The following is a 53725-nucleotide window of genomic DNA, read 5'->3' on the forward strand; positions in this document are numbered from 1 at the left end:
GAGCTGCAGAGACCTCACAGAAAGGTTACAACAGACATATTGAAGCAGTTTATAATTACTCTACATTCCTGCGAACCATTTTCCAAATCATTGTGTTCGCTTTCACACCATATAGGCCGGCAGCGGTCTGAATGAGTCAGTGCTCTTATAATGCAGGACAATGAAATCTGTGTTTCATCTTCCTTTCCTTTGTCTTCTGTTCCACATGTTTATCAGACAATCTACACTAAAGGTTTAAGGGACAAATATGAACTTGTGAATAAATGTGAATAACTAAGTTGTGCTGGGGCATCAAGCCAACAGTTGACAGGTGGCGCCATCTGGTGGTTACATATGTGTGTGTTTTACAACAGCTCTTTTTCTTTGGCATTAAAAAGGGAATGAATCAAGAGGAGGTTGTTCAGTGAAAACTCTTCTGCTCGAGGATTTTGGACAGTTTTGCAGCTGAAGTCGATTCAAATCATTCACAACTTAAATTAAAAGGTTTTTACGAAACTTAATTGAGCTGCAAAATTCACAGTTAAACGTATGTGGCTCCCTGTGCACAGATGTATGTGCTGTGTGAATGTGAGGACATATTTTTGGGAAGCCACAAAAAGTAAAAGCCGTTTTCAGTTTGGTTCATGAAAAGAAAAAAGCCTCAGCTGCTTTTCTGCAGAGCTGCTCCGGCCTTGACTCGAATAAGAGGACTCGCAGTAAATACATCTGACAACTGCAGCTGAGCGACGAACCAATTAAGTTTCCTGTCAGATTTTTTTCAATGAATCCTTAAAAAAAGTGTCAACCCAACTCTGACTCTAACCCTTCGATGAAATGAATCATCTTGTGACAGGAAGCCTTCACCTCTTCATTCTGCACTGACAGAAGCAAACATGTTTCAGTGGTTCAGTTCGTGTTGAACTCTCTGGAGCTGCAGACAGAATCACATTCAAAGCTGATGTGTTTTCAAGTACGTGTTCTGGTGCCTGAACCAGCTGAGACGGACACAGAACATATCGTGTGCTCGTCTCGTTTGATCCGACTGAAGAATCTCACTTCTTTTCACTTTTGGATAAAACTGCTCCGACCAGCAGAGGGCGTCCTCTCAACCCACAGACAGAGATCAAAAGTCATATTGTTCATTAATGGATCAACTGTACAAGCAGCACTCGACCTCACAGAGATCAGTCTCATTACAACTTGGATTGAATTTCATTCCAGTCAAGCAGAGGCCCAGTCCCAGTGTCTACACTTCTCAGTCAGTCGTGAGGATTTTAGAGCTGCACGAGGGCGCACTCGCAGAGATTTTGAGCCTTTAATGGCCACAAGCCTTTGAGGGAATCACCCACGGTTCATGTTCACTATTTCATATCCTGCAGAGACACTGAAGAAATGCACTAATGTTTCTGTCCATGTTGGACTCAGTGCAGAATGAGCCACGCGTGGCGTGTCGCCCTGTATATATGTGTTACTCTGCAGGTGCACCCGGTCAGTCATCGAGGGCTTGATTAAACACACATGAAGCCAATCAGCAGCATCACAAACACACCAACAACACAACTACAGAGCACTGACACACAAGCCGTGTTTCCATGAAGCACTTTGAAGAATATCGTGTCAGAAAATTTATGGAAACAGCAAAATTTGAAATTCAGAAATCAGAGTTAATGTGTAAAATGTTTGATGGAAACAGATTTGCTGAATAAACATTGAACTCACATGATTGATCAGCTGTTTCCACTGTCTGCGAAAACATGTCTGTAAGCAGTCGGCACGTGTGGACCGCTGAGGACACCAAACAGTTCCTTGTCTTGTCCACAAACGACAACTTGCCCTGTTGAAAGTAACTCCTGAAGACGTCTCTCCGTCTTGTCTCCTGGTTTGTTTCCCTCCAGCCTCTGATTGCTTCTGTAGCCACGTAGCCTACAGCTCGTCATCCTCTGGCCATGTTACGCTTCACGTAGCCGAGTTCATTCACTCAAAACAGTTTATGGAAACGCACCAGATTCACATTTTTGGTTTGCTTAAAATTCGCCCGACAGGTTCTGGAAACACGACTGCTGATAGAAACACACACGATGTACTTTCTGCACATTAGAAATGAGACCAGTTAGATTGAGTTGCATCGATTTCCCCATTTTAGTCATTAGGTTGTAACATTTTAAGCTAAAAGATGAATCTACATCTGTCACAGTCTTTTAAATGAAAATGCATCTACCGTCAAAAAGACTTTTCTCTTTAAGCTCCAGAGTTCGAAGGACTCTTCTGTCGACAGTTTGAATCTGTGAGGGACAGAAAATAAAAGCAGTGTGATGATGTGACTGTTCAGAGGCGGTGGATGTGTTTCAGTGTGTAAATAATAAATGCACTATTTTTCTTCACCTCTTTTGAGGACAGGTGGATGTCAGCAGGACATCGATCCTGTTTGTGAAGTAACATGATTAATGAGAAAGTGCTGCCTTCAGGGACATGGACATGTTGAGTTTGTTCTCTGTCAGTGAAAAGCAGAAAACAGGATCATTGATGTTGACTGAAAACCAATTTTCATCATCTTATTGTGATTCTAGTCTATTTGTTGTGTAAAATTGGATTAAATCCCAGCAGCACAGAGGACAGAAGCTCATAATGAAGATTTAAAGAAGGATATTTATCTATTCCAGACAGCTGCTGATGACAATGCATTACACTTTTCTTTCTGTCTGTCTGTTTATCCTGCAGATCCTGAATCTGTTAGTGGCCTGATGCCACTACACACAAACCTCCTGATGTTATGATCACATCAATACATGAACAAAAATCCTCACTAACATATGAATCTTCCTCTTAATGCGAGAAACGCACAAAAGCAGCTGCGCGCAAATTACGCACACACCAAGTTTTCCTCCTCGGACATGAGTCCTGATTTAACATCATCTCAGACCGATCATTCACACACGGACTCATCACTTGAAGCCGTTTTGCTGATTGCGCTCCTCGCTGACTTACATGACAGTAATCTATTACCTGTGCTGAGGAGGTAACGAGCCCTGCAGCGGCTTCCACCTGACCGAGATTGTGAGCGCGTCACAGCGAGAGAGGTGAGTCCGCTATGAGTCACGCTGGGACAGGAGACCGGGACAGAGACCTTTTCCAACCCCCCTGTGGAGACACTGAACTGGGACAGGATCTATTCACATCACCGCTTTTAATTTAATATCGCATTTATATCTTTTTATCTTTATTTCTGAGGATTAACTCGCGCTGCGCTCTCTGGGTTTTGATTTTTCTTCTGTGTGGATCTCCAGTCTCCTTTTTCTTCAGGATGGTTTGTGGGGAGGAGAAGAGGAGCAGCAGGGTTTAATCACTCTCTCTGTGGAAAATATGGAAAACTACACGACCTGGAGTAATTTCACCCAAGTTCTGTCGGAGCTGGACGGGACGAGCGGCGAGGAGGAGGAGGACGACGACGAGGAGGAGGGCGGCGGCGGCGGTGGAGGCAGCGGCGGGCTGCGCGTCCTCGTCGGCTGCGTCCTCTTCCTGCTCATCGTGTCCACGCTGCTCGGGAACACGCTGGTGTGCGCCGCGGTCATCAGGTTCCGCCACCTGCGCTCCAAAGTCACCAACTTCTTCGTCATCTCTCTGGCCGTGTCCGACCTGTTCGTGGCGGTGCTGGTGATGCCCTGGGAGGCCATCACTGAGGTGACGGGCACGTGGCTGTTCGGGCGGTTTTGCGGGGTCTGGATCGCCTTCGACATCATGTGCTCCACGGCCTCCATCTTGAACCTGTGCATTATCAGCGTGGACCGCTACTGGGCCATCGCCAGCCCGTTCAAGTATGAGCGGAAGATGACTCACCGGGTCGCGTTTGTCATGATCGGGGTGGCGTGGACGCTTTCCATCCTGATCTCCTTCATCCCGGTGCAGCTCAACTGGCACCAGGCCGGGCAGGAGCAGGAAGAGGAGGTGATGGAGGAGGTGGTGGCGCTTAACTTCACGAACAGCAGCAACCTCAACGCCAGCGCCGACACCAGGAGCTGTGTCGCCAACCTGAACAAGACCTACGCCATCTCCTCCTCCTTCATCAGCTTCTACATCCCGGTGGTGATCATGATCGCCACCTACACCCGGATCTACAGGATCGCTCAGACCCAGATCCGTCGGATCGCGTCCTTGGAGAGGGCGGCGGAGCAAGCACAGAATCAAGGCCACGGTGTGAACCGGAACCAGCACCAGCAGCACAGATCCAATGATGAAACCTCGTTGAAGTCGTCCTTTAAGAAGGAGACCAAAGTCCTGAAGACCCTCTCCATCATCATGGGGGTGTTCGTCTGCTGCTGGCTGCCGTTCTTCGTCCTCAACTGCACGGTGCCGTTCTGCGACCCGCCCTGCGTCAGCGACACCACCTTCACCGTCTTCGTCTGGTTCGGCTGGGCCAACTCCTCCCTCAACCCGGTCATTTACGCCTTCAACGCAGAATTCCGGCGGGCCTTCGCCACCATTCTGGGTTGCAACCAAATCTGCACAAACAACACGGTGGAAGCTGTGAACTTCAGCGACGAGCTCGTCTCTTACCACCACGACACGACGCTCCACAAGGAGGCGCTGGTCCCCGCGCAGCCGCAGCAACACCCTCGCTCCATTAACGTCGGGTCCGACCGCCTGGAGGACATGAGCGCTCAGTTTGACGAGGAGTCGATCATCTCCAACGGCTCCCAGAGCCACAACAGACTGCTGCTGCTTCCCGCCACCGTCCAGCTCGAGGACGACCCGGAAATCTCCTTGGAAACGATCACGCCGTTCACCTCAGTGGCGCGGCTTGAGCGTGACGGCGTAATACCAGGACAAGTCCACCAGGATGGATAGGACAGACAGCCACAACCAAACAGGAAGTTGGGCCGTGTTGTCTTCAAAATAAAAACATGAAACTTCGACTTAACTGTAATCAAACTTGTCCTCCGAAATGTTTCGATTAATTTGAAATAATGGAGGGCTTCGTAACCAAGCTGCTTTTTAAAATCTGGAGAAACACACGAGAGACTCGACTGTACATCAAAGCTTCAGATGAAATGCCATCGACCTAACCACCAGAATAAACATGGCAACGTACATTTCTGCAAAACCACAGGAAAGTTACAATGTCTTCATGTTGTGACTTCACGTTCTTTTAGGTTGTTTTCAACGCTCTGGTTAGGTTCATGCACAAACACCACTTGGTTAGGGTTAGAAAAACATCTTGGTTTGACTTAAAGTACCTCATTCTGTCGCCACAAACACGGCAGGAAAGTATCCACCATCATCCCGAGTCACGTAACAAACCTCGACTGTGAACGTGATGACACATTATGAATGTCAGTACGTCACGTGGTCTGTGACATGTTAAGATTTGAATGTTTCAGTGGTTTGCAGAAATGTTTTCTAAACACTTTATTCTGGCTGCAGTATTTCACGTTGTAGAACTTTTCCTGTGCGACTGTTGGACTGCTGTTTATTTGCACTTATTTAAACCGAAGCAGATGTAGTTGTTAGACGTAGGTGACGCAGTGAGGTTGGAGGTGAAAAGATGATTTTAAGGAACAGGAACAAGGTTTTTCTGACATTAAATCTGATTTACAAACTTCACAAAAATCTGCTTTTCCCCCTGAAGGTTTAAACAGCGAGATGTCTGCTGCAACAACCTGTTTGTCTAAATATGTTATTCTCTGCACGTTTCTTTTCTTCTTGATCCAGTTTTCTCTCAGCAGAGTTTGTCAGTGCAATTTTTCAATTCTGATGTGTTGGAACAGTCAATAATGGTAAATTTACCCCCCAAAATAAAGATGTCTGAATGTTAGCTGACTGAAAGATGAGCTGTTTTGAAAAAAATATCAAAACTAATGTCACAACTAAACCAATTTTCACATTTTTCCTGGAAATAAATGAAACGAGTTGCCAAATTATTGTTTGATACGTTTTTATTTTTTCCGAAATGTAAATGTCTGAAAAGTCACATTAGCATGAATCCAATGTGTTATTAGCAAACATGAATTTAGCAAAACCTCCCCCAAACATTTTATTTACACATCATCAGTGATGGTCTACCCATGATTCCTCAAGCATAATGGTGAGCTAGTCTAGTAGCTAGTTAAGCTAGTAAGACTTGAACATATTGTCCAGTTATCTGTATTATTATCCCACAAACATTCTCGTGAGCCACAATGGATCGCTTTATAACTTATCGATCGATACCCTCCACCTCAGGAACCACCAGAGAAAGTGCGTATGTGAACCAACAGTTTTTTTTTTGTGGTAGTGTGTCGCTGAGTTGAAGCCCCCTGGTACATGTAATGTGTAGTTTTTGGGCTAAAATGCTTTAAGTTTGCAACAAGGTTGATAATTTCTTCTGCAAAAGACTGTTGAGGGCGTTAATAAAGATTTGGTGCACAACAAAAGCATTTGGCACCGAGGCTGCGGTTCAGAAAGCTCTCGGCGGCCCCATCGTCTCACCACTCGCCTTTTATTGTTTCTGGGATTAGAAGTGAGAAAATTAAAATCATTAATAAGGAATTAGTGTGAAAGCAGAGTTTGTTTAATATGTTGCAGAGAACAGTAACCGCTCATAAGCTGGTTAATACTTGATGCTTCCTGACTGACCTCTGAGGGAAAAGTAGGCCGAGAATCAGTCATGTCATCAGTTGGGTTTTTAAAGCACAATAAATTATTTGAGAGAAGATTTTTTTTTTACGTTTGCAACGAAGCAGAAATGCTCGGTGGGACTGAAGATGAGGAGGTCATCATTGGAATGAACGTCAGGCTAATCAGGGCTCACAGTTATCAGAAGCCTGTGAGGGCCGGAGGCCAGTTCAGAAAGTCCGGTCAGGTGATCACAGGTGATCGACCCGCCTGATCATCTGCAGTTATTAATGTAGTGTCACGTCTACATCAGCCACCCAGGAATGAAGAGACTGAGATATTAATTCTGTTTTTAACTTCCTCAGTTCATCACATTAAGATGTCTTCTTACATTACAAGTTCTCTGAGATTTTATGTTTGAAGTCCACCAGTGTCAGCAACCATTAAAAAAGTGCATTTTTCATTATACTATTAGGAATAAAATGTTCTAGAAATCATGTTATGAATGCTATACGTACGAACAAACCCCTGTGTAAAAAGAATAGCAACCAAGTCTAAGATAAACTAAAACTGTGTTTTCATGCAGTGAGACATCTAAAGAGCTAAATAAATATGCACTCATACTTTCCCAGAACAGAAATGTGGACCTGAACACCTAAATCTTAGAAATACTTGATGATAAGTAAAAAATTAAATTAGAGACGAGGTTCTGGGTTTTCTTCTTCTCGTGTTTGGTTCAGTATTTCTCTCTCTGCTCGCTCCTTTCATCTTCACTCAGTGGTGGAGTTGAAACAGGGTGGAGGCGCCCCGACCCACAGAGAGGACGACCCGCCTGAACCCCACAGGTGTCTCCTGCAGGTTCAGCTGCTCAGACTGAGAGTGCATCATCACAGCGTTTCTGTTCTGGTGTCTGCGACCGAGAGAGACGAGGAGTGTTTTTAGTCATGTTTTAAACCTGTAGAAGAAACTGAAGAAGATTCTTGAACCGTTAAGCGAGTGTTGGGCGGCCGATGGATCGGTCGGTCGTGCAGTTTGACCGTAAGCTTTTTCCCAGACTTAAACAAGCACATACGCCAAACCATCACATTATCGACCTGGCAAATGATCAGACAACAGACAGCATCAGAAATATTGCAGGAGGTTACAAAGGAAGACAGATACAAGCAGAAAGCAGGGAAAAGGCTGAACAGATCTACAGGAGTGTGGCAAATGACAGGCTGACCTATACCTACACCTATATATATATATATATATATATATATATATATATATACACAGGGGCGGACTTACCATTAGGCAAAACTAGGCGGTTGCCTAGGGCCACAAGTTCCTGAGGGCCCCTTAAAAATCCTCATACACTTATGGTTAATACAGTTATTACTTATTTGTGCACATTAATTATGTTTTTGATTAAAATCCTCTCGCTAAAATGCAGCAGAATGCTAATCGTATTATGTGTGTGTCGGGCCCCCCCTTCAGTCTCCACTACATTGGATCAGTCCATCTTACTGCGCATGTGCAGAACGGATCCAGGAAGACAGCAGCAAAACGAAAACAAACGGCGCGAAGTGGCGAGAGAAGAAGAGGAGAGTATAGAAGAGAAAAGTAAAGAAAAGAGACAGATGAGAAGAAGCTGCCCCAGCCGAGCTGACAAGAGGAGAGAGAAGGAGGAAACAGAAAGCTGATCTCCAAGTTACAGGAAGTGACGACTGTCTTCACTGCGGCTGCGGCAGCTGCAGCAGTAGCAGCAGCATGTTAGCTCAATAGCTTCCAGGTCATGTGATCAATTGACTTAAAAACATGTTGGGATCATGTAACTACACTGGCTGCATGAGATATGCCTCTTGTTTTTACGTTTTACATCTCTATAATATCCCACATTTTTATTTATATATATATATATATATATATACACCCTTAGACTAATGATCTCCTGAGAGCAGGTGTGTGAGCAGATGACAGGTCAGGTGTGAGGAACAAATTGTGGACAGGTTGGGGTCCGCAAAGCCAGGAGACGATGTGTGATACGAGGGCAGAGAATCAGATTCAAGTCAGTTAAGAACACGACAAAAAATAAAAGAGTTACAAAAGGTTTTTAACAAATCACCTTCAGGGTGAAAGACACAGAGAAACATCTCTGATTGAGATTCTGTTGATTTGCATCGTTTATCCAAACTTCTGGTGTCAGCGTGGTTCCTCCTCCTACAACAAGTGATCAATTAAAATCTAACAACCAAGAACAGAGCGTCTCTTAACGAGGGCGTGCGCCGACTCTGTAAGGAGGGAAAAGTGGGGGAAAGAGGGTACCGCTCTCCCGGGTGTCGGGCTTTGTGTCACGTTTAACTGTTAGCCATGCAGGCAGCGTCAGTCCAGATGTCAGTCTGTCCACCGCTCTGGTCCAGACTGAAACACCTCGACTATTATAACATGGATTGCTGTGACATTTGGCACAGAGATTCATGGTCACACTTTATTTGAGCGACATCTTTAGGTAAAAAGACCCTGGGCAGGTGGAATTGAGACTACGATAGCAGCCCGATCACCAGAATAAATGTACGCTTCTGCAAAAACCACAGATACCTTAAAACTGAACGTTTCTTTATGTTGCTTGTCACAATGCTTTGCTCTGGTGAGGTTTAGGCACAACAACCACTTCGGAGAGCTTTGGCTTGTCCTTCTGCTCGCAGTCAGGAGATGAATGTCTCTGTTGTCCTCGTACAGCCCACACCATGAAATCCATCATAGTAAACACAAACACACCCGAGAGTTTTCATATCAGAGCTGCACCTCATCACGCTCTGCTGCCCGAAGACACCTGACGCCCGCAGGAAGAGTCCAGAAATGAATCCCTTCAAACATCAGTCATCAATGAGAGTATGCAGATGAATATAAAGCAGACGCAGACGATAAGCTGCTTTATATCACAACAGAAGATATAGATATGTGAGGCTCATCTGTTCTGTGTCTTCACCCTGTCCTTTTACTCAGTCGATCTGCAGAGAGGGAATCAGCTTCTGTACGACATGAAGGTCACCGTGTGTTCACGTTGTCTGTCTGTCCGTCGGGGAACAGGACAGAAAACTAAATGTCACGACTGTAACTGCAGAACTGCAGGACATCTGCCATCGCTTCAGAGGCTCAGTGGTATTTAAACCACATTTACTGTGCTCACGTCTCTACACACAAGACAATTACTGTACAAACACACACACACACACACACACGTCTGTGTGTTAACAAGCACACTCGCATCACACTTCAACTCCAACACGTATAATTATTACAAAGAGGACAGGATGAAAAGGTTTCTGTGTGTCTGTCTGAGGCGAGCTCCTCCAGTGGAGCCTGATCAGGTGTTTCATATGTTTGGAGGCGGTTCTAACACAGAAGATGATGCAACCTGAGGCAACATTCGTCTCACAATTACTATACACTGTCTACTGATTGTGGTTTAAACAGTACAAAGCAAGATGCAAGTAGCAAAAAGCTCGCCCAGTGAGGTGCAGTGAGAGCAGGATCCCAACGCATCGAGACTCAAAAATCAACTTCCTTACAAATTCATCAATCAATCTTAACTGACGTGATTTAAACTTAATGTGAGGAGCTTTAAATGACTGAATTTGATGACTCAACCTCACTTTTGTAAGCAAAGAAGACAGAGACAATAAAAAATTAATTATATTTTATTCAGAAGTCAAAGCCTTGAATTCTGTGAAGGTACATGGAGAAGTTTCGCAGCAATATTCAGAAATAATTTGCTCCTAAAAGTTTTTTTATTATTATTATAAAACTCGATTCCATATCAATTAAAACACAAATGTCAAATAAGTACTGCTGACCTGCTCTCTATATAATCTATATATTATATATTATTATCTATATATATTAATATAATAATAATATATACAGGACAAGACGATGAATGAAAACGTTGATATGAAATAAAAAAAGGCTTCTGAAACTGGCCAGCGACAAAAAATAACTTCCTTATTTCATTTGATAAAAATATCTAATGTTTGGATTGAGCAGGCTGCCTGCAGATCATTGTGTGTTTCAGTAGGTCTAACATTATAGTTCACACTGACTACAGTTAGGCTACGGTCACACAGACACGAATGCAGGCGAATAATGAACGAAAATCAGATGTGATGTCTCTTTTGGCCCTTCACTCGCATTCAATGGAAGTGAACAATAGGACAAATCACCACTGTTGAGTTAGCGAACGTGTGAGCAGAGCCTTGACCTCCTCTGAGGAAGACCAGGCTCGAACTGCCTCTTGTGGAGCTTCGTCTTTACTGCATTCACCGGCTGCCCTTGACTGAAATGTTCAAATCCTGAAAAACAGATGGATTTAAAAAAAAAAAAGTACTATTTTGTCTTCTCTAAAATAAAAACATGATCTTTAAATGTCCGTCAGGATTTTAAATCTCTGAAATGACTGAGTAATATAATATTTAATACTCTTGCTGGTGCAGATAACATTTTGACTGAGAAACTGACTCAGTGCGTCATCACTCTGAACATTTCTCCCCATCTGGTAGTAAAATAACTCCCCGTCCGTTTCTATTTCTGAGCTCTCCAGTAATAACAAACAATCTCAGCAGTGGTAATATTTCAAAACACTATAATTATCTCTCCATCAAGTAGCACCAGGGGTCAGTATTAACAAGAACAGGCTCTCTCCTCGTCTTTCTTTCCATCTCGACACCCACACACATCAACTCTCGCTGCCTTTCTTTCCATCTACATTTAGAGCTCTTTAACCAGCTGGTGTTAAAATGCCGTCTGCATCAGAGCTCCGTCCAGATAATACATCAGCAGGTCATCGCCCTGCATTTAAACCTTGTGTTCGTCCTCCACATCTTCATTCTGTCCACACGGCGATTTAACTCTGTTTGTTGAAGAAGCATCATGTAAAGTTGACTAGCAGGAGATCTGTTACTTAAGTTTTCCTGCATGTGACGATCTCACAGATAAGAACTTCCCCCCAAACACTGGTAACATCGGTCGTTTCAGCAAAACATGCCCCAAAACATCTCTTTACGTACGCCGTACTGATTCTGACATGAGCAGAAGAGGAATTCATGTGATGTTGTAGATCAACAGGAGGAGGTCAGGGCGGATTTTCACACCAGAGACCTTTAAACCTCAATGACAAAGGTCCTGATTGAGGTAATTATTTTAAAAGGTGCAATTTGTAGAATATAGCCAACATTTAAAAGTTAGCTCCAGAAAGATATGGGCCAACCTACAGTAACCAGCAACTGCTGCTAGGTGCTAGCTATCTTTGGCTAATCAGCTCACGGCTCAGTTAGCCATGGACCCAGTGGCCCGAGAGTTCGCCTGGACCAAGACTTTGGATCACAGGGGGGTACAACAGGCCTGAGAGTGAACAGTGGGACTGAACACAGCCTCTGAACCAACGGAGGTCAGTTTGACAATGAAGGATTCACTACAGATGTGATTTACAGCGACACTGACCAGGACTACGACTGTTACCTGTCACAAAGTGGTTAAAAAAGTGTGGAGCATGGATTGATAATTAGTCCAAATCCAATCAATCACCTGTAAAGAGCTTTGAATCGCTTTTGATTTGAGGATAATAAATAAATGAAGTTTGTTGGAGTGATGATTGTACTGTGTGGAGTGAAAACATGATCTTTTCTGTGCCTACACCCAACCAGACAAAGAGCAAAGTGTCGTCCCAACAAAAAAAAAGGAAAATTGAAACAAAACAAATGTTTCAGCAAATCTGTGACTTGTAGAAACGTTCATTACCAACATGAATTTATGTCATTCTGTTGGTTGTTGCCTCCAACTCTCACTGCTCCACATAAACCTCACGCCACTTCCTGTATTTACTGGCACTGCATGACAAAAAATGACATTACTGAAACAGAATAGCTGCGTGTGAAAATAAAACCCAGACGAGAGGCTTGTAATGAATTCAAACATCTCCAGCTCAACGATCCTCATTCCAGCTCAGACATGTGACGCCCGTTAAACATGCCAACAGAGAACAACTCTCTCAGCTTTTAATGGCTTTTCAACGACATCCAGCTATTTTTTTTCACTCTCTCATCCCATTCTCCTTCAATTTCACCCTCTATCTACCGCCCTTTTGTCTCTCACATGCACACGCACACACACACACACACACACACACACACGCACACACGCACACACACACACTCGAGGTGTCATAATCACTGCAGTAATCACGGCAGAGGAGGTGACAGTGCCGATGGAGCGCTGATTGCGGCCGCCTCTCAACGACCGTTGAAAAACGCCTCTGTTTGCTTTCAAGGACTCCGATCACCAGCTCATCTCACACACACACACACACACACACACACACACACACACACACACACACACACACACACACACACACACACACACACACACACACAGGGACATGAGATAGTGACCCTGCAGACACTGTTTTCAGTCCTACAGGAGACATTTTTACTCTCCAGTCGAGGAAACGTGTTGAGAGTTGAAATCGAGCCTGAATCTGCGTGATGTTAATAATATCTGCACATTATTGATATATTAAGAATAACTTCTATGGCTGCTGAAATAGATAAGATCTGTCAGATGCAGAGGTTGAATTTCAGCACAGGGATGCAAAGATATAAAGACTGGCATTTTGAATATTAAGCTCGTTTTGCGGCATGAGTAAATGTGTGGAAGTTTGCAAAAAATATTAAATCTGATTTGAAAGCTTTGGTATGTTTGTTCTTGTTCTGCATGTTGGTTTAGTTTGTGCACATCGGACTGTTCACCTTCAGATGAAGAGTTGAAGTGTGTCCTCTTCTTCCTCTCAGCTCTCTTCACTGTGCTTGTTTCTAGAAACCACCAGTAGGAGGCAACAGAGTCCCAGCTGCATATCTGCTCTCCAGTGGATTGTGACATTTGGCAAACACACACAGTCACTCAGGCTTGTACCACAACACATTCAGCGAGTTAGTGGAAACACAAGCGCTGGCTGTACTGTACATCTTGCACACATCAATACGTTGTTCTGTCTGTATTTTTAACAGTTTATTTCTTTTCCAGGAGCTTCTGTGCACCCATAAAGTATCTTTGCCTCGGCCTTCAATTTGTTTTATTCTGGTTTGGGTTGCTCTGGGTTGCTCTGGGTTGGTTCCAGGATTGAGCTTTGTCAGTGTGGGGAGGGTACAGGTCTGCAAAACTGGACAAACAGTGAAACGTTTAGCAGCTAAACAGCTGGATATTTGATGAAACTGGTGGTGACCAAGGACATATGAGATTCATCTGGTCGACACAAAGATGGGATGAGAATATTTCCTAAAAACAAATACTGCTGCTTTCAGTAAAAGCCAAAGTGTTTGAAATTCTCTTAACTGGTCAGTTTTTACACCATAACCAGGCTCTACCCCTCTATCCCAGTATCAGTACACCCTCCCGTACCATGTTGCCTACCTGTCCATTTTGCATGTTCACTTTTAGGGGTAGGATGTCCTGAGTCTTCTGGGATAAAGGAAGAAGTGTTGATGTTACATGGCCCTCCTAACGGACACTGTCTCAGTAGCTAACTAGCTAGCTAACATTACATGGATATTGCTGAGAGAGTCTTATTTGTCTCCCTTCAATGATGAAATATGAAAAATGCGAGTATTAACGCTATTAACATCCTTTACTTCAATGCACGTCGCAGCATCCTGCCGGAGAAGAGGCGAAAATATGCCTTTTCCCAGGTGTCATGTTTCCATCACTGCTGGAAGCAATGACCATTTCCAACTTAAGGACAAAAGCCAGATGTTATCTGGTTAGTTAGTGAGATGTTAGTGGGTTTTCTGTCCAGTATGAAAAGGGTTTAATTGTACTAATTAAAGTATTGGCTTCTATTTGTCTGCTACGGTGTGTAAAAACTTGTAAAGTTAAGATAAAAACTGGTTTGCAGAAGCAGAAACTTTCCCCGGTGTGAAAACAAAGAAGTCGGATTGAAAGGAGGATGAAAGCGTCTCCCTCGTCTCCCTCGTTATTTATTTCCTCTCCATGAGTCGCACAAACACCGACATCGCCGATCTGCCTCTGACAAATCTTCAGTAAATGATCCTCTGACGCTTTGTTCTGCCGTTCAGATTGATGCAGCTTGGCGTTCGAGCGACGTGCACTCGCAGCTGAAAACAAGGTGACATATTTGTTCCTGATTGGCCCGGACTGGGCGGAACGACACGTTTGCAGTCGTTGGCTCGTCTTTTCTGAGCAACCTTCTCTCGCCAAGCAGATTTTTTGGCAGCGTCTGCAGCGAAAAGAGCCGCGCTCGGATCTCCAGCGAGCCCCGAGCTGAATGAGAAGGAGCTGGGCAGCGATGACATGGTGTCAGCAGGGGGTTAAGCTGTGACCCAGATTTCTGCACGAGTCTTTGTCCTGGAGGACAGAGAAGATTCTCCTCATTCATATCAGCGAGGGACGAGTTACTAACTGTTATAAATACAGAGAGAGAGAGAGAGACTTGGGCCGATAGAGGCAGAGAAAAGTGACTTTGAGTTGTGATGCTCGTTCATGTGACAGGTCATGCATTATTGAATTTTTGGGGGGGAAACATGTAAATGAGGAGCTCAACAGATTTTTGTTTGCAGTGTTTTTGTTTATCTGATTTGAAACCAGCTGCAGATTTGAGCTGCAAAGGCTCAGCAGGAGTTCAGCCACATTCAGCTTCTGGAGAAACAGATTCTGGAGTGTTTCCACGTTTACCATAAATCATCTTAGCATGTAGCTTGGAGCTACTTAAACACAAATATGGTCATTTAAACATACAGAAACGACTCAATAGGTTGCCAGTGATTCCCAAAACAACATATATGAGCGTTCCCACATGAAAACTACCTAACACATGACTGTTGGAGAGTCTCAGCGAGCGCACCTCTGGGTTTCAGCAGCATGTTTCACACCGAAAAGCAAGGAGATTACATTTTAAATCATGTTTATCATGAAAACACAAGGTTTATTTATGTATTTATTTTAATTTAAATTTACATCGAGACAGTCGGGGGAAATATAAATCCTCATCTTAAAACAGCAGCTGCTTATTTGTGTTTCTGCCCCATCATTCATTCCTCTATTGTGTGAAGACTTCACCTCTTTTCTCTACAAACCTCCTGCAGCACACGATAAAACAAAAACACATCAAGTGTGAATGATTTAACCCTCCTTTTAAAAAGATGCTGCTTTCTGTCCACAACATGGTAAAAAGCCAGGGACTGATTGAACCTGAAAAACCTGCAGATGTTCGTCACCGAGCTGCTCTGTGAGGTTCAGACAGCAGAAAGGGACGAGAATGAACATTAAGCTTAAATTAAGTTTTCTGCACATTTCTTCATTTTATAGCATCACCTCTTGGGCTGAGGGTCTCACCTACAGAGGACTGAAGTGGTGCACGGTATATGAGGTGTGATGAGGGCTGTGATATCGTGTTATCTGTCGTCCCTTCAGACATTTTCCATTGTTTAAATGAAGCCAGCCGCTCCCGTCTGCTCCGTCTGCTCTTTGACTGTGAGTCGGAGTCTCGAGTGGCTTCACTGGGTTTAAATCTTTAATGTCTGTTTTGTCCTGATGCTTATTTACAACTGAGTGCTTCCTATTAACAAACACCAGACTACTTTATACCACCAAGGACCCTCTGTGTCTGATGAGCGGAGAGCTGTTATTTATTGTGATACTGCTTATCTGCTTACAGCTGTCCGATGACTCTTAACAACCAAATTACCAGAATAATTGATGGCAATTTATATTTGTGCAAACCACTTTGTCTTCACGTTGCAAGTTTAGGTTTCTTGTTGTTGTGACTGGTTAGTTTAGGCACAAATAACACCAGGTAAGAGTGAGGAAAAGATCTCCTTTTGGCCCAGAAAATCCTGGTTTTGTCAACACGAACACGGCTGGAAATTGTCCGGACATCTTGTAAAAAAAAATAATGAATGAATGTTGACACGCCATCTTGAACAGCGGTCTCTGGCGTGGCAGCCTGGATGGAAATGTCTTTTCAGAGGCTGGAGATGTCCCAGTGTCGTGTCAGAAATATCCAGTGGTGTCAAATTTACAAATGTTTAAAACACATTTCATCACAAAATATCCCAATTTATTGCCACAAACACAGTTGGAAATGTCCCAATTTCTCTTTAAAATCAGGCAGTTTTGTCAGCACAGACGTCTCCAGTGGTTTCACACTTAATGAAAAACACCAAACACAGTCTTGAACAGTGGTCTCTGGCTTGGCAGCCTTCTCAACTAGCTGTCACCAACATCCCCGCCTGCCGACATGACAGTCATCAGTCATCAGTCGCATTGTCGACATACAGAAACGTTAACTGCCAGATTTTCATCTCGGCGTCTTCCTGCCATTAAATGCTGATTTTGGTTTTGGTGCTTTCACTTCAACAACGACCTTGATGACGAAGGTAACAACGAAACAAGCTGCTGCAGTTGAAGTATTTCTACACTATCTATATCTGAAGAAGTTTTTGTTTACGAGCTGTGTTGTTTACCGTAGAAAACCCTGGAGGTGTCGTCACCGTCGCAGTGAGAACCCTTTGGCAAGTGTGTCCATTGTCGTGTATCGGGGGTTTTGTCAGGAGGGCTGAATGTGGGAGGTGTCCTCTGTGTTTTTTGGGTGGGCAGTTCTCCGTAAAGTCCTCCTCATTCCCTGAACCCCTCCACCTCCTCCTCCTCCTCCTCCTCCTCCTCCTTTATCCTCGTCTTCTCCCCTCTTTTATCCGAGTGCTGGCGGCCCCCACATTCTCACAGCGACTCAGAGCCGTGGAGCGTCACATGGTAAGAACACCGGGCCTCTGCTCACAACTCAACAACAAACCTCCAACACTGAACTGCTCTGTATTTCTGCCTCTTCTACAACTGTCAAAGCAAATATTAGAGTGTTGGAGACAATTGTTTTCTTTTTTTTTTGTCATGACTTATTGATGAGGGGTGTGTTTGGTGGATTGGTGGCGGGGGGGCGGGGGTGCTTGGAGGGGGGATTATTTTTGTTTTGCTGCAGTGCGTCTTTGTTTTTCCATCTCCAGCATCTCCTGGTGAAATGCTGCAGTGACCTGCAGTCAGAAGAGATCAGGTTCATCCAGGTTTTATTTCTTATGTCAGAACTTAAACTTGTCAAAAGAAATCCTGAATGTTTTTTAAAGACAGGACTCAAAACATTTCAAATCTGAGAGGAAAAAAAAATAGACACGATCACATATAAAGTTAAATATATGTGAAGTTTTTAAAGTGAAAAAGGTTCAACACTGAAATAAGCAGACTTTCCTCTTTGAATAGATGCAGCTTGTTTCGTCGTTTCTCAATATTGTTGCAAGAAAATTCACTTTGGGAACTGATCACTGAGCCGGACTGAACGCTGCAGTACATCAGATTCCCCAGTTTAATTATACACAAAACATTTTTATAATCAAGACTACAGACACATTAACTGTGCACTGTGCTGGACAGTGACTAACCTATTTTTTTACTACAGAACAACATTTTTCCCTCGTTATTTTGCAGAAAGTTATGGTGTAATATTCTGGATTAAAAATCAAACATTATTGAGGTGTATTCACAATCTACCCAGATCTGTCCAACAACTATATTATTATATAAGTGATAAACACATTAAAGCTCCTCTGTGTAACAGTCTGTAGTAATTTACATGTATTAACAACATGTTTATTGTTTTATCACGTTGTTGTGTGTTGCTGCTGGACTGTGGGTTTCAGAGGGAAAGAGTCTACAAAACGTGTGAAATATGAACATAAGGTTGTGCTGTTTGTGTTGCTGTTAGCTCGTTAAGTGTTTTAGAGTGGAAGAAACATGCAGGCCCAGTTTCAGCCGACACTGTGTTGTTCAGGTTCTGGAGCCGGCTTCATTTGTAAAGTTCACCTGTGATGAAACCTGATTTCAAAACTGGGAAGTTTCTTACAGTTCCTGTAAACCGAGCTCGTCATATCCATGAAGCTGCTGTTTACAATAACTACATCTTACTTTTAATGCAAGCAGCATGAAGTTTTTCTATATTTTGTGATTATAAAAAGTGAGATAAAAACTATTTATATAAGTAAATATATGATTTATATCTTCAATTTGATTAAATATGGTAGTTAATCATAAAAACGTCCAACTTATCAGGTTCAGCACATATTTACACATCCAGCAGACACAGAGCGACACGATTTTCCGATCAAAGATTTTTTTCTCATTCTCTCCTTGTTCCTCTGGTTTGGTCTCCACCAACTTCTGATGGTGAAATGATGAAAATGATTTGCCTTCTTTTCAGGCATCAGGTCTATTTTCTTACATTTTACTGCCAGTATGTGGAAGACCTACATGCAGTACCTCGTCTGAACACATCTTGTGTAAACTACATCAGTTGACCGATATTATCGTCCTCTCTCAGATTTATCAGGATCAAAGTATCTGTTTGCTGATACGTAAACTTTTCTCTTAGACATTATGATGCAGAAAAAGATGTACGGGGTGATTATAATCATTAAATTCCCTGTAAAGTTTATTGTTTATTGTTTTCACTCCATTACACATCTTTGTCACAAGCTTGTGAATCGATGAAGCCAGTACAAGTTATAAAGACACCAGACTTACATGAACACATTGATGGTATCGCTACTAACCCTGACAAAGATCTGCAGCTAGCTCAGAATAAAACCACCACACCAGCTCTCCATTATTCAATGCACGCAAATATTTCTCGAATGCACAGAAACCTCTTGGCTTCCTGTAGAGAACAGATTAAAAGCCGGTCTGTGGATCTTCTTAAACGATAAGAAGCCACAGTGTTTTTCTGACCAAGCAGAAACAGAAACAAACATAACTATCTGAAGTCTACCTTTAATTTTCAAAGCTGTAGAGTAACTTTATACCTTTGAGACTTTATAAACGGACAGTAGATAACTCAGTGAGTAACATCAGTATCAACCCCAGAACTCAGTCATCGGTCGGACTCTGGCGTGGACACCAGCCGAGGACTGATGCTGCTGAGCTGCTTTAGTTATGCTGCAGCTGTAGACACAGTGTTACAGAGCACACACTCCTCAGCCAATCAGGACGGAGTATTCCTGGTGGCATTGGTATAATTCACAATAACTCACCATGTGATAGAAAAACATTTTTATCGTGCACAGTGGGAGCTGAAGCTTCGGGATATTCACCGCCGGATCAGAAAAAGCTGAAAATGTCATCGTGGTTTTTTTATTCAGTGAGTTTTTGAAAAATCCTCTGAGATCAGTTTGTTGTTCGGTCTTTTGGCTCCGAGTGTGAACAAAGATCGCTCTCATTTGTTCAGGGACCACTTTGGCTTCAAATGAAACACAAAGTGCACAAAGCTCTGGAGCTCCACGTCCTTTTGATTTAATGTTATTAATGTGATGAATTATGGCACCAAACAAACCTGTTCTGTTGTTCGCTCGCACGTCGTTAGTCAGTATGTTGGTTCGGGGAAAGCAATCTGTTTGGTGTTTACACGCTGACCCGCGGGCCCGGCGGTACACAGAATGAGGATTCTTTCATTAATAAGGACTCTTAATTGCTTAGACTGCAAACAAATTAATTAAAACACAGTAACTGAGCTGAGAAAACAGACTGCGGGCAAAATTAAGAGACAAGGGGACATTTTAAATTGACTCAGATTAGTTTCATTATCATGGAGCGAGAAAAAGTTGAAGGATGAAGCCTCAGGAGGAACCACAGAGGAGGGACCGACGGACGGACAGATGTCAGAACAGAACCACCACAAAAACATACAGAGTATATGTGAAGAGCGTGGCTGAGCGGGCCGAGGCCTCGCGACATGATAACGCTCTCTCTTTGGCTGCATTTCTTTTTTACTTGCTTGATTTTTCTCCATACTTTGTCACCCGTCCAGAAATCGTTTTTCTAAAAGAGAAATAAATCATTATCTGTGAGTTCAGCTGTAATCCTCACCTCCTCCCTCCTCGCCTCCTCGCCTCCTCCCTCCTCCCTCCTCACCTCCTCCCTCCTCCCTCCTCGCCTCCTCCCTCCTCACCTCCTCCCTCCTCCCTCCTCGCCTCCTCCCTCCTCCCTCCTCACCTCCTCCCTCCTCACCTCCTCCCTCCTCGCCTCCTCCCTCCTCCCTCCTCACCTCCTCCCTCCTCGCCTCCTCCCTGCTTGTTGTCTGATAGCGACACGTCCGGTCTGGACTCTTCTTGGGGGAGTGTTTCTGACGCTTGGCTGAGTTTCAATAAGTCTCTGACGGAGACTCACACCCCCGCTCGGTGACCATTGTTCATTTCTTTAACATTTAACACTCTCGTCGTGCCTCTCTGTGACAGTCCGGCCTCTCTGTGACAGTCCGGCCTCTCTGGGGTTACTCGCGAGGAAAAGGGCCAAAAAATCCTCCCATCAGAGTTATTTAAAGATTGCAGCCGATGCAGTCGACATATCGCTCTGACCTCCTGTTATGCGGTGAGGATTTTGTTAAGTTACATCACTGGAGAAAGTGAAGCAAAGGAAAAAGTTCAGTTAATATGTAAAAGAGAATTTTATTCAGCCTGTGCAACTGTTGTATAATTCCTTCTGTGGCCCTGAGGGAGCTTTCTAAAGTCTGATGAATAACCCCTGCAGCCCCCAATAATGTAACAAGTCCCTGAAACTCATTTTCATTTAATAAAATGTGGAATTAAAACCCAAAAATACTTCTTGTCCAAGGTTGTAGTAAAATGTCTTGGCCCTGCTGCAGCTGTATGATGTAACCAGACGTGGGTTTTGAAAGACACGGCCATTTCTCAGGCAAGTAGGCTCTTATAAAAAATGTTGCAATGTGGGAAATATAGGATCCACAGTTTTGAGAGCTTGACCTACACTTTACACCCTTTAGTCATAAAAACATCATGAAAATGCAGAAATGTCACTGCACAGAAACTAGTTGGATGAACCGCAATGCAAATCTAAGACGGGACGGCTGCGAGACATATTACACATGTTGATCAGCTGTTGTGACATTGTTTGTCGGGATTGGACGACCATTATTGTGTCACAGGTGTAAAATCCTGACCAGGGTGACTTTGCCTTGTATGTGCACCTGTAATGTTACTGTCTTTGGTTTTTATTATATTATTAAGATGATTATATGACTTTGAATGATGTGCTTCACCCTGAAAATGACCCTTCAGCTACGATCATGTGATCGGGACACCAGCTGCCTCTGCAGTAGGAGTTCAGTGCTTGATTGTCTGCAGTGTCAGTAAATGTGCCTCATGACTAAAACTACCAGCTAGAAGAGGCTAAAATGTCGGCTTTCTCCTTTCTCAGCCACCATGAGCGTCCTGCCGTGCAGTTTCGTCTTCCTCCTCCTCCTCTGCCTCCCCGTCCTCAGTGAGGCGAAGCGTCAGCCCGGTCAGGCAAAACCCGACAAACCCCGCCAGCCCCCGCCGTCGGCCCAACCAGCGAAGAGACCCAGAAACCGCTCGGTGCCCGGCTCTGGAGAGCTGAGCACCAAGGAGGGCCATCGCTGCATCTGGCAGACGTCTGGTGAAGGCCTGGTGAGCCTGCTGGTGAACTGCAGCACTGAGACACTGGGAGACTCGCAGAGGTGAGAGAAGAGTCAACAGCTCTACCTGTTTTCTGCAGGACAAGTCTGATAAACAGTGATAGGAAACTTTTAAGAGAAGATCGAATCCTTACTGGCTAATTACAATCATTATGTCGCCATTGTTGCTGTGTCCTTCTCCAGGTACTGGTGTCGTTACGCAGGTAAACCAGACCTTTGCCAGGCCTACGGGGTGAAGTCCAGCCAGTACTGGAAGCAGCTGGTGGGGAAGCTGAAGAAGAGGCAGAACGCCTGCGAAGGAGAGAAAGTCCTGAAGGCCAAAACCTGCAAGAAGGCTCCGACAGAGGCCCACATGAAGCTCGCCCAGCGCAGCGGAGAGGAGGACAGGAAGGGAGGCAAGGAAGGAGGGAAGAAGAAAGGAGCGCCGGCCGGTAAGAGCTCCGACGGAGGGAAGGCAGAGAGGAGGAAGAAGAAGGAGGAGGAGGAGGAAGAGGAGAAGAAGAGGATGGAGGAGAGGACTGGGTTTGACGAGGATGGAGTGGTGAACGACATGGACCCGGTGCAGAGCTACTGCAGCGAGGGCTGGAACTCCGTCTGCTCCTTCTTCGTCAAGTTTTTCGAGGGTTGATGGGAAACGCGAAGCTGTTTGTTTGGTGTATGATGGAGCTGAAACAGCCGGCGCACAGCTGCTTTATTACAGAAGCACCAGGCAGCTTATTCGTTACAAAATGAGAAAGTCAAGAAGTTTATCACAATGTCACATAGAAGGTGAACTTTTTATAAATTAGGAAACATTTGTGGCCTCCTGGCATCTAATTTGGGACTGAAAATGAAAAACCTGGCAATCTGAATGATATAAAACCATTAAACAAGCCCATCAATCCTGACTGAAAGCTACATTCATCATTAACATCGCTCACAGTCGTCAGACACGCTGACAATCTGCTGACGTGAACTCACAGCGGAGGAAATCAAGCACGATATTTGGTTTCCGTTTGTTCTGATTAATCATATTTAGCTGTGGGACGTGTTGCTGTGTGTCATAAAGCTCGTTGTAGTTTGTGTTGTAGAAATGTTAAAACTGACAACAATCAGTCAGCGATCATCACTGATGACGGTGACAGTGATCGTATTGATAATTAGCTGAATAGACGTGTTGTTGATCCTTATTCTTGTGACGTGTAACTAATATTTTCTATAAACTTTGTGAAACTTTTTGTAAAAACAATCTGTTCGATGTGATTTGTGGCAGTTAGACTCGTGCAGCATTTTCCTTTTTTCTTTTTTTACATTTTTAAAGACGTTTTAACAAAGTTTCTGGAATTCTGCAATAAAAAACAAAATGCTCAAAATAAAGAGATGTTTTTCTAGTCGTACCACGTCATGTATCTGATGTTCACCTCAGAAGCACATTTCTCTGCACTCATCGTCTTTAAGATGAACGTTTTATTTGCTCCTGGATAATCAGGATGTTGCTTCTTCTGCAACAATAAAATTAGTCGGTCATAGCGTTTATCTCCTGGAAAACAGTCTGTCTGAACCAATTCTCATATAGGGGAAAGAAATTGCTCTGCCATGTTTGCATTTCTTTAAACTAATCACAATCACTCTTGGCCGGCACTGAATCCAGGATGCAGCGACGGCGCCCCTGTGAAATAGTGTTGTTAAGGAACTTGTTTGTTAACAGCCAGGTTAGGGTCAGAGTAACAGGTCATTTTCAGCGTGCAGGCTTCAGGCCCAGAGTTTGTTGCCGTTGTAGGGACACAGCTAAAGATCACAGCGCAAGAGAGGCGTGCACATCAGCCGTGCTGCACCACAGGAAAACACTGGTATTTCTGTTTCTAACGACGTGTCTCAGTGCGATTAGCCGCTGACATCGATGCTGAACAGAAGCGAACCTTCTGTGTCGCCCTGCGTGATGTGGACCGGGCAGACAGACTACAGGAAGCTTGTGACAAGTGTCAGTATGTAAGAAGAAGTGACGGTACGCCAAAGAGCGAAATTAAACAGATATTACATAGTAACATCATAGAATTTAGGTAATAACCAAACAATGGTGTCCAACTTACCAAGCATATTACAAAAGCAACAAAAACAGCACAATTTCTGTATTTGAGAAGACTTTTCCTTCGACCAAACACGTACCTGTCAGTGGTTTCGATGTTCCTGATATCACCAAGTAATTAACAGCCCAGGATCAATGTCAGAGTTAGGGTTAGAGGTTAGGGTTGCAGCGCTCCTGGGCGAACGACTTTGACATTGATCCTGGGCTGTTAATTACTTGGTGATATCAGGTCGTGCAAAGGTTTCAGTCCGGTGACCCTTCAGGGAAACCTTTCAGCCGGAGCCACATCTGATATTTCACTGTCCTGTCTCATAGAGTTATAGATAACGGGTGAACAAGTCATTCAGAGTGACCTCATGTGTTCTCTCGTCCTGTGTTTTCACTCTCTGTTTCTGTCTCACAGTCATTCATTTTTTCTCATCCCTGTTGTCATTGTCCAGTCAGTTATTGATCCGTTCAGATCGAAGCAGGATATTGTATTTCAGATGAGAAGAACAAGACTGGCAGAAACGGGAGGAAGGGAAATGAAAAACCGGTATGAAGAGTCCTCGGCACCAGTGCTCCTGGTGAATGCTGCAGCTGCTCTGTGAAATAGAAAAACTCTCAGCTGTCACAAAGAAAAACAGCAACAAAAGGTCAAGACAGATTTGTTGCACACAGAACAGACTGATGGGTGATTCAGTCACATATACCTACAGTTACTGTAACCTTTAAACAAGCCACCCACTCTGCCGCCTGTTCGTTAAAGGTTCACCTTTACTGCAGATACAGTTCACAATATGAAACATGTGAGACATGAGGAGGACAGCAGCAGCTCAGAGACCGTTTCTCTCAGAGAGTGAAGCATCTTTGGTTGGAGCACTCTGAAGGGAAACCTGATTTTAGCACCTGATGGTGATTTAGGATCTGAAGATGGAGGCAGCGTCCCTGAAGGTTCTCCAACGTGGTAAATCAGAGAGGAGCCGAGTCCGACCCCAAAACTGGTGATGCAAAAAAACAAAAAAAAGAAAAGCCCGGAGCCGTGCAGCTCTCTGGGATCATCGCAGGAGAAGCCTGTGGCGGCGGGTGGCCCTCACATTTTGAGGTTTGGGAACATCTCTGTGGTCTTTGTTTGAGACACTCGTCCTGTTTTCGAGTGCGCTCGGTATTCGAGTCAGCGATCGGACTCAGCTTTAAAAATAGAACGTCTAACTTTGTGCTGGAACGATTCCCAACGACAGGAAAAGAGCGAGAGAATCGGGAATCTGGAGAGCTGGACACCTCTCAGTGGTTACCATGCCAACAGGCCAAGAGGTGGAGTGTGTGTGTGTGTGTGTGTGTGTGTGTGTGTGTGTGTGTGTGTGTGTGTGTGTGTGTGTGTGTGTGTGTGTGTGTTGTAGTTGGATCTATGGTAATTTGGCAGGATGTGTAGTCAGTAGTCTGCAATTTGTTAAAAGGGGCTGTTAGAACCTGTGGACACCAAACACACGTGCACACACACACACACACACACACACACACACACACACACACACACACACACACACACACACACACCACACACACACACAGGCTGACTTTTAGACCTCTACGTTTTGTCTACTGGTTTTTAAATGGTTATTTAAAGGCTAATAAGATTACATTTGCATAATTAAACACCAACGTGAGCTTTTAGGAGCGAAGGAGTCATTTTACTCTTTCGGGTTCTCGAGTACGTCGAGTTGAGGAGCACGTTCTTATTATTAGTGGATTAAAACTGAAGTCTCCAGCTCTGCAGATTACTGCCATTAGCATCCAAACTGTGAGAGCATTTAAATGACTTTCAATTTGAGGCAATCTTTAACAACAACACTGAAATACAGTCATTTAAATGTTTGTCAAACGTTTCTAGAAGTTGTTCGAGGACCAGGGATACAACAGGGAATCTCTCACTGCACCGTCAGATGTTGAGATAAACTCTTCATTCAGACCCTGCTGTCTGCAGTGGAAACACACTGACTTCCTCCAACAGGTTCCTGGTCGCTGGGCAAAGATCTGTGGTGGAGCTGCAGCTGCAGGTGGAGACGATCCAAAAAGGTCACGTAAGAGCAGAATTGGTAGAAAAGCAATCAGGTGGATCGGCTGTTCCTGCACTTTAAAACTGGAATACCCACATCATAATCACCTCTCCCACTTCACATCTCCACGGTGGCTTGATTGTCCTCACACACACACACACACACACACACACACACACACGCAGCAGGGAGCAGCATGGGTCAGGTCTTCCATAGACTTGGACACTAAGACCCCCCATGTTGGACGCTGGCCGTCTGCCCGTGAGGACTCAGGCACAGCGAGGGTTTGGCAGCTCCTCCACCTCGGTTCAGCTCAGCTTTTCTTCCCCAGCTTTTCTCTACCATCTTCATTTTTTTCCTCTCTTTGGTCATCGTGGACACACACACACCTTCACACACACTGACAAACAAACCCAAGTTTGCACTGAGCTGCAGACGAAGTCGTGAAATCTTTCGGGGAAACAGATTTCTCATTCGGTTTTTATCCTTCAATAAAGTAAAAGACACATTTGCAGATGAAAGTGGAGCTTGAAGGGTTGAACAACATGTCATTCAGTGACAGAAATTGAACCCACAACCTCTCTGTCAGCAGTCATTCTTGACTTTTTGAGCTAAAGCTCAATTTGAATGTTTTCTTGACACTTCTCTTTGTCACATGTAAACATTCATATAGCAGTTTATCTTTCTGTCACCGCGGTGCTGAAGGTTCTGTTCAAACTTCCTTGTTAAGATGAAAAAACAAGTCAAAGAAGAACCATCAGTCTCACACGTCGAGGTCCAGCGCTCGGTACAGCCAATCATCCGCCCACGCTAATTGCTTCTGCGTAAGCAATACATCACGCTTGTCTTTGATGAGCGCCGCCTGTGTGCAGAGACGAGGCCGTCGTTCTCCTGCAGAGGACCAGCTTTGTTTTCAGTTTCACTCACTGAGGTCATGTTGAAACGTTCTGACCTTTCTGTTTGACATTTAAAGGCAAGTTACAGACTTGTGGTCTGATATTTGTCCATTTGAATTTTACGAACTTCTGTCATCACAGATGTGTTCGTGCTCTGTCGAGATGTTTCCCCTCAGTGAAATCAGCTGTTGCTGCTTGTTTCATGTGGACAGACTTCACGCTGCAGGCGCTCCTCCCTCCTTTGTTCATGTGCACCAGCCCTGGTTTCAGTTACCCAGCGGCTGCATCAGTTCAGCGAGTGTCTGCTGTCCTCTGCTGGAAAGTGTCAAGAATTGCAAAAAGTCAGTCAAAGTCTGATGTGTCCTCCTCCTTTAGGTCTAAAGCCCTGAACCCTCGAGGATTTAGCTGACATCAGCTGGTAAATGCTGGAGTGAGAGAGTTGGCAGGGGTCAGCACTTTGTGAGTTTAGGACTTTATATTTAAAACTGATTCAGGTTCAGATGGTAGCAGAATATTGGCTAACTCTGGTGCATGATGTAAGACTCAGAAGCCAACTGTAATGTTGAACTGAGATCTCCTTGAGTCCTGCACAAACTGGTATGTCAGTCGTGATGTAAGCCGGGCAGTCTGTGTAGCAGTTTGTGGTACACTGTCCTGTATATGAAAATAAAAGCTTCATGATGTACGTCAGCTGCGACTGCTGCTGTCATTTGCCTCCTTGGCTGCTCGTACTCCATTTGCCAAACATTTTGAGTGTTATGAAGTATAAAGTGATGCTGAAGTGACACAATTTAACTCTAAACAGCTGTAAACATTTTGCGCAACAGCCACTTGAGCAGGTTTGAACCACTAGAGGTCACCGCTGCAGCAAAAACACAACATGACTTGCAGGAGTGAACACAAGAGAACTAATGGATGATAACAGGAGTGTGAAATAAACATTTTCCTGTCGTCCTCGTGAATATTTTTGAATTCAGATCTAACGTCCTGCGGTCACAGACTCACTCCTCATCATCACAGCTGCAACTAACAGAAATAAAAGATGAAACTGTTTTTGTATTTTCTTCACAAGACAAAAGTATATTATATATATATTATTATCGTATAAAGTATAGACAAACATATTTTATTAAATACAAGCAGTTAACTCCCAGCAGTGGTCTACTGTCTGTCACAGCTTTATGAAAGAAGGTGAGTTCAGCTGGTTTGCGTCCACATTTCATCAGCGGTCTTATCTCAGTCGGCTGATGGGTTTGTCCTGTTGAACCGTGACCGTCCACCTGATCGCAGCGTGTTCGCTGGCGTTTCACACAGCTGCTGCCTTTTACATCACAACCTGCCGTCTTCATACACAGGTTGAGACGTGAAGCAGGTGACTCACCCCGGCCTCATTCTCATTGCACCTGTGTGACTGATGTGACTGATTAACTTTTAAAACACACAAACCACTCCCATCCCACGACACCGTCTGAGCAGGAGACTGATATAATGACTGTTCAGTCTCACACTGGAAGAAACTAAGAGGGATCGTACAACATAGTTCATTTTTCATTAATGTTGCTCTGTCTTCATTTTGTGTTATGGAGGAAAATATACACCTCATAGTTTGAAGCACAAAATCATTTTACTTTTCTTTGCTTCAAGAAAGACTAAAAACATTATTACATCACAGTCTTAATACGTAAATTAAACTAACTCACTCACTAATTCTGCAAAATAACCCTCAGAAGTGCCACAGAAAGTAAAAAAGTAAATGTCTATAACTGTGTAAAATGGTTAATATAGTTCATGTTGCACAGTAAAAACTGTGTGAGTCTTAGATTTAGCAGCAGTGGACAGAAATGTTAAGTCTGTCCCAGCGGTGGCTGAACCGAATCAAAAGGTGTATTCTCTGTACGGAGGCCATTTTAGGACATCAATAGTTGAAGGCCTACTCTGCCAACCTCAACTCTACTTACAAGCTCAGCTTTGAGTGCAACTGAGCATTTATTGCTGATGTTTTGCACTTAACATGCTATTTCAGCATGTTGCACCCTGACAGGATCAACGTTCGGGGTGAAACACTATGAAATGTGAATATCACTTTCAGCAGAAATACCTCCACCTGCAAACATCCCCATCACATCCCGTCTGACAACACGAGTCCAGCGTGTCTTGTTGACCTTGTGTTGTCCTCCTGTGTTGGACTGAAGTGACTGTGTCCTGGCTGGCTGGCTGGCTGGTTGGCTGGCTGGCTGGCTGGCTGGCTGGCTGCTCACGCTGCTGTCAGGATATTTACACAAACTGCAGCATCAGCCAACATCAGTCAGATCAGAGTCTGCACACGGACACCTGGCTATTTCAGGACCGGCTTTGCCCACTGAGGACACTGCCAGTTTGTGTGCGTACGTGTGTGTGTGTGTGTGTGTGTGTGTAGGGCTGTCCTCATTTCCCAACAATGCCTCTGTGTGTCAGGATGAGGGTCAAAGGAGGATACACACCTCAGCTTCATCAGAGTCAGAGACCTTCACCTTACTTCACACCAGAGGAAGACGTTCTCGCTAACGTTTAATGTTTTACTGCGAGCGACTAAACTACAGTTCTAGTAGAAACCTCACACCCCGGCCCGGCGTGGAAGTACCAAAACCTGCAGCTCCTCAAATGACCACTTGAGGATTGATCCAAAAGCAAAGTTGAAATCAGCGTTCTCTTTAATATTCTCTAATCTCCACAGCAGAAATGAATACGTTAACAGTTTCGATCTTTCGATAATTTACACGCTCATGACAAATGATCAGGGGTGTGGTTGCTTTGAGTGACAGCTTGTGGCAAGCTGTCGGATGGGCAGGTTGCGGTTAATTTGACTAACAGCCTGGAAAATAAAAGGTTCAGACACTGGTGTTTAGGATTAACAAGCAACCCTGTTAACTGGCGGACAGCTGTGGGCAGAGTCCAGAGCTTCTGGAGGAACAAACACCCGGAGACGTGGAGAGTACAGAGATTATTATTACAGAGTTAATTTATAAAAAGTTGATTTATCTTCACTCTCACCTCTCGACCTGTCTGCAGCAGTGAGCCTGGAGAACAGTGAGTGCTGACAAAAGGTTTCCTGGCTACATGGAGCAAATAAACCTCGGTAAATAACACGAGGTGTGAACACAGCTAGCTTGGTAGCTTCCAGCCATGTGGGTATGTCTCAGCGACCGTGATGGCCGGTGCTACCAAAGGAGTTGGTTCACACTGGCTCTTCAGAGACCCTGATGTGAAGACATGTAACAGTGGCTCTGTCCACTCTTTATGCAGACTTCATTCTCTCTGCAGGTTTCTGCTCTGAGTCTCAGCAGCTCCGGCAGAGCTCAGCTCTCCTTTTCTATTTCAGTACGAGTCATGTTTCTGAAGCCTACAGTAACGACCCGAGCCAGCGGCAGCCTCTGGAAGCTGCTGGCCGCATGGTTGTGATTCTCTCCTCGTGTTGCTTTCAGTTTGTAAAAGGGCAGCGTGCGGTTATAATGACAACTTGATCCTGACTTTAAAAGACAGCTGCTGTGTGCGAGCAGCAGAGTGAGGCCGCTGGGAACTCACGTCGTTTCCCTCCGAACACCTGTGCAGTTGTTTTCAGTTATTCCAGCTGATTAAACCTTTTCAGATCTGAGACCTGAATGAAATTCTTCTGATGCTTCCGTGTTTGTTGGTTGATGGAGGCAGACAGGTTACACACTGATGATTCATGTGACTAATTAGGTTTGATGGCTTCACAGATTCTTTGAATAACCTCACAGAAGACTTGGTACAATATGAAAATTGTTGATTATTTTGCATACACCAACAGATTCGACTCCAGGCACCATGAAACATACTGTCCTCGTCCTGCGGGCCACAAGAACACAGCGCAGCGTGTTGTGCAGTGTCACGGGGGGGCGTGTCCGGGGTAACGTTAGGTCGGCTTTCAACCCAGAGTCCACTCAGAACGTTCAGCTCCGACCGTGACGACGAGCAAACATTTATAGAGCTTATAAAACATCAGGGAGGATCATTCCCGAGCACAGACTGCATGTACCATCATGTACTGCAGGTTTGCTTCAGACACACCCACAACCTTCGTCTCACCAACCTCAACACAAACACTCAGACAGTGAGAAGTGTTTACCTGTGTCACCTGTGTCACCTGCGTCACCTGGGCGGCAGCCTGCTGATAATAACAACATTAAGTTGATAATGACTTTAATGCCTGAGCGTCCAAAGGTGATGAAGCTCAACAAAGTCATTTTTTGTTTTTGCTTGCATAATTTTTGATATTCATTATAAAATTACAAAGGATCCCATTTCATCTGATTTATATTAGTGGCACCTTCCTTATTGTAGACATCAGTGGTTTTAAACTGTGTTTTTGGGTGGAATTAATCCAAATAACAAATGGTTTCCTATAGAATTATTATTTATATCAGGACAAGGGACGAGCCGATTGAGACTGAATGATACGTGGTCTTATTCTGCATATTTATACTAATACAAATAGGATCAATACCAGATATAAATGGGCCCATTCAGTTATCAGTGAACTCTGGTATGGAATTAAAGTGCTGAATTATAAATACAATCTCAAATCAAACAAAAATGTTTGCACAAGTTGCAAAAGTTTACTTAAGTGTAAATTTTCTACCTCTGACCATGAGGGTACGTGCCCACAGCGGCGTTTTTTGGAAGCGAGGGATCACGATGCGTCCAGACTTTGCACGTTTATCGAACGCCGGCATCATCCTCCGACAACCACACAAACATTTATTGGCTGGACCTGAATGAGCGTCAGTCGGAGGCCGACTGCCCGAGTTTTCAAACCAGATCAACGTGGTCGTACTTCCTGTAAACTTGATATACGATAAATAAGACACACGGTCGCTGAAGCTGTCGTTATATTAACTCAATAAAGGTTAGATTTTATAGTTTGTCTTGAGGTTCTGGTGGTGGACACACCTCGGCGTGCAGAGCTCGGAGGCATCGCGTGCCCTTGCATCCAAAAACAGCCCTGTGGACACATACCATCACAATGTGCTGTCACTCTGCTGCACTGTCAACAGCCGGCTGCGACCTGTGCAGGAGTTTGTAGCTTAAACAGGCGTTTAGTGTTTGTCTACTCTGACTCCTGCTCAGGACAGTCGGTGTTCATATCTCACACAGTGGTGCAATAGTTTGACAGCTGCCCTTCAGCCACAAGGTCCACGAGCAAAAAACCCCTCTGTGGTCAATGCGTATCGACGAGGACTCTGTCCATTGATCTTCGGTGTCAACATTTTCCCTTCTCTCAGTTCACAGTGTCTCATCGCGTTTGTTTTGTTTTGCTGCCAACGCATCAAATTATCGTCTGAATTAAGTTTTTTACTTTCCAATCAAACTGCTCGACAGGAGCTCACACAGGTTTGACTACTTAGACCTAATTAGACTCAACAATAATAATAATAATTAGTTTGGATTGTTTGGAGGCTGAACTGTGAAAGTGTCCCTCAAAAGGTCTTCATGATATTTCTGTCACGTAAAGCTGACGATCAACACCTCGTCTCACTCGGCGATCCGCTGATGTCGAGCCGACCCGTTCGATGTGCCTGCGTACATCTCTGCTCTAAAGTCTGTTTCTATTTCAGGGGTGCTGATATGTGAAGTGTCGACAGCTGCATTGTTTAAAGTGCATGAAGTCACCTCTGGTCCACTGACCACACACTGAGGAGAATACGTACATACTGTAATATCTTTCATCACATCTGATGCATTGTATCAAAGCTCACTCTCTGTGTCTCTCGGCTGCTTTGAAGCCAGCGCGTCTATGACACTAATTTTAAGCGTTAAATGCTGAAAAACTAAACTTTTGTATATTGGCAGCTCCAAACATCACTTCTCGTTTGATCTTTAGGCCCCAGAAGTCACAGAAAAGCTCAGTCAGTAAAGTTAACCTTCTCTCAGCGGCAGATGGATTAAGGTAAAGAGGTCATTCATTCTCTCTCCGGCTGAAACATTCTCACGCTGCTGGAGATACCGCTGGATTCAAGTTGTATTTATAGCTCTTGATACGAGAGTCTTTCCCGCCAGCGACCAGGCATCATTGCCAACCCTACATCAAGGACCTGGATTAAACCCAGACGCTGAGCATGTAAGAAACTGTGACCTCCATGTGACACAAAAACTCACAGTCTAGCGACCGGCAGCACATCCCCTGTAAAGGTATATTTAATACTAGACTTTGCACCAGGACAACATGGTGGATAACTAAACTCGACAGACAGTAACATGACGATCAAAGAAGTGAAGGAGTCAAACTGGAAGTGGCAGTAAAGGTGATTTAGTTTATTTTCTCCAAACAAACTGAAACTCATGTAACAAAACAACCGGATGAATCTGTCTCGCTGAAAACAGGCAGACGAGGAGCAGAGGAGAACAAAGAGGTTAAACTCTGAAGGTGAGCTCGTTTTACTGGAAGCACAGGGTGTTGATTGGTTCCCTCTGAGGTGGAGCTGGCCAATGAGCAGCAGGGCCAGACTGCACAGCTGGAAGCCAATTAGGTCGCTGACGCCTGGAGAGAAAACAGTGGAGGGGAGGAGGAGGAGGAGGAGGAGAAGAACAAGAGGCACTTTGGTCCTGCCGGGCAGGTAACGCCTGGAAATGTAGACACAGGATGATTCTTCAGAGTTAGATAAACCTGAAGATTCAACACTTTCACTGGAAAAACACTGTAACCATTAAAAGTTGTGAGTCTGTTTGAAATCTAACACAACAGCCCTCACACCAGAATAAAACGTTGGCATTTTTACGTTTCTGCAAAAACCACAGATACGAATCATATCAACATTTTTACAATACGTGTCATCTCACATTCACATTACATGAGCTGACCGTCCTCGAACGCCTCTCGTCTTCCTCTCAACATCCAAAACTTCTTCTTCTTCTTTTCATTAGAGGCGTACAACGAAATGATGTTTGGTAAACCCTCAGAGACCAGCAGCGATAGACAACAGGATAAAACAAGATAAATATAATAATGCAGCGTCGATCTAAGTTTAAGTTGAATTTTTCTTTGTTAAACCTTTAAACTCACATCCTCAACATTCAGTCTTTCCTCACTGGCTGCTGAAAACACTCATCTCAGTCACTTTCTCTGCAGGACTCATCAGAGATGATCAGTCAGAGATGAGATAAATCTTATCTCGTGTTTATTCTCTTCACTCTGTTTCATCACAGCTGCAGATGAGGGAGAAAGTCATGGGTTATTGATCAGGCTTGACTTTTGCAATACTTACCAGAGTGTTTCACAGATACTGGTTGTTGATTTTGATCACTGTGCACACCTGCAGCCACAGAGCGGCACGAGCGTTACTTTTAATTACGATATGCATTTAACTCTTTTGGAGAATCCTCGTCTGTCTCCATATCGAATGTTTTTCATTGATAATCATGATGAATTATGAATAAATCATAATGGAGCGTTCGGCACGTGTTAATTGGACCGCTGACTACTACATCGTTACTGCCGTGAGTGTCATGACCTGAATAAATGAAATGATACGACAGATGTGAGGAATCGTGGCTATTTTTGTTCTGGCCAGCGTGCACGTATGCACGATAGTACACTCTCTCAGGTGTTGGTGAGAAAATATAGAGTCACGTAAAACCTCTGAGCTGTCACCATCTCTGAGTCATGTGGCAGCGGTCGACCACTCATATCGTCCAATAGCCTCTCCTGATCTCTTTTGTCTGCAGGCCATCGCGGGGTTATTATGTGAATGGGTGAGCGTCCCACCTGGCAACCGACAAGGAGCACAAGAGCCAACAGTGTGAAGGTCTGTGTGTGTGTGTGTGTGTGTGTGTGTGTGTGTGTGTGTTACTAAACGTGTCACAACCTTCCTGCCGTCCTCTGATCATGTCAGGTTTCTGTTGTAATGCTGTCATTTCCAAACAGACTGAAAAGGAGAAGACGTACAGTCACGCTTGATGTTTGCACAGGAACGGTCTTTTATCTGTGGTGGATTCCCAAAGTCAGATTCTTCCCACAAAGGTCAAACAAAGTGGAGATTAAAGGTGCCGTCAAGCACCCAAAGGTCAAACTACTGGAGTAAAAGTAAAGGTGTTGTGTTAAAGTGTTACTTTGGTAACCCGCATTAACAGTACTTAATGTTAATTATACATATTATATATATATATATACATATATATATTTTATACATTATTCAGCATTTTTCTGATTATCGGAATCAGTATCTTCTTTGTCTCTGGTGCAGCATGTAAACTGGGAAGTAACTACTAACTAAATGTAGTCGAGTAAAAAGTAAAGTTTTATAGTGTTGTTAGTTTAATGTGTTTTCTATACTAACAGCTGTAGCACTATAAAAATAATCACATATTAAAAGGATGTCATCGTGAGCGGGTCGCAAATGAGTAGAAACATAAAGTAGAGTATCATCACCATCAAGTTAAGTACAAGTACATAAAAACATAAAAACATGCAGTACTTGTGAAAAGTGAAAACCTTTCTCATGATGAAAATAGTTTTTGTTCAACAGAGTGAACTTTTCATGTCGCAATGATGTAACGGAGGTGAACAAATGCTCCTGCTGATAATCTTTTACCTTTTTACGGTTTATCTCGCTCGTTTCATGTTTGTTGGCTCTGAATTTCAGATTTAGCAATATGTACACAAGCAGCACAGATGTGCCGGTGAAGGTCACTGATTTATAAATAAATGGCAAGAGAGAGAGAGCGATGGCATGAAATGTGAAAAGCTCCAACAGAGAGACACAAAACTGCAATAAATGTTCTTATCTCAATCTAAATCTTATGTTTAGTGGCTTTTATACGACATATTAAATGTTATTTTTAGGTTTGTTGTCATTATGAATATTAATGATTAATGTCTTGCCTCACACGACCTGGCAGCTGGCTGCTTATCTGCCTTTTGCCCGGTGCATGCAGGGACTCTGGTCCCCCTGTGGCCTCTGATAACAAACAGACTTTAGGATAAATTAATCAGTTCATTAATTAAGAACATTTTCAAGGCAAAATCCCCAAAAGAGTCTCAAAAATCAGGATTATAAACTGAAATCTTTACTGGTAGAAGACATCCATCTGGTCTCTGGACAGACTCAACCCTTCATCACTAATTCACCTCTAAACGAATGAAATCACTAATTGATAATGGAAACAATCACCGTCGCAGCCCAGCGTATGGATAGACGCTCAATCAGCACTCCTGTGTGTTGGTTTTAGATGATTAGAGTTTGTTTAACCTTCGTTTTCTGGGTTGACATCCTCAGCTTCTCACTTCAGCACGATCACATGAACACTGCATGATAGTACACAGGCTGAACTGCCAATATTGGAAATCTGTTTCATTGAATCGTTACAGAAGTGAACCGACGAGCTTTGCAGCGAACACAACATGTTGTTGCAAATTTCAGCCAGAAGCAGAAAAACAACAAACTTCTTTGCTGGAGGTAAAAGTAAAAGCTGGAAGAATCAAATTGCATATGAAACCATTTTATTTAATCAATTATTTGATTTAATTATGTAATTTTTTAACCATATGACTTATGTTTCTAATGTAAACTCTAAAGTAGGTTTTTTTTTATAAACCATAATATTTAACTAAAGGAACAGTCGACTCTAAAATAATAATAACTTGCAGTTTAGGCAACAAGACTACTTGGTTAGAATAAGAAAGTTAAAATAACTACTTTACTTATATAACTTTAGTTAAAACTGCACCGACGTCACATACTTTCCTACCTCGGTGAGATAAAATACCTCACCGCTGACGTTGCTTTTACATTGGACGCGAACAGCGGCCTCCTGGACTGTTTGACGCGACCCTCCGTCTGATTTGTGGCTCTCGACTTCACCTGACTTCCTCCTTTGCTGCCGTGATAATTACCGCGGATACTTGACTTAAAAAGAAACATAAACATGACTTACATAATAAGTTGCTCTCACATTTGACCTATAGAGTATAAAACAAACTTACAATACAGTGTGTCCGGCATAATCCATAAGTCTCCAGGAGCACCGTGATGTCACACTGATTTAAAGTAGTAGTTCAGTAGTTTAGGAGAATGCTGCTGTGAAGCTCCAGGAATGTTTTGTGAACTACGAGGAGATATCAACTGAATTTTCATTATGTTTGGGTGACCTGTTCCTTTAATCTTTCTTTGTGTATGATTGTGTTTTTAAATGTTTTATGGCGTGCTGTTTAAAGCATTCATCCTCCCTGCTGGGTTAACTGGTTTGTAAAAGCTGCTATAAACATCCTGAGTCCGTGTTGCGATTGATCGACACGACCAGACGATGCTGATAAACACTGCGTGTTGTCTTTACGAGCATGTGAAAGTGGCATGTTCGGCTCTCTGAGTCTAAAGTCTCCCTGCAGATGATTCAGAGGAGCACAGAGGCATCGCTGAGGGGGAAACCCTTCAGCGATCGGAGCCACAAGAGGACTCATGACTCCTCTGACCCAAAGGCTCCCAGAGGTCAGGAAGAAGATCGTGCCGAGCTCTTATATACAGAAAAACTTCACTCCAAGAGCCTGAAATCAAATCAGTTCAGATTTTCAAAAGAAAGACTCCCTGTCGTCCTCAGAGTCAGTGAGTCAGTCCCAGTTTGTTGCTGGAAGCAGCAGGCAGACCACATTTTTTGATGATTTCTTAACGAGGCGTTAAGAAATCATCAAAAAATGTGGTCACAACCATAAAAAGTCATATCTGCTTGTCTGGAACAAGTTTTTGTCTTTTATTAAAGGAGACGAGTCGAAGGAGCCTGATGTTTTATTTTGGAGAGATGAATGTACCTTCGGATGTCTCTCTTAGATTTCTTGAGTATTTCATTTTCTGTTAATTATTATTTCATAAGGACGGGCTCTCTTTTATTTATTTTATATCTTTGGACTTTTCTTTAGTTGAATCCCTTTAGGGACACAAATTAAAAGAAGTAAGAGACTTAACTTCACTTAATCTGCCTCTGTCCTCCAAATAAAGTCGACTCAGTTCCATTTGAGATCCTTTTTGTGGATAATGTTTAACCGACGGCTGAAAATCAATGAAGCTTTAAAAATAGCATCTCTGTCAACATGTGGAAGTCAAAAACGGCAACAACTGAGGCCGACAGGAGGATTCTTACGTTTAAACCAAAGCTTTTAATGTTCGAGCTTGAATTTGTTTCACGAGACGTCTTTTAAAACTTCTAATCAAAGTATCAAAGTCTTGTGTTTTCTCATATCTCGTATTTTTGATCTGATCTGTGTTGACGTCCTGTAACACGAAGATAAGGGAAGAGAAGTCTGTGTCTAAAGTGACGACTCAATTATTTTATTTATACTAAGAGATGTTGAAGTGCCATCAGACAGATCACATCAGATCAAGTCATGAAGCATCGTGATGTAACACTGAAAATATGAAGAATAAACACACTGGCACTGAGAAACTGTGATTTCTGTTGAATAAATATAATTTATTCCCTCAAAGACAAATCTGTGAATTTATCCTGTTATGAAATAAGATTAATTTAATACTGACGCCTCGATATGACCGATATAATCAACCAAGACAATCGGCACCATCGTCATTTTACATTTATTAATCTCGCTTCACATTCTTTAAACAACGGTGCTAAAAACATCTTACGTCTTTCCTTCACTTGCTTCCAAAACAAAATGCCGAGCTGGTCAGATCAAGATTTCTACGACAGGATACATTAATGATGTGGTGGTCATACCTTTTTTCATCCACAGGGGGCGCCAGAATCAGCACAGAATGAAAGTTCATTGTAGCCGCTTTAAGTAAATATATAAGTTTGGGTAATTAAAATGGTTTGTGTGAGCTTGTTTTATCACTTCTTGTTGGAGCTGGCAGAATGACACCAAAATAAAATGTTATCAAATCATATAAAATATATAAAATGGTTAAAGAAAACAAAATATATGGATCTGTGCAACATAACAGCAACAATAAAGTAGATTTTTCAAATCAAAGTTCGTTTGCGTCAATGTGATTTAGATAAATCTAAATAATTCCTTGGTGGATTAAAACATGTTGGTCTAAAAATCAGGAGTAATTCATTAACACTTTATAATAACTGTTGTTATAAAGTTTAATAAACTTTCAGTAATAGTGAATTGTTTTATTAATCATTTATTAATGTATCAGTCAACAGGCAAAAAACTATTAACTTAAGTTTAATTAATATTAATGTATCAGTTATTACTGATGGTTATCATAAAGTGTTACCAGTTCATGGCAGGAACTTGTTTCACTTAATCTTTCAGCGGATTACACTTTTCCTTTCCACAGAGTCACTGTGATAAATATAGCGCTGCCTGGTGTGACGGGGGTCCCGGTCATGTCACAGACAGAGGATTTATGCAACACTCTGCAGTGAGCAATGTGAAGATTACCTGCAGCGCCAGTAGGGGTCCATCATGTTTCTCAAATAGCAGCTGAAGCAACAGGCCGAGGCATCCCAGCCATGAGGCGACACTCCCCTATCAGCTGGCTGTCGGCCAGTTCAAATTCTCGCTGATTGGCCGGCGAGGAATTCCACAGACTTTTCATTGGCTGAGTGAGGAACCATATGACAGCGTATGCAAATGGTCTCTATGTGGCAGTTGAAATCCCTGAGTGCTGAGCAACCCCAGCACTGAGAGTCAGGAAGAGAGCAAGAGAGAGGAGGAAGAGAAGGGGGGAGTGACGGCAGCATGCACTGTTAGAGGAAGCTGTTCCAACAGATTTCTGAAAGTCAGAGGGGCTGAACGCTTTTACAGAGCTCGTTTCTTTTCCCCCTCGGAGCTGTTTGTTCTCTCTACCCCATGAGTGCTGCAAGGTAAGAGTCACACAGAGAGTTTGGTTTAGTTCCTGCAATAGTGACGCATGTCGTGCAGAAATGTAAACTGTTACATAATGTATCACTTGTTTTACTGTAAATGATTTAGATTCAAAGAAGTGTTTAATTTATTTTTGCATAGTTGAGCCGTTGTAAAACGGAAGGCGTAGTTCGTCAGATCTCGCTGTGTCATTAACCTGGAGCTTTATTAAAGTTAGACGACTGAAGCGTGAAAGTGTTTTTTATAAACTGCGTACATTCGCCACAGTTCTAATATCCTCATGTCTCTTTTTCTTTCCGCCTCCCTCGAATTTTCTCTCACTTTCCTGCCTCCTCCTCCTCTCTCACCCCACCTCCCTTCTTCTCTTCCCCTCCCTCAGTGTGCTCAGGTCCTTCAGCCCATCAGCAATGCCTGGCCCAGTGATGCCGATGGACGTCGCGATGAGATTCTACATCAGCCACTCTCCACCTCCTCTCCGAGGCTTCCTCAGCTCCTACGAGGAGCTGCAGAGGGCCAAGAACCGGGTCAACCAATCCACCGCCCGCAGCCACAGCCAGCAGCTCTACAAACCCCTGCGGCCCTGCCTCAGCAACCAGCAGAAAGCGGCGGATGACGACGGCTGCATGGGCTGGAACAGCAACAAGGTCAGCAAGAAGAAGGTGGTGTTCGCAGACACAAAGGGCATGTCGCTCACCGCCATCCACGTCTTCTCCAAGTTCGACGACGAGCCGTATCGAAACAAGCACCGCGGGGGAGTCATGGAGGAGCTGCAGTTTGACATGACGGACCTGGAAACAGCCACGATGGACCTAAAGATCAGCTCGACGCGCAGCCTGGTGCTGGACTTTAAACAGCCCTCAGCTGACTACCTGGATTTCCGGAACCGCCTGATTCAGAATTCAGTCTGCTTGGAGAACTGCTCGCTTCAGGAGCGCTCGCTGACCGGCACCATCAAGGTCCGAAACATTGGGTTTGAGAAGTCGGTGCAGCTGCGCGCAACTTTTGACTCGTGGGCCAGCTTCACCGACGTCGAGTGCACCTTCATGAACAACGTCTACAGCTGCCAGGACAATGACACCTTTGCGTTCGTCCTGGACCTGCCCACAAACATCCCTCCTCAGAATCGGGTTGAGTTCTGCATCTGCTTCAAAACCCAGGACCAGACCTTCTGGGACAATAATGACGGCAAGAACTATGCTCTCAAACACGTCGGCTGGAACGGAGAGGACCTGAACGGTCTGATACACCCAAATTCTGCTGAGCAGAAGAAGCTCTCAGAACACAAAAACGGGAGTGTGAATAAGCTGCTGGAGGTGGAGTTTGATCAGTTCGGCAGCCCACGTATGTCCAACGGACTCTTTCCCGGCTGGCAGAGCTGGGGTCAGATTGATAACGCCGTGCCTTATTGGTGAAAACATCAGGATGTTGAAACGGTCCTGAAATAAGATAAGAGACACTGACGGGGCATTCAGTACGAATCCAGCTGTGGGTCTGATCCGAGGCAGGCTCTCAGCCAGAAACTAAACTGAAGCAAACAACCTCAGCTTTTTTTTTTAGCAGAGGAAGTGCACAAACCACACAGAAAAGTAACTAATGTGTTCAACTGACCCGCTTTTTGCCTGAGAGACTTGATGGTCTGTGGCTGGAGGACGAGGGAGAAATGGGGGGGAAATCCATCTTGTTTGATATATTCCTCTTCTGTAAAAATATAAATGTGCCTTCTCAGAGTGCCTGTCCACTAAATACAGACTGTTTGTGAAATATGCACTGATTGAGATGTTTCCCTCTCAATGTGATGTCTGTAAAGTGAAGACGTGGAAGTGGAGCTGAGTAAAGTCCTTCATATTGAAGGGGAAAGGACGGGGGAGTGCATGGCAACAAGATGCTTCATGAGAAAACCCAGCTGATTCTTTTTCTAAATGATAAAATGCACACTAACTTTTTGCACCTTCAAAAAAGGAGGAATTAATTTAACATGATTCAAAAAAATGGCCTTCATTTTTTTTTAAAGCTGAGTCATGCAGCCCTTTCTTTCCCTCCATGTAAATTGCACATGTTTTATCTGATGAAAAAAATGTTTGGCTGATGTAATTTTTGATGTAAGTTTGCTGAGGAACTGAGCTGCTATCAACAGGTGTGTCACAAGAAAGGACTCTGCATGTGATTGGTTGTGTCGAACTGGGAGGACATTTTGAGAAATTCTGTGGTTCGGGTATGTCGAGAGGTGGAATGATGCAATGATCGAATGTTTTTACTCGCTTGCTCTCACAAGTGCAATGATGTGATGAGTGTACAGTATGTGTGGCTGGAATTGCGATTTTTTTTTTTTTTTATCTATTCTGAAACTTTTTTCTTTCTCACGATAAAGAAGAAGTGTGTGTACCCCAGCATTGTTTCACTTGAAGGTGTGTGTTGCTGACATGTGCCCATGTCAGTCATATGTTTCCTTTTCAGAAATAAATTTCTATATATTTGTGCTAAAATATACACATGACTCCTGAGCCTTTTCTTCTACATGTTTTATAAGATACTTTACAAAACACACACTAAAAAACATACATGAAAACAACATCATTCAGAGATTAAAAGAGCCAATGTGTAAGAAAGTCAAAACACTGACCCTGTGGTGTGGTCCGTGATAGATGAGTTGGGAATTATTTACAAATTGGGCCTTTAAAAAGCAGCTCTAGTAGTTCATGTATGTTATGGATAGTGAATACATTCTGGATTGATTTGAACTAATCAAGAATACCAACAAACTACCACTGTGGTAACACAAACACTTAAATACTCAGTAATATTTAATATACACATGAAATAAAAGATAATAAAAATAAGAGTCAACACCACAGAAGTTGTTTAATGTATCTTTTCTTAGTTGTTGTCAGCTCCAGCAATATCAAATTAACATTTTATATTGAATTATTAATCCAAACACGCACTCCCATCCCCAAAAAATATTCAAAACACAAAAACAAGAACTGCCTACCTGCAATTTGATTGGCAGGTCAACTTATAAACATAACAAATCAAAAGGTATTCATTGTTTTTGATGAAGGTGAGATTACATAAGTCATGTTTGCAAACACAAGAGTGAAACAGACTAATGTTTACAAACACTTCACTTAATCACATATGTATGTGAATATGTAATGAGGGGGCAGGGCCTCAGCAAAAAGTGGAAACCAGGCCTTTATTGGAGACGGGGCTTTGTTTACGAATGTGCTTTAACGTCTATATTACTGAATATAATGTGATCGTTCACTGCTCTGCTCACACGTTTAATACAAAAACAAACACGTCCTCCACCTGTTACACAAGCCTGACAGGAGGAAGTGCAACACGTTAGCGTCCATGAAGAGCCTTTATTGTGAAACGTCGGCAGGAAATAACGTCAGACTTAGCTTAACATTTACAATCAGTGGTCGACTTTTTTGTGCAATGTATTTTTGTTATTTTTGAGAACAGGAGTGATAACAAGACACTGTAGACAAGAGGAAACAGCAAAAAGAGAAGCACATTCAGAAAGTATCGGTAAGTTTTAAGGTCTGTGTTGAATTGGTACTGTGGACATGTACATTATGCTGAATTTTAGCGTGACAGCCATTGCAATACTAGTCTCCTAATCACATTTATTTGCCCATACCAGACTACAACTAAAGCTAAAATCAAGACCTTTCCTTTTAATTCTCAGAAAACCAGACTGGTAGAAACAATATTTTTTAAACTAATAACAGATTTTAGAAACAGCCTGCTTTTAATCAGATTTTAAGATTTTTTCTTGGGCTGGAAATACATCTGTCTACCCCAGTGGACGTTATGTACCAAAGGGTATATTCTGCCTATCTGACCTATAGATGACATGGACCAATGTTGAGACAAAATCTGAAGACTATATCTGAAGACTATACTGTATAGTTGATTAGTTTTCTGAGGTACTTGGGGCATCTCCTCTTCCATCCACCATTTCAAATTTACGATGCCATATCTCAAAATGCCAATGAGATATAAGGATAATAATTAACTGGAACTGTGGACAAAGCCTCGGGGATCCACCACCTGGTGATTGGGACACTTTCAACTTAAATAGTTAAAAATGGCTTCCAAATATCTGTCCTCTGGAGTGGACATGCCAGGAGTCAACAGGACACTTCAGTCTGTTTATGTTGACCTACTTGATGCCGCCCACAGATACAAGAGCTGCAAATACAACCGCCAACATTTTAAGTCTTGCACTTCTATGTCCACATCCCTCCTGCACACACACGTCTACCGAATGCATCGAGAATTATCTGGCACATTTACCTTCAATTTACATGACCTTGAAATAAATAATTAACCCTCCTCCTCCACAGACTGCAGCCCCTGCAGATAAAAACACACTTTAACAGTCAACTTTGCAAAGTTGCACAAACCCCCTCCATTTATCTGGAATGAGGACAAAAGCAGAGAAAGCCTGAATCGCCTGAAGCCGTTTTTCTTTGCTTCACTGCGACTCATGTCAATTGTCCTCGCTGCTGTCCATGCTGGATTCATATTCAGCAGGAAGAATGCTCACTCCCTTTCTCTGGCATGCACAAAGGAAGGACCTCAGGCTGGACCAGAATGACCTTCTAAAGCCTGAAATTCTTGCTTCATCATAGTTTTAACTCTTAAAGTACGAGCTTAACTTTGGGTTTTACCTGAGAGTCTTTACTCAAAGCACTTAAGAGTACCGTGACATAACATTCAAGGGTCAGGGCAGATTTCATAAATGTAACACCGAACTATTCTGCACAGTTGTAATGTGTGTTCAGATATATCTGGAGGGGTTTACTATAACTGCTGTTACTTGCCAAAGTTTTGAGCCTTTTTTATTGTTGTCTTATAAAAAGTGATGGCTGATGATTGTAACAAAAGAAACAAGTACAAGAAAAATAGGTTAAAACTGTACATTACTTTTTGTTACAATTCTCTGGTCAGGTTAGGTTAAGGCACAAAAACACACTTGGTTAGGATTAGGAAAAGATCATGTTTTGGATTAAAACTCCCGGTTTTGTTGCCGTTAACACGGCCAGAGATTGTCCCGACATCTCATCAGTAATTGTCCGTTTCGTTGCCACAAAGATTGCAGGAAAATGTCCCCGTGTCTTTTTAAAATTATCCAGCAGTTTCATGCTTTTCATTTCAAAAGGTTGAAACACTGAGTCTGATATCGCATCAGAAACATCAGGTTCTGGTTTTGTTTCCACAAAAACACCTTAAAATGTCCCAATGTCTCATTCAAATTATTTAGTTTTGTTGCTACTAACGCAACATGAAACTTCCCTGATATCTCATCAAAATTAAACCGTGTTGTTGCTGCACACAAGGCTGGAAAATGCCCTGATATCTCTTCAAACATATCCTTTAGTTTCATACTGACAAAGATTGAAATGCAGTCAGACATCTCATCAAAAACACTCAGTGGTTTCACACTTACAAATGTTGAACACAGTCCTGAACGTTGGTCTCTGGCCCTCACCAGCCCCTCAGCCATCGACATGAGTTCAGCTCGTATTCAGGTAATGTCAACATGATATGAAACATATATTTTACATATACATTTCAAAGTATTAGTTGTTTGCAGACAGATAAACTGCGGTCATTTTAATCTGTCGACTGATTAGTAAAATGTTTCCAAACATCGAACGACTGAACTTGAATACTTTCTGTAAAGCATACTGTACACGCGTTTGCTTTTCATTTTGTAACAGCATGTCGGATAATCCTCACAGATCCTCAGAGGTGAATCTGACCTGCAGGACTTGTTAAAGATCGTGCTCCTCGTGCGCTCACTGTGGGGTTTATTGTAGAAAATGGAAAATGTGATCTCATATCAGCTTTTCAAAGTCACCTTCATCCCGAACAGCAACCTGCCCTCAGGCCTGCAGCTCATCTCCACCTGCTGGCTCCTGGAACCACATTCCTTTAAATACCTGTAATTTCCTGATGGATCACCGTAAACAGCCTCTCTCTCTCTCTCTCTCTCTCTCTCTCTCTCCAACCCTACATCTCCCTGTTTTTCATTCCCTCTGCCGTCGTATGGAGGTAATCTGTTTCTACAATGAATTCACCGTTTTTCGTTTTATTGCACGACACACTCTCATTTCCTTTTCTCAGTTTTTTTCTGTTTACATTCCTTTTCTCCTGTCTGCTCAAATGACGGTGGTGAATTCAAAAGATATGTCAGCTAAGAATGAAGGAAATACCAAGTCATTTTACCATCAGTGTTTCCCCTCCGGCACTGTTAAAGGGACAGCTCTCCAGCTTAACCAAACAAAGTATACTTATAACTTATTCTATACCAAAAAAAACAAACAAATGAACTAGAAATGCAAATAAAAATCTGTCTGAGAGGCACAGATGTTCACAGACGAGGTAGTGTTTTGAAAGTTTTTATTCACGTCACGTTTAGTTTACCTCACCGACGTCCTTCCTCGCTCTCTGACTCTCTCCTGGAAGAAATGAAACCCGCCATTACCTTCAGTAAACTTGGACTTCTCTGATTTGAACATTGTTGGAAACATTTTAATGCAAAAATGTCACGACATGAAACCTTAAACTAGAGAAAGCGTGACAGAGATATTGTTTGTTTCATATATTAATTCAAGGAAGGTTACAGTCTCCTCATCGCTCCACACAGATCCGATGTTTTCATCCTTCAGTGACAAAGTGATGTTTAAGTCACGTGCTTGATGTACGTCTGTTATTGTTGCACTTTGTGTTTGATTAACACAAAGAACAAACTTGCGTTATTTGTCTTTAGTGTTTTGTTTAAGGTCATGCTACAGACTGGAATACAACTTTATTTGCCTTTCCCATTGAAATGTTTTATTTGGCACAGTCCACCATTACTGCACAGATTAAAATGCCAGGTATTCCAGCTAAGACTTTAACCCTTAGAAAAGATATAGTCGACCAAACCAAGTGAATTTTAAAAGCCACACATTTCAGCATCAGGTAGAGGACCATTGGTATCGATCACTAACCCTTAACTGATGCTAGTCCTGTCTTACCTGAAGCATTAGTCATACAAAATAAGGAGGCGTTCACATTCATAGTATCGTTTCATCAATGTGCAGCTGGAGTCACGTGCAGCTCGCAGCCTCACACCGGTCAAACATTAATGGAGGCGGGCTGCATCCACAGAACGACTGGACCGCAATGATGCAATGAGGATGCAAGGACAGACACACTCCCATGCAGTGATAGTAAGGTCACGAAAACAAATCAGAGCCTCTGAGATCCGAAAGAGGTTAAACAAAGTCATTTAAGGACAATTTGTTTTATTTTTGACTGTTTATTGGGCGGGACACAGAGGATTTATAGAGCTGAACAATCTGTGAAAACTCAAAAACAGATCTGTGACCCCTCGCAATGAAGGGTCAGTGACCGTAAAGATCGATGCACAGTAAGTGTATACTGAAGAGTACTATTTGTGTGCCTTTGAATGAAAGACAGAACGACACAGAGAGATTGAGAAAGGGAAGGAAAAAAGACATAACCAGAGATAAAAACCTGATTATGTTTCAGTGTCCTTTTAAGGTTATCAATGTGAGCACGGGAAGAAAATTCCAGCGAAGATGCTTTAGAGAGAAGCTAATACAACAACCTGTCATTAAAGTTTTAGGATTGATGTTTTTGTGAATGATGTGCATGATTTCTGGGGAAAGACCTGTCATTTAAGAAGGCTAAAAGCTTTAGGAGTCATTACAAGCAGCTTGTTTAGTTTAACCAACCAACTTCTTGGGAAATTACTGGGAAAACATGTTGAAGGTTGTCATCAGGTCATGGTAACTCTCAGCGTTGCATTGTAGGGAACTGGACTTGTTTCAGTTTGTTGAAGATGTTTCACCTCTCATCCAGGAGGCTTCTTCAGTTCTAACTAACTGGAGTGGAGTTGGCAGGCTTATAAACTCTGTGCTTAAAAGCCTGCCAAACAAGTCCAGTTGAACACAGTACAACAAGTGCAACACGGTACTGAATTAATCATCATTTATATTTAATGCTACCAACTTTACTAAGGTGCATAATTGAAATTAATCAAGGTAAGGCTCAATGTTAGGTTTAGGGAGCAACAACACTTGGTCAGGTTTAGGGAACAGCAGTTCAGTTCCCCTCTCCCAAAGTTTAGGGTACAGCGGTACATGGTTTTAGTTCAGGGAACAACACTTGGTTAGGTTTAGGAAAACATGATTTTGGCTAAAATACACCCTTTCACAACATTAACCATGTGTTGAAGATAACTTTTCCAATGTGCGTATTTTTCAGGTCGATTTTTCCCCGAGGTGCAAAACTACAGCATTACAACAAATGTGATTGGTAAGTTGCAACGATGGCCCAGGAGTGACACATTGAAATACACACACAGTATATTTAGAGTTAGAATATTTAGAATATTTAGATATTTGGAGTAAAACAGCTGTCTTGAACAGGTTGACACAGGTCAGGAAAAAACAGTTTAGTTAATTGTTGCTGTGTTGGGTAGACAAGCTTGAGCAGAGACACAACGTGCAGGTTAAAACACATCAGACTGTCAGAACTGAATGAACAAAAGTTATCTCGAATAAAACAAATACAGCCAACAGCTACGTGTTCCTCTTATGACAGAAGAAAAAGGAAACTGGGTGAGCAGGTGGAAGTTGAGAAGTGAACATAAGAAATGTGACACCTGCACTTTGTATTAAGATACATACTTTTTTTGTGTGTGTGTGTACTTGGACTTCACACGGCCACACACACAAGAACTTTGTTTACGTCCTCGTGGAGTGTGTCAGTGTGTGTCATGGCTCTTTCATGCATGTTGTTTAAGTTGAAAAGTCAAAAGGTCATCAGATAGACCGGCTCGGCTCTTTCCTCCGGCACGTGAGCCGACAGATAAGCAGCCAGTCGGTACAGGTGGTATTATTTTAGTGAGTTTTCTGTGTTTGACCATTATACTGGTCGTCCCGTATCGACCCTCAGGGGATCGATGCGATACTTCTTCCACGGCGAGGTCAGAGTCTGAGCAGGTAGCGATGTATGTGATGTACAGGTGTTTTGGGATCATTCCACAGCGCTCCAGTTGTTTCCGTCTCCAAACGTGTTGCTGCCATCAAATTCAGGATAAACATACATTCACAAAAATCTCTGCAGAATCAGAATCGCTTTTATTGCCAAGTAAGTTCACATATACGAGGAATTTGCTGCGGTCTGCAGCTGCAAAACAACCAACCGCATTAAAAATACTTTAAAGGACAGAATAAAACTATACAAATATAAATATAATAAGAGGGTGACCGATTTTAAAGTAGGTGAAGACTCTCCAGATTTGTCCAGGAGTGCAGTTGATGAGGTCAAACATTAAATACATCGTCTTTTTCAATTGGGTATACGTCAAATTAACAAATGATCACATTCTTACTTAAGTTTTTTTTACACAGTCCCAACTTTTTGTGGGGAATTGTGGTTGTACAGTTCTTCTGTAAAGAGATGTTGGGTTGTTGGGTTTGCTCTTCAGACGCTGTTGTGTCCAGATTTTTTCAGTCATGGGACAAAAAATTAAAATTGTTGACAATAATTCAGCTTTTGAGTGCTGCACCCTGCCAAAGTGCAACTGGAAAACAATTAGGGGAGTGAAAGGATCTCAGAAAATTTAATCTATTAGATCTTTTTTGGGTGCACCCTCGTTTGTCTGAACAGCTTATAAAACAGTCTGTGTGTTTGAAATGTGCTGTACAAACAAAACTGCCTCGCCTTGAACAAACCAAGTGAGCTGTACAAGAAACTTGTTGCAGTTGTGCGACTGTGTTTTCATCTTCATGTGAAAAAACAAAAGTTAATTCCACTTGTTTCTGGTTTTCAGACTGTTACTGAATACTTTTTTATTTCTGTGTTTTTTAAACTTTGGATAAGATCCTATAAAAATATCTGCAGACTTCAGTTATCATCAATAGAAGGAACGCAGTTAAATGTTTTTCACTTCAACAGCAGTGACGACCCAACAAACACACTGTTAGACCTTGAGCTACTGAGACCGTGATAACCTCCGCTCACATGGATGAACCCAAACACATCTCCACATGCTTTAATGTGCATGTGCACACACACACACACACTTGTTTCTCTGTATAGCTGTTGTGCAAATACAGTTTTCACCTGGAAAGATATAAATAATATTTGCTGCTCTGTTATCGTCATACGAGTGGTGACTGATTTCAAACTGTTCTGGGTGACTTGAACTGTGCGTGCACGTAATGACACCTGCATGAATCATCTCCTTCCACCGTACACCATAAACCTATCAGTCACTTTTGTGTTATTTTTGCTTCGGATAATTGAAAGTTACTACGACGTCTTCCCGAGGATGTACAGTGAGCTCAGTGGTCACCATTTTACAGCTGCTGTGGTCCATTTTCTGATCACAACTACCCGACTAAGTTTGAGAATGTCGGAGTGCACCATGTTAAAAGGTGAATATGTTGGTTTTCTGAAATTGATTCCTTCTACCATCAGCCGTGACCTCATTGATCACCCCTCAAACAAACCCTGTGATTTTAGCAAATTAGTTCAACTATTAAGTACTTCCAATCTTTTTAACCGATTGATTAATGCAACTCTTTGAGATGTTTTTTAAATAAAACATATACATATATATTTTTTTCATCTGATTTTTAGCAAAATAAATGGACACAGTGTTTTTAAAGGAAAATAAACTACAAGACTTAACCCCAGATGAGGGGACCTATAAAAGGCACAGTGTCATCAAAAGGCAGTTATGTCAGACTATAAATGGGTCGGCCACTTTCCAAAGCCTTCAGGCTTCTGTGACAGATTTTGTGTCATTTGTGTGAGAATCTTTATTACACAATCAAAACTGTTGCAAATCAAGGAGGCACCAGGAGTGTGCAAGAGCTGCTAAGTAAACATGTGATCTTTATAGAGCTATATACGTACCGTACATATATACTGTACATAAAACACAAAAATAAGGATGTGATCTGTGAGGACATGTCTGTCCAGCACAAACGCTCTGTTCTGTCTTGAGAAGCAGAGGAGTTTAACGGCGGTTTACCAGGATTGAAATAGTTTGTGTGCAGTCGACGTTGGTCTGCTGAGGCCTGAAGAGCTGCTCGATGTAACAGAGAGTCTGTATGTGAGCTGGAGGAAGTTCACCGGGGCTGTCTGTACATGACACAGGCATGCAGGCACGTACGTAACGGTGGACATGAGCCAGAAATACACAAACACACGCATGCACGCAGAGTAAATGCTATAATTAGCACGAAGACATGAGTCATGAGTCATGTTATCAGCTGTGGTGCCAGAAGACAAAGTAAAGTGGAGGCACGAATATATTAAGTCCAAAATGTTCATCGACGTTATAAGAAGAACATAAGAATATAAATATTTAATATATAAGAATACGTCATGGCAGAAAGAGACTCGTGTTGATGATACATATAGAAACACCTCCAATCAAATATCGTGTCATCTGCTGTTTCCTCTGGCGAGCATGATTCATTGCTTTTTGTTAACAGGCGGATCATTGTCACCACTTTGTGAAACAGTGAAACCATGTGTCACTTCAGTTAGGTTATGTACTCAATGTAAGTTAAATAGTTATTTAAAATTACTTAACGTTAGCTTTTGGTTTCACGCTGGACATGACCAGCAATTTCCTTGGTAAAAGGTCACCTGACTGTCTCCTTTGCTCCCCTGTTGTCGTAATGAGCTGCTTTTTTCTGGTGATGAAGGGCTTGAAAAACAAGGACCGTAAGGCAAGATGATCCAGAGAGGGATCAGGCACAGGCTGGCAAGTTAAGGTGTTGGGAACACGGAGGGTTACTGCAGGGCAGGCAGGGAAATGACAGCAGGGCCGGTCGGTGTTTGGCAGATAGAGAGTGTGGAAGCACAGTCTGGTTGGCGTTGTGGCAGTGTTGGCTGCTGGATGAATCGCCAAAAATGTTTTTTACGAAATTCCGAGGTTTGCACCGCGGGGTTGTGTGTCTTTGTCTGAAAGAGGAGCGTTTCAAACAATGACCTTAAAATAAAGAAACGCTCATTATGAAGTAAACTAGAGATGGAAAGCAAACATATACTCGATTGCCAAACTATAAATCCTTCACTCGCAACAGCGACACAAAGCAGCGTGCACAGCCAGCCGGGAGAGACAGCAGCACCGTGGTGTGTCTCTGGTGCTCAGGTGCTGAAAAAATAGCAACCAGCAACAAAGAAGTCCTTGTTTTCCGTGTTACCACTGCGGGTTTGGTCACAGCACCTGCATGTGTGTTTATGGGGCTGAGCTTCACACACACACACACGCACAACAAGATCTTAACAACTGCTGGGAACTGATTCTGCTTTAGGGAAACGCCTCAGGTTTGAAACCTTTATCTTTTAGAGAGAGAGAGAGAGAGAGAGAGAGAGAGAGAGAGAGAGAGAGAGAGAGAGAGAGTCATGCTCTATTTGTAGACAGCAGGAAGCTTCGAGGAGCTTTCGGATCAGTCCAGATCTTATGGCGGATTAGCAGGGCTGCATGTGGTTTGTGGTCTTGACCCATGACACCAAATTTGGGTACAAAGTGCTGTTTCAGGCACCAGTTTAGCTCTGCAGGACTAAATGTTCCTCGGCTGCTGCAGGAAAGACAGATTTTAAACTGTGCTGGGAACGTTCCTGGCTCGGTGCTGTATCACACGTGATGAAGGAGTTCTGTATTTGGTTTATGGGGGAGACGTGATTGGTTCTGGCTGTAACTCGCACCAGAGGAAATCTAAACTCTTTGTTTGCTTCTGCCCGTGTGAATACAATGAAATGCATTTATGGCTCACAGTGGTTAATGAAACCTGCCCGGCTCCACCTCATCATCTGATAGAAACCCTTCAGCTCACCGGAGTGGATGATTGTTGCCCGGTAGCTAACGGCTCCTCGCAGAGTTTCTTTATAGAAGTTCACTTACATAATGCAGTAAAAAAGTGTAATGGCATCCCGTGTTTATTAAAGCGCTGACGTCAGCCGGTCAGCAGCACTTTATTAAATGCAATAAACAGAAACAGGCTGCCCGGGAGACATTAACGTGTCCTGCTGCTGCGAAGGAACAAAAGCAGAACTATACGTACCAGGTTTGCATCATAGAAGTATGAGCTTGTGGACTTGAATACGACGTCTAAAGAGAGATTTTCTGTCCCTTTCTGGATGATTTTCCTCTTACCGTCCCTGCCTGTCCGGCTCACCTCACCAGAACAATGTCCCTCTTGCTCTTGAGTGCTAACGAGCTAACTACGACCCAGAGGAGCATTGCATGAGACTGAATAATTAGCTCGTGGGCCTTTGGAATTGAACCTCTCAGTAACTAGGCATGCAATGTCAACACATCTCCGTTCCAACTCGTTTAGTAATAAACTTTAATAATCGTGGCGTCATGAAAAGGCAACTGCCAACATCCCCGATCAGCGCCGAAAAAGGCTCCGTCACCGTCCACAGTTATTACTCTTAGATTAGATCTGTGCTGTCCGGTGATCAGCTGACTGAGTTATTGGAATAATAAGTGATGACGACGTCCCTGAGATGAAGGAGTTTAAATTGATGGTCAGCTTCCTCTTCAGCTCAGGTCACGTGTCGCTGCTTCACAACACACGATGAGGTGAGGCCCCGGATGGGTCGGGGGTCAATGTCAAGGTCAGAGGTCAGCGTTTCCTTTCAGGTGAGTGGAGTGCGTAAACACTGGATTATCTGACTTAACTGACCTGTTAGTCTTTTTTTAGTCTGAATCAATAGGAGGGTGAGGAGGGTGAG

General features: G+C 43.1%; 3 protein-coding genes across 3 annotated transcripts; all 3 read left to right on the forward strand.

The window, feature by feature from the left end:
- The first annotated feature begins 2961 nt into the window (after positions 1-2961).
- On the forward strand, positions 2962-5877 carry LOC311270573 (D(1)-like dopamine receptor). Its single transcript, XM_084375527.1, has one exon. It carries the CDS (start codon positions 3340-3342, stop codon positions 4819-4821), a length of 1482 nt encoding a protein of 493 aa, XP_084231653.1. The 5' UTR covers positions 2962-3339; the 3' UTR covers positions 4822-5877.
- Positions 5878-17286: 11409 nt separating this feature from the next.
- On the forward strand, positions 17287-23481 carry LOC311270333 (fibroblast growth factor-binding protein 3-like). Its single transcript, XM_084375142.1, has 3 exons — positions 17287-17370; positions 21871-22150; positions 22292-23481. Exons 2-3 carry the CDS (start codon positions 21876-21878, stop codon positions 22734-22736), a joined length of 720 nt encoding a protein of 239 aa, XP_084231268.1. The 5' UTR covers positions 17287-17370; positions 21871-21875; the 3' UTR covers positions 22737-23481.
- A 16253-nt stretch (positions 23482-39734) lies between these two features.
- On the forward strand, positions 39735-42418 carry LOC311270319 (protein phosphatase 1 regulatory subunit 3C-B-like). The gene is made up of 2 exons (XM_084375124.1): positions 39735-39930; positions 40311-42418. Exons 1-2 carry the CDS (start codon positions 39917-39919, stop codon positions 41341-41343), a joined length of 1047 nt encoding a protein of 348 aa, XP_084231250.1. The 5' UTR covers positions 39735-39916; the 3' UTR covers positions 41344-42418.
- Positions 42419-53725: the final 11307 nt, after the last annotated feature.

The sequence above is a fragment of the Pagrus pagrus genome, assembly GCF_965226575.1.
Source record: "Pagrus pagrus genome assembly, chromosome: 15".
NCBI lineage: Eukaryota > Metazoa > Chordata > Actinopteri > Spariformes > Sparidae > Pagrus > Pagrus pagrus.

What these genes read in the sequence shown, in the direction of transcription:
- LOC311270573 (XM_084375527.1), top strand. Translation starts at nt 3,340, where the DNA reads ATGGAAAACTACACGACCTGGAGTAATTTCACCCAAGTTCTGTCGGAG.
- LOC311270333 (XM_084375142.1), top strand. Translation starts at nt 21,876, where the DNA reads ATGAGCGTCCTGCCGTGCAGTTTCGTCTTCCTCCTCCTCCTCTGCCTC. An exon ending in ACACTGGGAGACTCGCAGAG is followed by an intron (nt 22,151 to 22,291) that starts GTGAGAGAAGAG and finishes GTCCTTCTCCAG; the next exon opens with GTACTGGTGTCGTTACGCAG.